The 62610-nt window shown below is 42.0% G+C and overlaps 1 protein-coding gene across 1 annotated transcript; it reads right to left on the reverse strand.

Annotated features, from left to right (window-relative positions):
* Nucleotides 1–24248: 24248 nt before the first annotated feature.
* On the reverse strand, nt 24249–60678 carry LOC134574622 (pancreatic triacylglycerol lipase-like). Its single transcript, XM_063433756.1, has 13 exons — nt 60632–60678; nt 53610–53658; nt 51057–51211; nt 50271–50396; nt 48921–49055; nt 47236–47344; nt 46843–46962; nt 46547–46666; nt 46345–46463; nt 44864–44990; nt 43364–43475; nt 31827–31994; nt 24249–24365 (listed from the first exon to the last, which is right to left on the reverse strand). Exons 1-13 carry the CDS (start codon nt 60632–60634, stop codon nt 24302–24304), a joined length of 1407 nt encoding a protein of 468 aa, XP_063289826.1. The 5' UTR covers nt 60635–60678; the 3' UTR covers nt 24249–24301.
* Between the last annotated feature and the right edge of the window lie 1932 nt (nt 60679–62610).

The raw sequence follows: 62610 nt of genomic DNA on the forward strand, positions 1-62610 counted from the left end.
AGACATTTAAACACTTGTTATAGCTTAAACTGATGACAGAGTCCTTGTACACTGTGATTATCTGTAGGGGAGAGAGTCCTCAGCAGTCCAGGGTTAGGCACGACATCCGTGTGGGTGACAGTGACTGGCGTCCCGGTGGAGTGTAAAGGTAGGCAGCAGGTTAGCCGAGGTTAGTAGACTGAGCGTTTGTGTTACAGCACAGAGAACTTTCCCTGGTATGCAGGTGAGGTTCCTTGGTCTCAGTCCTTATGGTGGCTTCTGGTCAACCGACGCCCGTTGATTTCCAGGCTGGGTGCCGCCAGGTGATGCAGCCAAGTCCATCAGTGCTCCAGCGGGGTCGGATCATAGAGTCCCAGGACAATCCGAGCGTCTCCACAGTGTAGGTTGCCTCAGCAGGGGTTGCTGTCTGGCGAGATCTCCGCCATGCTTCCTGCCGCTTGAGGTTTTGGCAAGCCGCCATCTTAGGTGGTTTCTGCATACCCTGGGAGGTGTGTGTTGCGGGCAGAGTGTCCAACGGTCACTTTTAGCATGTGGCAGTGTGGTGGGCAGGTAAGGCAGTTGCCAGTTGTGGGTATATACTGCTTAACGCCCTGTGCGTCTGGGCTAGGTGGTAGCTGCAGTCCGCCTCAGGTTTTGTATTGCAGGTCCTGTGCACGTGGCCACCGCCATCTTAGTCTCGGTGTACTGGTCTGTTTGAAGGTGGGACGGTGCCTCAGAGTGTGACCCCGTAGCTTGGACCGGGATCACCCCCCCGGTCCAGAGGGGGGGGGATCAGGACCGGGTCCGCCGATGGTGCTAGTGTGTCGGGCTCCGTCGGGCAGGATAGCGGTGCGGCGGCCGTCCGCACCACTCACCGCCAGGCGAGGTCCCATCTGTTGCCGCGGGTCCTCTCCTCTGAGGGACTGAAACTTCGGGAGCCAGTCTCTCCCCAGCTCGGGCAGCCCGGTTACTGCATGGGCTGTAGGTTTTAGGCGGCTCTTCCCGTCAAAATCACGATTTATGAGCTTTTTTTGTCTTTCTGTGCAGGAGCCGAGCCGTCCTGCGACCAGGGGTGGGTTCTTAATCAGGAAGCGGTGCACCCTTGACAGGAAGGAGTGGTAAATTTAGATTAGGGGGTGCTCAGGTATAAATAAAATTAAAATACACCACTGTGTGAGTGTCTGAGTATGTGTGTGCATCTGTGAGTGTCTGAGTGCATGTGTGTGTCTGTGAGTGTATGTGTGTGCACGCGTTTATATATGCATACGAGTGTTTTTTGGGGGGGGGTCAGGGGGGGAGTTCCCACACTTTTTTCCCCAGGACTTGACCCCTGTCTGGGATGAATGCCAAAAAGTATAGAAAGAGGGTAATGCAATATAAACTGAGTAGTAAATATTTAAAGCAAAGGAAAAGACTAAAGTGAAATTGATGTTCCACTAGAGATGGAAAAATTGGACACCCATTCCACCAAAAGATATCTCTAGGGTATTAAGAATAATTATATGGTATAACCTTTATTAAGCCGCTAACGGGCAAAACAAAACAAAGTGTAATAACAGTGACACACTCGTGAAAATACAAGTGAATTAAAAACTGGGTAGATGCAATGTGGATATCGTCCAGAGGTAGTGAAAGTGGCAACGGTATCTGAGATGAAGTTAAAGTACAAAGTACAGTATGTGGTACAATATAAACTAAATCAAATATCGCATAGGCCACATTCCTCTAGACTTAAATACCCACAGTCTGTAGGACTTTTTAGGTAACTCGGCTATAGAGGTGGGACTAGACCTGTTACATAGACTCCAGTGTATTTTTTGATTATAATAAATACATAGGTAATAAATCTATTGTGCAGTATTCATCTAAAGTATGCACATAGAAGCACAAGTCTAAAGTAAACTTAAGGAGAGTGTATACCGATAATATCACTCTCTGCTTAAGTCGAGTGATAATACATAGGGCGCTGTTTAGTCAGTAAAGAACGTAATAGCGACACCTATGCATATATATGTATACACAATATAGGCTAGTGGGTACTATTTGTTTCTGATATCCATAAGTCTCCTTATAATTGATAATAGTATCCTGGAGATAATTTTGATAGCAGACAAATAGTAATACACTTAGTGAGTAGAGCAGTGGAGGAAATATCTCAGTATATCAAATAAAAGGAAAAAATACGTAGGTATAGATTGAAGATGGGAGTGAGAAAATTGGTATAGCAGAGTGAACCTGAGGGAAAGTTTGTAGGTATCCCAAAATAAATGGTTAAAAGTATAGGTCCCATATACAGAATGGCACCCGCCAACCACACTAGTCTCTCCCAGAGACAGAGACCACTAAAAGAAATATACCGCTAATGCAAATTAATAATAGTCAAAAAGGTCTAACTCATAGATATATTCCCTACACACTGCTGCTTCAAGGCAGCCTATCACTAATCGGAATAAGCAAACTTGCTAACTGGCTGAAAGGAGTAGCTACTTGCAAGACAGCCTAGCACTGAAACGCCCAGGTAAGCTATCAAGCTGGCTGAAAAAAATAACTCAGTCTATCTCTTGTTGCTGTAAATAGCTGCTGCTGCTATTGCCATCCTGCAAACAGTCTGATATTCCAAATCCCTGAACGCTAAGTTCAATAGTCTCCTTCGGTACTAATTCCCCCAATATAACATAGCCGGCTGCATCCCCCAGCATTAAAACAAAACAGAAAACGGCAAACGCTCGACGCGCGTTTCGGCGAGGTAACACGCCTTTATCAAGAGCTCCTGGTACAGCTGTAGGGAGGTAAGTAGTAAATATATGCAGATCTAATTTAGCTTATTACTGACAGTGGATACCCGACAATCCTTACCTAGTGCCTAATTTGGGGGATCCCCTCATATTCCCATTATCTTATCACTCACTATAATGATGTTCTTTTGTGTTGTCACTTGTTTTTTTTAGCAATTCATGTATTACCCTGATCTAAGTACACCATAATCACATATTATTTATTCATTATGATTAATTGTGTACAATAAAGCAACAGCCGTCTTTTCCAGTAACTCAACTTGAATACACATCTTGGAACATACTCATTTCATATACTTGTATCTAAAAATGAAAGGGCTGAGCCCTATTTTCATACCAGGACTCAATTAAACCAATTTATAAACCCAAGAATATAGGCTTTAGTCGTCCAAGTTTTATCTCACTTTTATAAATGAGCCTTGTTACACTCACCCTCTGGCTGTCAGCCAACCGGTCCTGTTACTTCCTGGTTTGGTTAGCTCAGTGGAGATAAACCCAAGAGGCAGCAATTGGCCAGAGCACCTGCCTTTCAAAGACTTCTCATTGAGCTGCATTGGGAAGTCTGTGATTGGACAGCCACATAAAGTGTGGGCGGGGTTAGAAGGGGAGGGGAGAGGGTGGGGGCTTGTAAAGGCAGCAGACACGAGATCTGCAGGTTTTGCAAGATTTCTGTTTTTTTTGTAGTTTATATTGGGCAGAGGAGTGTGCCTTTAACTAAAAACCTAAATGATACAAACATTATCCCTGTTTTTGTTGTCTCCTTTCAGAGTAGGAATGACACTCATGCGGCCGATACATGATAAGAGTGTGTATCTACGTTCATGCAAACCTTACGTGTTTCCTTGCAAAGTGTTCTGGGATTATTGCCATGTGCACTGCAGGGGTTAATTCTAACATACACAAACATATCAACATTTCATGAATATACATAATAAATACAGAGTGTAATAATAACACACACAGGCTCAGATATGTGGTGGAAAAGGCCGTGTTTACAAAACATAACAAACCGTAACTCAATCACTTTAAAATATATACCTTGTAACCAAACATCTCCGGTCTTTAACCCCTTAAAGGGACACTCCAGGCACCCAGACCACTTCTGCCCATCGGAGGGGTCTGGGTGCCAACTCCCACTACCCTTAACCCTGCAAGTGTAATTATTGCAGTTTTCATAAACTGCAATATATACCTTGAAGGATTAAGTCCTCCCCTAGTGTCTGTCTAATAGACAGCCACTAGAGGGCACTTCCGTGTTTATAGCAAAGATTATCTGTGCTATAGCGTCGTTGGACGTCCTCATGCTGTGTGAGGACTTCCAGCGTCGCTAAAATCCCCATAGGAAAGCATTGAAAGCATCTTTCAATGCTTTCCTATGGGGAGGGCTAATGCCGCGTGTAGGATGACTTCAGCAGGGTAGGAGCGTTGGCGGACCCTGAACCAGTGCCGAGGGACATTGGTGGTGGTCTCAGATAAGTCACTGAAGGGGTTTTAACCCCTTCAGCAACTTGGGATGGGGGGTGGGAGGGAGAGGGGACCTGTAGTGCCAGGAAAACGATTTGTCCATTTACGGCTTGTCCATTTACAGGGTCATATATATGGCTTGTGCATTTTTGTTTTTACACATTGAAATTTGGCAAAGTGATTTTCTGGGCCTATCTCACCTTTGAGAGCGTGTGGCAACCTGGGTAATAACATTTCCACCATTATGGCTGTGGCGAAACCAGCCTCGCCACTGGGCATTGGAGAAGACTGATTGCCAGCCTCCTGCCCTGTGACTATGGCCCCATGTTAAAATGCTTGATTTTCCCCTGCAAAGACCTGAAAGCCGGGTCATTCTGTACTTTCCCTATGTGAGCAGTGTTACCCCAGATAGCTATGCCATGGAACCCATTCGTATAACGAAAGACTATAGGAAAGACTTTGGCTCCATGGCAATTGAACTGTATGTATGTGATCTGAGCGCCATTCAGTCATAATGTGCACTCAGATCTAAGCTATCTGGGGATATGTTGAATGTATATGTTTTATGCAATAGTTGCACAGTTATATATTTTTTATGTATTTTATTGTATTTTGCTACCATGTGGCTAATGGAGTTTTGCCTCTGTCCTTGGTGATAATTGGATTACTTCCCAATTATCTCCAGGATAGAAGACTCTGGTTTTAGGGAACTGGTTTAGGGCAGAAAAGCCATGCTTCATTTGGTCAAATAGGACTTTGCATTAACTTTTTAACCCCTCGATGGAATTGGCTGAATTTTGACTATGTTTATAATTAAAGTGTGCTGAGTTCGAATATGTGATTTGTATGTTCGTGGCATGTATGTTTTGTTATTAATATTTGGTAAAAACTGTATTTCTATGCCTGTGATAATTATATTAACCATTGTGTTCAATAATCATATCACAGGCAGTGGGGAGGATTTTGTGTGGGAGTGTCTGTGTATATTGTACGGATTAATTGGTTGTTCTGTAAAACCCTGTGGGCAGTACTATGTTTGTGGATTGGGAATAAAAGAGGCTGTATGTGCCAGTACAGTCAGTTCTGCTTGACCTCAAAATGAAGTGTCGTCTCGTTATTGGGGGAATTGGATTGTATGCTGATTGCCAGGAGTGTAAGCTGATTGTATGCTTTTCCTGTTCAGCTGTTTACAGCATTCATATGCTTCTCCGGTTCGGTGGTTGTGGTGTCTGCTGCAGTGCTTGGAGTCCTCAGGAAGCCCTAGGAGCATCCTTCAACGGAGGTACCCAGTCGGGGTGCCCGTCGATCCATTACAATGGCATACCATTTTCAAAACTAGGCAACCCAGAGTATAACAAAGGGTGCATTTTAAGATGTTTGGTCTAACCACTTTATCAGAAATGAAGGGCCCACATAGCGGTAATAGATTTATTTGTGCTTTTTCACACACATGAACTCACTTTTCACAGGACATTTCATATTCCTGATACGAGTTATTGCAACAAAGCCTCACTATTTTTATTTAACATTGTCTCCTGAATATAACAGCACCCCCATGTACTAGATTTTCAGTTTTTTTGGGGAAGTCACAGGGATAAAAATATTAGTGTCCATTTCAAAGTTGGAAATTTGTCAAAATGATTTTCTGGGCCTATGTGGCTTTTCAGAGAGCATGGCAACCTGGGTAATAACATTTCCACCGTTATGGCATACCATTTTCAAAAGTAGGCAACCCAGAGTATAACAAATGGCAGAATTTGAGATGTTTGGACTAGCCATTTTAACAGAAATGCTGGGCCCATGTCAGTGGTGTATCCTGGTTTTGTGCTGCCCTAGGCAGGACAAAACTCAGGCGCCCCCCACACCCCACGCAACCCTTCCCCCCGCCCCGCCTTCTAAATACACACACACACACACACACACATTAATTGACAGATATGCATACATTAGCTAACAGACATACACACACACTCACTAACAGACATACACACACACTCACTAACAGACACACACACACACTCACTAACAGACACACACACACACTCACAGACATACACACACTCACAGACATACATACACACACTGACAGACACTCACTCACTAACAGACACACTCACACTCACTAACAGACATACACACTCACTCTCACTAACAGACATACACACTCACACACTAACAAAAACACTCACTGACATACATAAACACACTCACTGACATACATAAACACACTCACACACTAACAGACATACACACACACTAACAGACATACACACACACTAACAGACATACACACACACTAACAGACATACACACACACTCACAGACATACACACACACAGACATACATACACTCACTGACAGACACACTCACACTCACTAACAGACTGACACACTCACACTCACTAACAGACTGACACACTCACACTCACTAACAGACTGACACACTCACACTCACTAACAGACTGACACACTCACACTCACTAACAGACTGACACACTCACACTCACTAACAGACTGACACACTCACACTCACTAACAGACTGACACACTCACACTCACTAACAGACTGACACACTCACACTCACTAACAGACTGACACACTCACACTCACTAACAGACTGACACACACACTCACTAACAGACACACTCACACTCACTAACAGACACACTCACACTCACTAACAGGCACACTCACACTCACTAACAGACTGACACACACACACTCGCACACCAACAGGCTGACACACACACTAACAGACACACTCACTGACATACATACATACACTCACTAACAGACATACACACACTAACAGGCTGACACACAAACTCACATTAACATTTATATATATATATATATATATATATTTTAATTTACCCCACCCCCCCCAGCCTCCTTACCTTTGGGAATGCTGGGGGGGTTCTCTATCTCCCTGGGGTCTAGTGGGGCTGCCGGTCGGTCTGCAGGGCTGTCTGCTGGGCGGGCGGCGAGGGAGCACTTCCTCTGAGCTGTCTGCTCAGCTCCCTCGCGCGCCGCAGAGTGAGGCTGGGAGCCGGAATATGACGTCATATTCCGGCTCCGCCTCCCAGCCTCACTGTGCGGCGCGTGAGGGAGCTGAGCAGACAGCTCAGAGGAAGTGCTCCCTCGCTAGCCGCCCTCCCGCCAGTGCCGCCCGACCGCCCAGCAGCCCAGCATGTCTGTTAGCCGCAAGGCTAACAAGACATTTGCCTTGGGCATTTAGGGGCGGCTTTTTTTGCCGCCCCCTGGAAAATGCCGCCCAAGGCAAATGCCTTGTTTGCCTCGCGGCTAATACGCCCCTGGCCCATGTAGAGACTTCTACTTTTATTTTTTGTATTTTTACACACATGAATTGCATTTTCACTGGAAATTTCATAATCCTGGTATTAGTTGGTGCAATAAAACCTCAGTATTTTGATTTAACACTGTCTTCTGAATATAACAGTACCCACATGTACCATGTTTCCAGGTTTTTATTATATCACATGAATAGAACAGTACCCCCACATACACTTTGATCTGAAGGCGAGAGAGAGATCTTTGATCTCACAGAGAGAGTTACTGTGTGAAAAGTTTGGGAAGTTAAAAATAATAATAGCGATTTTATTAACCCTTTCAGTGCTAATCACAGCGTTAACCCCGTGATCAGAGTTTGTTTTGGGGGGAAGTCACATTTCAAGTACTACAAATGTAGTACTTTGAAAACAAACACGAGTCCTGCGCATCCAGTATAGGTGTGCACACCCAGGTGCTTCCACAATTTATTTGAGGACAAAGTTAATGCAGCAAACATTTCGAGCAGCAGCCCTTTCTCACATTAGCGTTGAGAATGGGCTGCTGCTCGAAACATTTGCTGCTTTAACTTTGTCCTCAAATAAATTGTGGAAGCACCTGGGTGTGCACACCTATACTGGATGCGCAGGACTCGTGTTTGTCTTTTTGGTTGTATATACACTGTTGGGACTTCAGTGTGGAGTATCTGCAGCACAGGTCTAATTTTTTTTTTTTGTTTATATTTTGAATTTTGTAGGCATTTTTTGCCTCTACCTCACCCTATATATAATGTAGTACTTTGAGTTGTTTGGTGTAGCCACTTTAGAATTGCTAGCGTAAACAGGGACAGGCCAAGGTCAGGGGAATCCAGAAGTCAGAGTAGTCGGTAAAAGAAGCCAATAGGTCGGTACAGGCAGCTAACAAAGCGTAGTCAGGACAAGCCAAACTCAGAAATCCAGGGAAATCAAGCAACCAAACTGCCAAAGTCCCATACAGAGTGATTGAGTAGTTTAGCTCTGTATGGTAGACTTTGAAACAGTCTGTTATGCAGAGGGCGGGTAGAGATGGGCAGGTTGGGCAATAATAACTGGAGTCCTTTTGGACTCCTTTCTTGTAGCAAACACGGCACTTTCTTAGGGGAGCTTTTTTACTGGGGGTGGGTGGGACTCGGGAAGGGAAGTGTTTGCCACAAAGTCTTTGGAGATCTCCTGATTCCAAAGTGGGATTGGGGGGCTGAGTAAATAAAGGCTTAGTGTGAATTCGAGGAAAGGGCAGGGCTTACCTATGACCTATTTTTTATAGAGGACATTGAAAATTGCAATCTGGCTCACGTAGATTGCAATTTTCTTGTACCAGGTCCTAGTTTTTTGGTTCACCAGATAAGGCTGTATGCATTGGTCAGCCAAGTCTACTCCCCCCATAAACTTGCTGTAGTCTACAATGCACTTTGGCTTTTCCAGATGCGCAGTGCTACCTCTCACAGACACTGGCACTGTACTTTCGTTGTGCATCGTAGACAGCATGTACACATCCTTCCTATCTGTGAAGCGAAGGGCAAGCAATTCATCAAGGCAGAGAGCTGAAGAGGAACCTCTACTGTTTCTGCCTCTTGCCAGGGCTTAGGGGAAACCCCTGCGATTCTTCCTCACTGTGCCACAGGCTAGGGTTTCAAAACAATATAAATTTTTAAATAATTCTATACTGGTATAATAGTTGTCAACCCATAGCCTATATCCCTTATTCAACAAGGGAATGATTAGATCCCAAACAACCTTGCCACTTGTACCCACAGAATCAGGGCATCCTGGTGAGTTAAGATGGCTATTCTTCCCTTGGTAAATGCGAAAAGCCCATTTGTAACCAGTACAGGATTCACATAATTTATCAAATTTAACGCCATATCGGAACCACTTACATGGAATATATTGCTTAAATAGCAGTTGACCTTTAAATTTCATAAGGGACTCGTCATCGTCAATTGAAATATCTTTATCGGGGACATCATTTTCAGAAAATTTGTCTGACAGGAGTTGGATAAATGGCTAAATTTTATAGATCCTGTCAAACAGTGGGTAGTTTCTAGGGGGACACAGTGAGTTATCATTAAAATGAAGGAATTGCAGCAAAATATACGAATGACATGGAAGTCCAGCTGTGTTTGTGTGGTCGAGTAGCCGATTTCAGTTCCAGGCACTCGACGACCAAACACAGCTGAACCTTCGTGAGCAAAGATGGCTGCCGCCACGTGTTCGGTTATACGAACGGCGGCCACCCATATAAACATTAACGTTTCACAAACAAAATAATGAAATATTGTTTGTGAGACTAGCATACTAATGCCACAGTCTTCCCAATGCAAAATTAGCACACGAATACAGTATTATGCACACTGAAGTGGCTAGGTTTGCCACAACGTTCTATGTCGCTAAGAGGCGTTTAGAGCCAGTCCCTTAAGGATGGCATAGAATGCCTGCCGTCCTTAAGGAATTAAACCTCTAGAGATTTAATACATGAATTACCAGAGTTCCGCCCTAAGCCAGAACTTAAACAAATAAATGACCAAACTCAGCTAGTCCCCCCAAAATTACTTTGCCAAATCGTGGAACCGTTAAAATTACTTAAAAACGCATTCCAGACTTATAAATCCTCTTTGATCTGCCTAGATATTGGCACCTGCCGGTGTGGATTTTTTAAAACATATGTCTGGAGCAAACCCTGGCTAACAGCATTACCCTTGATGCAAAATTTAAAGAACCTAACAGACTGTAACTCCTTAAGTGTAGTTTTTTTTAGTGCCTATTAATTAGGAATTTCTGAATTCATTTTAACTATTTTCTCTTCAGGTAAATGAAATTCCATTCTTTCAGAGTAAAAAATTATACCTAAAATTGCAGACAAATTGCAGACATGAGAGCATACTTCCCACGATGCCTCCCCGTTTTATTGCATCCACAAAAGAAAAGTACGATATTGAAATAATGGAAATGTCCACCTCAACATTCAAACAATCACCTTCAGGTAGGATAGACGGTGAATTAAACAGTCAGAATTTGTAAATCATTACTAAAGATATCCAGACCAACATCCGAAAGATGAACACATCACTATAAAAGAACTATAACTTTACTCACTTTCAAAACAACCTAACTTGTAAACAAACATCTACGGTCTTTAATCCCCCTGGGATTTTAACACAGGATTTACCATAGTCCTGCCCTCTGTATAACCAGAACTTAAACATCTCAATAACCAATAACCAAACATCTCCGGTCTTTAATCCCCCCGGGATTTTAACACATGACTTCCCATAGTTCTGTCCTCTGTATAACCAGAACTTAAACATCTCAATAACCAATAACCAAACATCTCCGGTCTTTAATCCCCCCGGGATTTTAACACATGACTTCCCATAGTTCTGCCCTCTATATTGCCAGAACTTAAACATATTAATAACCTATAACCAAACATCTCCGGTATTTAAACCCCCTGAGATTTTAACACATGACTTCCCATAGTTCTGCCCTCTATATAGCCAGAACTTAAACATCTCAATAACCTTTTTTTCTTTTCTTTTTTTTAAAAAATGCAAACCTAAAAAGAGAAAAATACATAGGGCTTTCCGCTTATACCAATGTGTAGGAAAAAAAATAAAAAAAAATATATATATATATATATATACTTAGGGTTTTCACTTGCTCTATGAAATCAGCCTGGGTGGCACAATCCCACCTAGGACACACGAAGACAGAACCAGGCGATGCAATGCCAGAGGAACTGCCAACACAGTATGCGATGCCAGAAGAGACCTCCAGACCAGCATAAATATTGTAAATCCACAGAGGGTATAGCAGCAAACACCGGTACCTTCTATGGACAAAACAGTAGACACAAAACAACAAGAACATCAAAATCAAAAGGATCAGCAAACTCAAAACGGTCTATAATCCCCCAGAGATTTTAACACATGACTTACCATAGTCCTGCCCTCTATATAGCCAGAACTTAAACATCTCAATAACCAATAACCAAACATCTCCAGTCTTTAACCCCTTAAGGACACATGACATGTGTGACGTCATGATTCCCTTTTATTCCAGAAGTTTGGTCCTTAAGGGGTTAAACCCCTAAAGAATTTAACACATAACTTACCATAGTCCTGCCCTGAATATAGCCAGAACTTAAACATCTCAATAACCTATAACTAGAGTTGAGCAGACACCTGGATGTTCGGGTCTGGCGGGTTCGGCCGAACTTTGAAAAAAAGTCTGGGTTCGGGATTGAACTTGACCCCGAACCCAAACCCCATTGAAGTCAATGGGGACCTGAACTTTTGGGCACAAAAATGCCTCTAAAAAAGTCCTGGAAAGGGCTAGAGGGCTGCAAAAGGAAGTAAAATGGGGGTAAGAGTAGGACAGGTGCCCTGCAAACAAATGTGGATAGGGAAATCACTTAAAAATAACATAAAATACATAAAATAAGCAGCCGCTTAGTAGATAACTCCCTAATTCCCACGGTATTAGGGAGCTATCTACAAAAAGGCTGAAAGACCTAAATTGGTCTTTCAACCAAATTTACTAATACTAAGTAACGATTACTTAATATTAGTACACTCAGCCCCTACTCGCTATACCGCACGTAGGGGTGTGTCTAGTAAACAGTGAGCAGCCATTACCTGCTCATTGTAAAAAAAAACAAAAAACAAAAAAAACTTTTGCCCCCACCCCTGCGCGGCGGGTGGGGGCCCTAAATAACAACAAGGGGGGGACCTACTGTACTCCGCCGCCGGCCCCCACCCCTGAGCGGTGGGTGGAGGCCATAAATAAGAATTTGGGGGGGGAAACCTACTGTCCTCCCCCCTGGCCTCCACCCCTGCACGGTGGGTGGGGGCCCTAAATAACAATAAGGGGGGGAACCTACTCTCCTCCCCCCCAGCCCCCACCCCTGAGTGGTGGGTGGGGGCCATAAATAAGAATGTGGGGTGAGACCTACTGTCCTCCCCCCTGGCCCCCACCCCTGAGCAGTGGGAGGGGGCCATAAATAAGAATGTGGGGGGAGACCTACTCTCCTCCCCCCCACCCCTGCGTGGCGGGTGGGGGCCCTAAATAACAATAAGGGGGGGACCTACTGTCCTCCCCCACCCAATTTTTATTCATGGCCCCCACCCACTGCTCAGGGGTGGGGGCCGGGGGAGGACAGTAGGTCCCCCTCTTATTGTTATTTAGGACCCCCACCCCTTATTGTTATTTAGGGCCCCCACCCACTGCTCGGGGGTGGGGGCCAGGGGGGGGGGACAATAGGTCCCCCCTTATTGATATTTAGGGCCCCCACTCAAAGCTCAGGGGTGGGGGCCGGGGGGAGGACAGCAGGTCCCCCCCTTATTGTTATTTAGGGCCCCCACCCGCCACACAGGGGTGGGGGCCAGGAGGGAGGACAATAAGTCCCCTCCCTTTATTGATATTTAGGGCCCCCACCCACCGCTCAGGGGTGGGGGCCAGGGGGGAGGACAATAGGTCCCCCCTTTATAGATTTTAGGGCCCCCACCCACCGCTCAGGACAATAGGTTCAGGAAGTACAATAGGTTCCCCCTTTAGTTTAAAAGTCCCCACTCGCGTGTCGTGGGTGGGGGCTCAGGAGGAGGGAATTTTTTATTTTTTTTTAACAGTGAGCAGCCACAGGCACTTGTATTGGAAAGTCTGTGATTGGATAGCAGCATAAAGTATGGGTGGGGTTAGAAGGGGGGGGGGGCTTGCAAAGGTTGCAGACAAGATAACTGCAGCCTTTGGAAGTTTTTTTTTTTTTTTTTTGTAGTTTCATTTTGTAGTTTATGTTGGGCAGTGGAGCGTGCCTTTAACTAAAAACCTAAATAATCTGAACTTCATCCCTGATTTTGTTGTCTCTTTTCAAAGAAGAAAGATAAAGACCTCCAGCTGCTTCATCCTGCCGTGTGCACACAGCTGTCAATTCAATAACAATTCACCAAAAAAAATTATTTAGTTAAATTCCAGTAGTTTGATTTGCTTTTCCGCTTTTGCGTTTGCTTTTTTTTTTTATTGTTATACAATTTATAGCTAGGAAAGTTAGATTTATTGGGAAAAAACGTCTGTTTAGTTGAGATCTGTCTCTTTTGATGTTGAATACATTTGCTACATGTGTTTATTACATCGAATCCATCCTCCCGTGTAGTGGCAGTGGGGAGGATAGTTACTAAGTTGCACTGGCTTCTCATGAATAATCTTCCTGAAAGGGCAGATGTGGAGAGCATTTTATCGGGTCTTGCTGCTGCTTGCTCCACCTCCATAGCTGAGATCATCAATCTAGTTGACCTCAGCCAATCCAATGTTTTCCAATAGGAAAGTTTTTGCCATGGCATGAACCGTGGTATTATTATTATTATTATTATTGGTATTTATATAGCGACAACTAATTACTGCTTGCCCCACCTCTCAATCTAGATGACCTCAGCCAATCCAATGCTCTAGTGACACAAAGAGTATAAGTAGGGGTAATAAAATAGGTTGCTAGAACCGACATCTGCAAATGGTTCCTGCCATCCCTTACCTGGGCCTTGAGCCTAGTGGAGAGGAACGCTAGGTACGTTACGGGGACCTCTCCAGGAACACTGATCACGGCTCATGGGAGCACCGGATACGAGGGCACCTGATGTCGGCTCTGTAGCGGAGAGCTGATATCCCACAGCTATTCTCCACTTAAGATCCCAGTGAGGCTCAGGAACAAGGTAATTGTAAATCCACAAGCAAGGTTTCCAGCAGGCAAAGTAATACAGCAATATCCCAACAGCAATCCCAATAACTGGACGACACACAGTTTCAGGAGCAGAACTGAAATCTTTTTTTTTTTTAAATTCTTTATTTTTGCGTGTATTGGCAAACAAGATAACATAATTCGTGATCAGCAGGTAAAACATTTTTACAATACATGGATACTTTCGCCACTTAGCTTAGTCTACACAATTTTATTTTTTAAATATGCAGGATTACCCAAGTTTCCCTGTCAGTTGTCCTCTAGCTCATGACTGGGTAGGGCGGTGATATTGGGCCTTATGTGCCTTGTGGCCAGTGTACAATACGCCCTGGTAATTAAGCTTTAGTGAGGCACTCATAGTTGGGCTTGGGTGCCCTCGAAGCCGGGTGTGAGGTCTCTTTTTGTTAAGCTGTACCTGAGGGCGGGGGTTATGCTTTATGCACCCAGAGGGCTGCTATTTTTGCGCTGGCACGCCGCTTGATAACGCTAGGGGGGGAGGGTGCTGAGGTACTGAGCTAGATCTAAGGCTTACGGAGTCGGCAACATAACATAGTAGTAATAGAATACCATATAGAAACATATAAGCAACTTTTGATCCCTTTTAGATAAAATGAAAAGGGGAATAATATGCAACATTTATAGGATTTGTGCGCGTGCATATGGTAGTGCACAGGCGACACTCAGTCCCAACGTTCAGGGTGGCTGTGCCGTTGTCTTGGGTGCGTTTCCTCTTGGCACGAACGGGGTGATGTCTGCTACATTCCAGGCTGGGTGGGCTGTAGTCTGTGGTTGTGCTGTCGGTAGGCCGAGGGCTTGCAGGAAGTTTGAGGCTTCAGCAGGGTGTGAGATAGCGTGTGTCTTCCCTGCCTTGCTGGCAAGTAGCCTGCGGGGGCCCCACTTGTAGGTAATAGACTGCTCCTGAAGCACTTGGGTTATGGGCTTAAGAGAGCGCCGCCAGGACAGGGTGTTTCTAGAAAAGTCTCGGTAAAAAGCAAGCTGATCGCCTTCAAAGGGCACCGTGGGAGTACCCCTTACTGCCCCCATAATAATGCCCCGGTCAGCGTCACGTACCAGTTTGAGCAGGACTTCCTTAGGCGTCTCCTGGGCTGAAGTAGTTGTTTTATTAAGCCTGTAGCAGGAGTCCACTAGTATCTGTTTGGAGTGCTTGGGCATAAGAAGGGTGGCAAGGAGCCTCCTGCAGTAGTGGGGAAGTTCTGTATCAGTTATTGCATCCGGAATGCCTTTTATTCGTAGGTTGCGTGCCCTGGCTTTGTCTTCCAAATTGGCTAGTTGAGCCTGGTGATCGGCATATTGTTTCTGCAGTGCTCCTATGGCAGTATCTGTGGCTGTCTGGGCAAGCTTGTGGCCTGCCATGCTTTCCTCCATAGTGTGCATGCGGGTAGTGAGTGCGGATACCTCCTCCCGTATTGGCGCCAAGTCAGCCTTGAACATGGCTTGAATCTCCGCAACCAGGGCTTTGATATCTGCCCTCGTTGCGGGGGCAGAGTCCCCAAGCGCTGTGGCCGCCAGTGGCTCCGTTCGTCGCCTCGGTGGGGGAGAGAGGTCGGCTGTACTGCTGTCCTCGTCCGAGGACAGATGCGGGTAAACCTCCGCGGGCGCCATCTTGGCGTGTGTCGGCCTCGCTGCATTCCGCATGTAAGTGCCAATATCTTGCGAACCCGAGCCCGGGTCCGGTCGTAGCTTCTTGCTTTTTTTCCCCATATCGTCGGGGCTCAGGCAGCTGCCAGAGGAGGTCTGGTTGCGAGGGTTTTTCGGGCTTTTCAGTCTTTTTCTCGGGCTGAGTATCAGAGCAGCTCCGAAACGCGTCCAGCTCGTTTGGGCGCCGGCTCCGCCCCCCCAGAACTGAAATCTTTTAATCACACACTGTCTTATAAAGGGTTCTCCCTTGCAAGGGAGGGATTTACAGTAATTATTACAATGGCCAATAGTACAGTAGTTACCTCCCATACCTCTCCTCCCCTCAGTGTGACACATAATCCACTTATAACTAGTACACTTTTACCCCTATTCTGGATGTACCCCAAAACAGCCTGGTACAGTGTTTTAAATTGTATCCCCTGGTAGCCCTGATCTGGGTGACTAACATATCCAAAATTCACCCAGATCGGACCAGGGGTTCAGGAGTTAGGTGAAGGGGGTAATTTGACCGACTGCACACGAGGTGGTATCCGAAAAGGGTTCCATACATTTTGGCCCTGCGGTCGGTCTTCGTTCGGGAGGTGAATTGCATAGAAAATACTGCCATCCATGGTTAACTTTCCCTTTATACGAATCCCCTCGTTCGGTACTTTAAAACTACCGAACGGGGTTCTGCTTAGCCTTCCCGTTTGGGAGTTATGGAACTCTGGAGGTCTCAGCGGTGTTCAGGTAATCGAGTGGCCGATTGAGTTCCAGACACTCGACGACCAAACACCGATGGCCGCCGCCACGTGTACGCATACGAATGGCGACCACCCAGATACATACATAACGAGCCTGTTAACCTGCAGTCAGAGAAAGTGCGAACCTTAATAGCTGCCACACTTCTCTCTGGGGTGGTCCGCCAGTTCGGTGGTTTCCCTTCGTATAGCGTACGGATGGAAACTACCGAACAACATACGTTAAACACATAGAAATACACTAGCAATGCGAAAAATACTATACGAATCACATACTGAACACAGTTACATAGGAATAGTACAGGACAGGCTTAATGCATTCCGCTACACTGCTCCCCCTTGCCCACAAGCCAGCATACACAGTCTGATCCCACACGGATCGGCTTGGGGATGTCCGGGGTGCTCACGGAATATTTCTCCAGATCAGTTTGTCGCGACAACCCGTCAGCGTTTCTATTTTGCTTACCTGGGCGGTACTGGATGTTAAAGTCAAAAGGCTGCAGCTCTCGGTGGTGGTGGTGGTGGCCCTGGTCGGATCCAGGTGGTGCGGTCTCTAGACTGCGGACATTCCCCCTGGTAGTGTCCCCACTTCTGGCACCGGTGGCATTTCACAGAAGCAGTTGGGTGATATCTCGGTGGAGCGGCTGCAGCTGCTGGTGAAGGAAGTTGTCTTGGTGGGGGGTGAGCGTTAGTGGAGAAAGAATTTCCTCCTAGTGGTCGCATAGCAGGTTTAACACTCACTGCTTTGTGTTGTCTGCGGGCATCCATAAAATCATCCGCCTTTTTAGCTGCTTCTGTGAGGGACGTGGGGTTATGGTCTCTCACCCATTCCTGCAACTCTGCGGAGATTCCATCATAAAATTGTTCCAATAACAACATTTGTAATAAGTCCTCCATGGATCGTGCCTGGTTCGCCTGTACCCATCCGAGAGCTGCCCTTTGTAACCTGCAAGCCCATCCTGCGTGGGAGTCCTTTTCCGCTTTTTTCAGTTCCCTGAAGTGCCTCCGGTATGCCTCTGGTGTCATAGCATACCGGGCTAGGATAACTTCTTTCACACGGCTGTAATCCCTGATTTCTGTGTCTGGTATGGTACGGTAGGCTTCAGCTGCCCTCCCTGATAACCGTCCTGCTAAGATGGGTACCCAATCCTCTCTATGGATGTTATGCAGCGTACACAGTCTCTCAAAGTCTTGGAGGAAGGCATCTATATCCTCCTCCGCTTCTATATACATTTTAAACGCTTGGTATGGGATTTTAGGCTTACCCTCTTGTACCATAGCTACTGCTGGACCTCTTTCTGGCGTTTGCGGTCTCCTTTGTCGCAGTACAAATTCTTGCACCTCCGTCATGGTTTTGGAGATGATTTCTGCTGGTGGGTTTTCCCCATAAAATGACAGTCTGAATTGGACTTGTCTTTGGAACTCCTCTTGCTCTGTTTCATTCCTCTGTTCGGTGACCGAACCATCCTCTGTTCGGTATTCTGCCATTACTTCAGAGATACGTGTTGCCTTTGTTTCGTTGCTGGCTGGAATACCTTTTGCTTCCACAAGATCTTTCAATGTGGATCGCTTTAATGTAGAGAAATCAATCTCCATTAATCCTTGTTCCTCTGTGAGTCTGGATCCCAGCGCTGCCAACCAATGTAGCGGAGAGCTGATATCCCACAGCTACTCTCCACTTAAGATCCCAGTAAGGCTCAGGAACAAGGTAATTGTAAATCCACAAGCAAGGTTTCCAGCAGGCAAAGTAATACAGCAATATCCCAACAGGAGCAGAACTGAAATATTTTAATCACACACTTTCTTATAAAGGGTTCTCCCTTGCAAGGGAGGGATTTACAGTAATTATTACAATGGCCAATAGTACAGTAGTTGCGGTGACATTCTGTCATCAAACTAACATGGTGACCAGGGGTCATGTGATCAAGTTCATGTAGATCTTTCTTACAGGGGGATAAGCTTTACTTTGATATGGTAAGTAGGTAATTCAATACCTTTACAAGTCAGGAGAGAGAGAGCCACTCCCCCCACTATCCTCATTTCTCTCTGTTCCTTCTTGGCTGTGCTGCTGAGCAGATGTGCAGACGCCATATGCTATCTTGGTGAACCATGTTATACTCTGTTGCTTCCTTTTCTTCCTTGGTGGATGTGATGTTGGACTTGCAGCATTACTAGATGTGAAGGCCTAACCGTGGGTGAGATCAAACGTGTGGGGAAGGGGATTACTATATAGATAGATTTAAAAAGGGTTGTTGCTCCGTGGGTCTGGGCTGTGTGTTTGTGATACATTTATAGAATTGTGTTGTTGCCTTCTAAATAAATACCTTTTAATGTAGACGAACCTTGTGTAATATTTATATTAATTTGGTGATACACCACATCTGGCGACCGCGGATTTTAGACTTCTACAAAGGTTATTTATGAGGTATTAACACATTAATAGATAGTCAGATTTATTTTTTGGGGAAAAAAAAAAGTACTTTGTTTAATTATCCTCTGCATGGGAATTCAAGGGCTGATTGTGTTTGGAGTCTAGTTCAGGCCTCCATTTTAATGTACCAGCTTAGGCATTAGGCCTCAATTTTGAATATACTACTATCTTTTTTTTCTCTAATCCTTTATATTGTAGTAGCTTATTTTGCTGCATAAAACAAAGGTATAATACAGGTTGTTTTTGTGTGTTTCAAATATGAGTTGAGGTATCAGAGTACAGGCCTAGCCCTGCATTTTAATACACTATAGTAAGCTTCCATGCGGCTTGTTTTTGTATTTGAATGCTGATTTGATTTTTCTTTGTATCCTAGTGCAGACCTCTATTTTAATATACTAGCTTAGGCATTAGGCCTCAATTTTGAATACATTATTGTTTTTAATCCTTTGTATTGTGCTAGCTTATTGGGCACTTGTCCTACTAATACCCCCATTTTACTCCCTTTTGCAGCCCTCTAGCCCTTTACAGGACTATTTTAGAGCCATTTTAGTGCCCAAAAGTTCAGGTCCCCATTGACTTCAATGGGGTTCAGGGTCAATTTCGAGGCCAAACTCGAACTTTTTGCCGATGTTCGGCTGAAACCGGCGAACCCGATCATCCAGGTGTCCTTTCAACTCTAGTAAGCGCTCATTTTTCTAAAGCGCAGAATGTTTTTTTGTGTTTCCAAGGGTTAAAGAAAATCTCTTAACATCATGGCAGTCCTGGTGCGTCAAATCATGAAGGGCTTAATACTTATTACCATCTCCTATAACATTAATCCCACTGAAGACAATGTGATAATCACTGACTGTTCTATAAAATTATGTGGTTGATGATTGTTACAGTTAATTATAACGTTGTGTTTTATTATTTTGCTAACATTTCTTTCTATTTTCCTTTTAAATGTGTATTATTATTATAAAAATGTAGAAGTAATACGCAACATATGATGATCTGGATTTTAGAAAATTCATTGACTTCTTGAATGTTGACAAATAAGGGATGCCATTATTTAAACATACAAAATCCTAATGGTAAATTAAGTAAATAAAGTCAATAATAAGAACATCGCTGTGCATGACAGCATTGCATGTTCTCCTTAAGGACCGGACTACAAGAGAAAGATATTGCTAAAGAGAATCTAGCACTAGGCATGAGAGTCAAGGCACGAGTTACTAAATGCTATTTATTTTGTGTTATATATTACATTACTACACAGATAAAACACATCTCTCCTATTTCTGCAGTTACATAATAACATGTTGTGTGTGACTCGTCATGGTAACAGCCATGTAGGTATAACATTGTTACAATTCTCTAGGAACCTGTGATAGTGTTAATACAGCTACTTTACCGACAAGATTAAAGAGATAAGGAAATTGTGACGAAACGCCTTTTGTCACTGGATTTTTAGGTGACAAGCTGCCCTTTTCCCCTGGCTGTTGGAGGAGCCTGATTGCCAGCCTCCTGCCTCATGACTATGGCCCTGGGTTGTATGGCCCTTTACAAACATTATTTGGGCTAATGGATTTATATTGTGCTGCTGCTGGCCCTTTAAGAACTGCATTGTGCCTTATGGACTTGTATTGGACCATGCTGGCCCTTTAAGAACCATCATGGGGCATATTGAGACTTTGTGTGACAATGCCCCTTTAAGACGGTGTCCCCAGACTTAGTTAAAATATTTTGTTCATTACTATTTTCCACTTGGTTCAGTAAATGGGGCTTACTGAACCAAGTACCACACAGGCGGACAACCCAGAAGTGGAAGTGTGCAGGCGATTTACCTCCCAGGCTGTGAGGTTACTGCAGGTTAATTGCCGAGCGCTGGGTGGCCGCAGTTCGTGCAAACGAACACGTGGCAGCGGCCATCTTTGTTTATTCGAACGAGGTCAGCGGTGTGTGTAGCCAAATTCATGGAACTAAAATCGGCTACACATTTCCGCGAACACCGCTCACCCTTATCTTCTCCTACACTGAATTTTCAGCTGCAGAGACTAAGTCCCGTTCGAAGATTCGAACGCACGTTCGAATGGGACTTAGTCGTTTTTCTGCATAAAATTGACCGGCTGCAAAGCCCAAATCTATGGAACTGTTTTGGGCAGGAAAATGTGCTTGTGGTCGGTCATAAAGGACTTCCACCTAACTTTTTATGTACTGGGGGGATTTGTTGCTGATTTTTGGTTATGTTTATATTTAAAGTATGCTGATTCAGAATATGTAGTTTTTATGAAGATTGGATGGATGGATTTAAAGTTATAGCAACTGTATTTTCCCTGGCTGTAATAATTATGTGAATATGATGCATATTTTTAAAGTTACAGTGTATGTATAAAACGTGTATTTTTCCTGCCTGTGATAAATTACATTAACCCATTGTGTTCAGTAATTATATCACAGGCAGAGGGGAGGGATTGTATGTTGGTGCTGCGTGTGTTTTACGGTTTTCCTGTATATGATTGGTTGTACTGTGTCCCACCCTGTGGGATGCCCCCTTGCATGGGGACTTGCATAAAAGCCAGTGCATGGTCATTAAAAGTTCAGATCATCTTGGACCTTCATGAAGTTTCGGCTCATGTTTGGGGGGATTGGAGAACTACACTCTGGGGATTGCTATAATCACTATACTCCCCAGGGTATAATCGCTGAGCTCTGCTTACAGCTTGTTCCTGTTCCTGCTCTCTGGAATTCGGAGAGGTCCACCTACTGGAAGCTGGACCCTGGTCTTGGGTCCAGAGTGGGTGGAGACGGCGAGACCCCAACCAAGCTGCGGCGTTTCGTGGGGTCTGCAGTGGTTATGGTGTCGGGCAGAATGCTTGGAGTCCTCGGAAAGCACTAGGAGCATCCGTCAGCGGAAGGTACCCAGTCGGGGTGCCAGCGGTTCCGTTACAGAAATCATTCTCCCCACCTTCTCTTTCTCAACCACATGTAGATCATGCCTTTCCTACCCTTCAGACTTTCTCCCTGGCTCATGAACAAAAGGTGGCTGCCCTTCTCCTTTCCTCTCGCACCCCCACTTCCCTGCTCAATCCTGCCCCATCTCACCTTATCAGATCTCTCTCCCCTGTCATGTGCCTTCCTTAACACACATCTTCAACTGCTCTCTCTCTTCTGGTGTTGTCCCTGCTGACCTTAAACATGCCACTGTACTACCTATCCTAAAAAAACAAACATCTCTTGACCTGTCCCATAACCCTGCTCCGTTTTTCCTCAAAGCTTGTGGAAAGACTTGTCTTTACCTGTAGGTCTCACTTCCTCAATTCCAACTTTCTCCTTGTCCCTCTTCAATCTGGCTTCCACCCTCTCCACTCTACTGAGACTGCTCTTATCAAAGTTACTAACTTACTTACGACCCAATCGCAACTAAATCCAAAGGCCATACTAATTCAACTTGACCTTTGACACCGTTGATCATGCTCTCCTCCTTCAAACTCTTCAATCACTCGGTCTCTGTGACTCTGTCCTCTCATGGTTTTCCTCTTATCTCTCCCAACGCTCATTCAGTGTCTCCTTTTCTAATTATACCTCCTATCCTCGTCCTGTCTCGGTTGGAGTCCCCCAAGGCTCTGTTCTAGGCCCTGGGGAGATAGCGCAGCTAAGCGGACAAGGGCACATGTAGGAGTGTGGGAATAGATGCATGAAATTGGTTGGGAAAGAGTCTGTGGGTGGGATTATGTTCTGTGTAAGTTAGTGTGGGGGAGGTCTTACCTCAGTGCCACTTGGGATTCGTATATTAGTATATTTAGTCACAGCTAGCCGGGGGTATGTCCTTGTCAATTGAGTTTGAGGTTACGTTTAAGTATATGGAATGAGATGAACAAGTTTTTAAGGTCTCAAACCTCCCCTGCTCCAAAGGTTAAACTTTAGGTTACCTGAGGTCTCGTGCCCATCGGGCGTGGATAAGGTCGGCTGATGGCAGGCATTGGAAAGATATGATTTTTATGACGAGGGGGGAGGTGAGAGGGAGTGGTGATTAGGAACCACTCTATGTTTATTGGCAAGGACGGTTGGGTCACTGTATAACACTATGGGTGGAGTTATATATGTATATATGTTAATTTATGCTTATTTATGTCTAACATTTTGGTTACAGAAAAGAAGAGATTTCATAAATAAAGCTATGGATGTGTTATGCAGTAATTTAGTTTGTGATAATAAATGCTGTGGCCTGTTTCATCCATACTAAGTGGTCTGTCGTTATTGGGGGCTTGAATGGGGTTAGATTTTGTTCTAGGCTGCATCGCGATTCCCCACTACGTACATACATGCTCCCTTCTATTTTCTCTGTATACTGCCTCTCTTGGCAAACTTATTATCTCATTTGGATTCCACTACCACATGTACGCTGATGAAACCCAGATATATCTCTCCTCCCCGGACCTCTCCCCTGCGTCCTGCAACATGTCACAGCTTGCCTTTCTTCCATCTCTGACTGGATGTCCTCCTGCTTTCTGAAACTCAATCTCTCTAAAACTGAGTTCATTGTATTTCCTAATACTGATCCTCCTCTTTCGCCCTCCCTTCAAGTAAGTGATATCCACATAAGTCCGTCCTTGCAAGCGTACTGTCTTGGCGTCATACTTGATTCTGGTCTCACCTTTGAGCCTCACATCCAGCATGTTGCCAAATCCTGTAGATTCCATCTTAAAAACATAAGCCGCATCCGCCTCATTCTTACGCAAGATGCTACCAAGGAGCTTGTAGTAATCTATTCATGGACTATTGTAACACTCTCCTGATAGGTCTTCCCAATAGCCATATTGACCCGCTACAGTCGGTAATAAATGCTGCCGCCAGACTGATTTTCCTCTCTAGTCGGTCCTCTCACACCTCACCCCTCTGTCGATCCTTACATTGGCTTCCTGTATCCTATAGGAGTCAATTCATGTTAGTGACAACAGGACAGAACATAATGCAAAGACACACTGAATTTGGATGGCCCTGAGACCAGAAACCGATAGGACCCTTCGAGGAGATCCATGATATTTTCTATAGAAACACCTACAATTTTGTAGACATCAATCTATTCTTTATTTCCGATTCTAAGCTCATACAGAAGTTTAGCTTAGAAAAAAATAACATTTGTGCAATCAGTATGCAAAACAAATCTTTATTTCAAACATAGAAGCAATGTGACTGTGATTTAACATGCATTCAGCGTCTGAAGGATGTTTTCTCTCAAACTCTCGTTGCCGCAGAATCTAGTCCTGAAATCGACAAATATGTTTAATGAGCTTCTACTTACACATTGTAATAACACAGGAAGGGCAAACAAAGAAAAAAAGAGGGCGCATGTAATCCGCAATTAGTACACCTAGCACTGGGCTTTCCATTCATCTCCAAGATTTACGATAATCATCACGTTTTGAAAGGAAATTGATTCTTTGTTAAATGAAGTACATAAAAAAAATATGAGAAACCCATCTCCTGCTTGGGTATGTGAATCATTCAGCCACATACATACACCTTGGGTCAGACAGTCTCCATGGTATTCCCCGATTCACTTCCTGTGCAGTGCCGTGACATCATTAGACCCAATACCTGTCACATTCATACACCGTCTGTCCCAATACCTGTCACATTCATACACTGTCTGACCCAATAACTGTCACATTCATACACTGTCTGTCCCAATAACTGTCACATTCATACACTGTCTGTCCCAATAACTGTCACATTCATACACTGTCTGTCCCAATAACTGTCACATTCATACACTGTCTGTCCCAATAACTGTCACATTCATACACCGTCTGACCCAATAACTGTTACATTCATACACCGTCTGACCCAATAACTGTCACATTCATACACCGTCTGACCCAATAACTGTCACATTCATACACCGTCTGACCCAATAACTGTCACATTCATACACCGTCTGACCCAATAACTGTCACATTCATACACCGTCTGACCCAATAACTGTTACATTCATACACCGTCTGACCCAATAACTGTCACATTCATACACAGTCTGACCCAATAACTGTTACATTCATACACCATCTGACCCAATAACTGTCACATTCATACACCGTCTGTCCCAATAACTGTCACATTCATACACCGTCTGACCCAATAACTGTCACATTCATACACCGTCTGACCCAATAACTGTCACATTCATACACCGTCTGACCCAATAACTGTCACATTCATACACCGTCTGACCCAATAACTGTCACATTCATACACCATCTGACCCAATAACTGTCACATTCATACACCGTCTGTCCCAATAACTGTCACATTCATACACAGTCTGTCCCAATAACTGTCACATTCATACAGTGTCTGACAGTCTCCATGGTATTCCCCTGCACATCTTTACTGACTGCTCCCATAGAACACTTACTGCACATCTTTACTAACTGCTTCTATAGAACACTTACTGCACATCTTTACTAACTGCTTCTATAGAACACTTACTGCACATCTTTACTGACTGCTCCCATAGAACACTTACTGCACATCTTTACTAACTGCTCCCATAGAACACTTACTGCACATCTTTACTAACTGCTTCCATAGAACACTTACTGCACATCTTTACTGACTGCACCCATAGAACACTTACTGCACATCTTTACTAACTGCTTCTATAGAACACTTACTGCACATCTTTACTGACTGCTTCTATAGAACACTTACTGCACATCTTTACTGACTGCTTCCGTAGAACACTTACTGCACATCTTTACTAACTGCTTCTATAGAACACTTACTGCACATCTTTACTAACTGCTCCCATAGAACACTTACTGCACATCTTTACTAACTGCTTCCGTAGAACACTTACTGTACATCTTTACTAACTGCTCCCATAGAACACTTACTGCACATCTTTACTGACTGCACCCATAGAACACTTACTGCACATCTTTACTGACTGCTCCCATAGAACACTTACTGCACATCTTTACTAACTGCTCCCATAGAACACTTACTGCACATCTTTACTAACTGCTTCCATAGAACACTTACTGCACATCTTTACTGACTGCACCCATAGAACACTTACTGCACATCTTTACTGACTGCTTCCATAGAACACTTACTGTACATCTTTACTGACTGCTTCTATAGAACACTTACTGCACATCTTTACTAACTGCTTCCATAGAACACTTACTGCACATCTTTACTAACTGCTCCCATAGAACACTTACTGCACATCTTTACTAACTGCTCCCATAGAACACTTACTGCACATCTTTACTGACTGCTTCCATAGAACACTTACTGCACATCTTTACTAACTGCTTCTATAGAACACTTACTGCACATCTTTACTAACTGCTTCCATAGAACACTTACTGCACATCTTTACTAACTGCTTCCATAGAACACTTACTGCACATATTTACTAACTGCTCCCATTGAACACTTACTGCACATCTTTACTAACTGCTTCTATAGAACACTTACTGCACATCTTTACTAACTGCTTCCATAGAACACTTACTGCACATCTTTACTAACTGCTTCTATAGAACACTTACTGCACATCTTTACTAACTGCTTCTATAGAACACTTACTGCACATCTTTACTGACTGCTTCCATAGAACACTTACTGCACATCTTTACTAACTGCTTCCATAGAACACTTACTGCACATCTTTACTGACTGCTTCCATAGAACACTTACTGCACATCTTTACTAACTGCTTCTATAGAACACTTACTGCACATCTTTACTAACTGCTCCCATAGAACACTTACTGCACATCTTTACTAACTGCTTCTATAGAACACTTACTGCACATCTTTACTAACTGCTTCCATAGAACACTTACTGCACATCTTTACTGACTGCTTCCATAGAACACTTACTGCACATCTTTACTAACTGCTTCTATAGAACACTTACTGCACATCTTTACTAACTGCTCCCATAGAACACTTACTGCACATCTTTACTAACTGCTTCTATAGAACACTTACTGCACATCTTTACTAACTGCTTCCATAGAACACTTACTGCACATCTTTACTGACTGCTCCCATAGAACACTTACTGCACATCTTTACTAACTGCTTCCATAGAACACTTACTGCACATCTTTACTAACTGCTTCTATAGAACACTTACTGCACATCTTTACTGACTGCTCCCATAGAACACTTACTGCACATCTTTACTAACTGCTTCTATAGAACACTTACTGCACATCTTTACTAACTGCTTCCATAGAACACTTACTGCACATCTTTACTGACTGCTTCCATAGAACACTTACTGCACATCTTTACTAACTGCTTCTATAGAACACTTACTGCACATCTTTACTGACTGCTCCCATAGAACACTTACTGCACATCTTTACTAACTGCTTCTATAGAACACTTACTGCACATCTTTACTAACTGCTTCCATAGAACACTTACTGCACATCTTTACTGACTGCTTCCATAGAACACTTACTGCACATCTTTACTAACTGCTTCCATAGAACACTTACTGCACATCTTTACTAACTGCTTCTATAGAACACTTACTGCACATCTTTACTAACTGCTTCTATAGAACACTTACTGCACATCTTTACTGACTGCTTCCATAGAACACTTACTGCACATCTTTACTAACTGCTCCCATAGAACACTTACTGCACATCTTTACTGACTGCTTCCATAGAACACTTACTGCACATCTTTACTAACTGCTCCCATTGAACACTTACTGCACATCTTTACTGACTGCACCCATAGAACACTTACTGCACATCTTTACTGACTGCTTCCATAGAACACTTACTGCACATCTTTACTAACTGCTCCCATAGAACACTTACTGCACATCTTTACTAACTGCTTCCATAGAACACTTACTGCACATCTTTACTAACTGCTCCCATAGAACACTTACTGCACATCTTTACTAACTGCTTCTATAGAACACTTACTGTCCATCTTTACTAACTGCTTCCATAGAACACTTACTGCACATCTTTACTGACTGCTTCCATAGAACACTTACTGCACATCTTTACTAACTGCTTCTATAGAACACTTACTGCACATCTTTACTGACTGCTTCCATAGAACACTTACTGCACATCTTTACTAACTGCTTCCATAGAACACTTACTGCACATCTTTACTAACTGCTCCCATTGAACACTTACTGCACATCTTTACTAACTGCTTCTATAGAACACTTACTGCACATCTTTACTGACTGCTCCCATAGAACACTTACTGCACATCTTTACTAACTGCTTCCGTAGAACACTTACTGTACATCTTTACTAACTGCTTCTATAGAACACTTACTGCACATCTTTACTGACTGCTCCCATAGAACACTTACTGCACATCTTTACTAACTGCTTCTATAGAACACTTACTGCACATCTTTACTAACTGCTTCCATAGAACACTTACTGCACATCTTTACTAACTGCTTCTATAGAACACTTACTGCACATCTTTACTGACTGCTCCCATAGAACACTTACTGCACATCTTTACTAACTGCTTCTATAGAACACTTACTGCACATCTTTACTAACTGCTCCCATAGAACACTTACTGCACATCTTTACTAACTGCTTCCGTAGAACACTTACTGTACATCTTTACTAACTGCTTCTATAGAACACTTACTGCACATCTTTACTGACTGCTTCCATAGAACACTTACTGCACATCTTTACTAACTGCTCCCATAGAACACTTACTGCACATCTTTACTAACTGCTTCTATAGAACACTTACTGTCCATCTTTACTAACTGCTTCCATAGAACAATTACTGCACATCTTTACTGACTTCTTCCATAGAACACTTACTGCACATCTTTACTGACTTCTTCCATAGAACACTTACTGCACATCTTTACTGACTGCTTCTATAGAACACTTACTGCACATCTTTACTAACTGCTTCTATAGAACACTTACTGCACATCTTTACTGACTGCTTCCATAGAACACTTACTGCACATCTTTACTAACTGCTTCTATAGAACACTTACTGCACATCTTTACTGACTGCTCCCATAGAACACTTACTGCACATCTTTACTAACTGCTTCTATAGAACACTTACTGCACATCTTTACTAACTGCTTCCATAGAACACTTACTGCACATCTTTACTAACTGCTTCCATAGAACACTTACTGCACATCTTTACTGACTGCTCCCATAGAACACTTACTGCACATCTTTACTAACTGCTTCTATAGAACACTTACTGCACATCTTTACTAACTGCTCCCATAGAACACTTACTGCACATCTTTACTCACTGCTTCCATAGAACACTTACTGCACATCTTTACTAACTGCTTCTATAGAACACTTACTGCACATCTTTACTGACTGCTCCCATAGAACACTTACTGCACATCTTTACTAACTGCTTCCGTAGAACACTTACTGTACATCTTTACTAACTGCTTCTATAGAACACTTACTGCACATCTTTACTGACTGCTTCCATAGAACACTTACTGCACATCTTTACTGACTGCTTCCATAGAACACTTACTGCACATCTTTACTAACTGCTTCCGTAGAACACTTACTGCACATCTTTACTAACTGCTCCCATAGAACACTTACTGCACATCTTTACTAACTGCTTCCATAGAACACTTACTGCACATCTTTACTAACTGCTTCCATAGAACATTTACTGCACATCTTTACTAACTGCTTCTATAGAACACTTACTGCACATCTTTACTAACTGCTTCCATAGAACACTTACTGCACATCTTTACTAACTGCTTCTATAGAACACTTACTGCACATCTTTACTGACTGCTCCCATAGAACACTTACTGCACATCTTTACTAACTGCTTCTATAGAACACTTACTGCACATCTTTACTCACTGCTTCCATAGAACACTTACTGCACATCTTTACTAAATGCTTCTATAGAACACTTACTGCACATCTTTACTGACTGCTCCCATAGAACACTTACTGCACATCTTTACTAACTGCTTCCGTAGAACACTTACTGTACATCTTTACTAACTGCTTCTATAGAACACTTACTGCACATCTTTACTGACTGCTTCCATAGAACACTTACTGCACATCTTTACTAACTGCTCCCATAGAACACTTACTGCACATCTTTACTAACTGCTTCTATAGAACACTTACTGTCCATCTTTACTAACTGCTTCTATAGAACACTTACTGTCCATCTTTACTGACTTCTTCCATAGAACACTTACTGCACATCTTTACTGACTTCTTCCATAGAACACTTACTGCACATCTTTACTAACTGCTTCTATAGAACACTTACTGCACATCTTTACTGACTGCTTCCATAGAACACTTACTGCACATCTTTACTAACTGCTTCTATAGAACACTTACTGCACATCTTTACTGACTGCTCCCATAGAACACTTACTGCACATCTTTACTAACTGCTTCTATAGAACACTTACTGCACATCTTTACTAACTGCTTCTATAGAACACTTACTGCACATCTTTACTGACTGCTCCCATAGAACACTTACTGCACATCTTTACTGACTGCTTCCATAGAACACTTACTGCACATCTTTACTAACTGCTTCTATAGAACACTTACTGCACATCTTTACTGACTGCTCCCATAGAACACTTACTGCACATCTTTACTAACTGCTTCTATAGAACACTTACTGCACATCTTTACTAACTGCTTCTATAGAACACTTACTGCACATCTTTACTAACTGCTTCCATAGAACACTTACTGCACATCTTTACTAACTGCTTCTATAGAACACTTACTGCACATCTTTACTGACTGCTCCCATAGAACACTTACTGCACATCTTTACTAACTGCTCCCATAGAACACTTACTGCACATCTTTACTCACTGCTTCCATAGAACACTTACTGCACATCTTTACTAACTGCTTCTATAGAACACTTACTGCACATCTTTACTGACTGCTCCCATAGAACACTTACTGCACATCTTTACTAACTGCTTCCGTAGAACACTTACTGTACATCTTTACTAACTGCTTCTATAGAACACTTACTGCACATCTTTACTGACTGCTTCCATAGAACACTTACTGCACATCTTTACTGACTGCTTCCATAGAACACTTACTGCACATCTTTACTAACTGCTTCCGTAGAACACTTACTGCACATCTTTACTAACTGCTCCCATAGAACACTTACTGCACATCTTTACTAACTGCTTCCATAGAACACTTACTGCACATCTTTACTAACTGCTTCCATAGAACATTTACTGCACATCTTTACTAACTGCTCCCATAGAACACTTACTGTACATCTTTACTAACTGCTTCTATAGAACACTTACTGCACATCTTTACTGACTGCTCCCATAGAACACTTACTGCACATCTTTACTAACTGCTTCTATAGAACACTTACTGCACATCTTTACTAACTGCTCCCATAGAACACTTACTGCACATCTTTACTAACTGCTTCTATAGAACACTTACTGCACATCTTTACTGACTGCTCCCATAGAACACTTACTGCACATCTTTACTAACTGCTTCCATAGAACACTTACTGCACATCTTTACTAACTGCTCCCATAGAACACTTACTGCACATCTTTACTAACTGCTTCCGTAGAACACTTACTGCTTCCATAGAACACTTACTGCACATCTTTACTGACTGCTTCTATAGAACACTTACGTCTTTCCGTCCTTTCCATACTGCACTGTTACCGATGTTGCACCCACGGTAGGCAGGAGAGGGTTTAGGACACTATTGTTCCAGAGAAATTTCACTCTTGTGACAGATCCGACATAAGTCTCAACATCAATATATGCGGTATGAGAGGCTCCTGATTTAAGGGTTCCGCTGTACAAATAAAATATACATACAATATATATTTATAGATTTATTTTTTGGTTTGTTTTTCTTTTTTGCTTACTTGTGTATAACCCTTCCAGTGTTTGCAGGTGTCACAAAACTCTATAAAGTAATACAATGTGAGCAAATATTACTTAGCTGCAGAGGGATTTAGACTGAGGACTGGGCACTCAAATGGCAGATGAAATTTAATGTAGAAAAATGCAAAGTTATGCACTTCGGCGTAAAGAATGCACAAGCAACGCATACCCTTAATGGAAGCGAATAAGGGATAACACATGAAAAGGACTTGCGAATTGTCAATCGGCAGTGGCTAAGGCCAGTAAGGTATTGTCATGCATGAAAAAGGGCATTCGTTCTCGGGACGAGAATATAATTTTGCCTCTTTATAAATCACTGGTAAGACCACATATTGAATATGCTTTGCAATTTTGGGCACCTGTTCTAACGAAGGATATTATGGCACTAGAAACAGTGCAGAGGCGGGCTACAAAATCAATAAAAGAAATGGAACATATCAGCTATGAAGAGAGGTTAACAAATTTAAACCTCTTTTGTTTACAAAAATGTCACCTCAGAGGGGATATGATAACATTTTTACAAATATATCCGGGGCCAATACAAACCATTGTATGAAAATCTATTCACGAACAGAAATTTACATAGGACATGAGGACATGCTTTTAGACTGCAAGAATAGCTTCTTGATCCAATGATAAATCTGACTACCACTCTTCAAACTGGTTTTTTTTTTTGCCTTCTTTTGGATCAACAGCAAAAACAAATGTGAGGAAGGCTGAACTTCATGAACACATGTCTTTTTTCAGCCTATGTATCTATGCAACATAATGTGAATGCTAGAGAACAAACAGTTCAGAGATCTGACACTTTTCCCCTATTTCACAAATAACTACAGCTTTACATAATAGCTTTACATAAGCTAAATAGCTGCTTGTGCCAGGAGCACACATATTCTAAACTCCCTACTGGGATTGTCTCTAAAACAAGTCGTTGAGGAGCCAACTCGTAAGAAGGCCATACTAGATTTAGTGTTAACAAATGGAGATTTGGTATCAGATATTACTGTAGGGGAAAGTTTAGGATCCAGTGATCATCAGTCAGTGTGGTTTAATATAAGAACAGTGACTAAGTCACACCACACAAAAACAAAAGTTTTAGGCTTTAGAAAACAGACTTTTCTAAAATTAGAATATGTGTAAAGGAGTAATTATCAGACTGGAGCAATTTAAATGGAGTCCAAGAGAAATGGGATTATTTAAAAGTTGCACTGTTGAAGGCAACAGAAAATTGCATTAGGCTTGTCAGTAAAAGCAAAAAATTCAAGAAACCACTGTGGTACTCAGCAGATGTGGCCAAAATAGTAAAAAACAAAAAGTTAACATTTAGTAATTATAAATAAAACCCAGAGTGAGGAAGACAGAATGATCTATAAGATTAGGCAGAAAGTGGCTAAGCAAGTTATAAGAGCTTCTGTGACGAACCCTGCTGCATAGACCTGTATTGCTGGTTCGTCTGTTTGCCTTGGGTTCGTGGATTTCCTGTCCGTATGCCCTTGTTCGTATGTTTCCCTAAGTACCGATTGAAACTACCGAACCATCGGCCACCCAGGAGAGGAGTGTGCGGCTTATTAACACCTTGACCACAATTAGAACGTTGTGGTTAACCGCAAACACCTCTCCATTCCATTCGTACGGGTGGTCGTCGTTCGTATGCCGACCACGAGGCGGCGGCCATTTTGGACACGAGGCGAATCAGCGGTGTTCGGTGCAAAACCTATGGATCTGAAAACGGACTCTTTATCTACCGAACACCGCTGGAGACGGCCGCCCCTTTCTATTTCTTTGAGGCGTACGAACACCGGTCAGTTCGGGAGTTTCTCTAATTCGTATGGACTTACCCAGGTAGCCGTCCCATGGAGTCATTCGTATACCGAAGGACTTATGAGAGACTTTGACTCCATGGCGATTGGACTGTGTACATCGGACCTGAGCGCTATTCGGTAGGAATATGCCCTCAAATCCAGGCTATCTGGGGATACGTTGCACGAACACTATACATTCGGTACTTCTGATTTTATGTATTTTATTGTATTTTTCGTATTTTATTTTAAAATGGCGATGGTCCCTATCCTCGGAGTTAATTAGGTTTCTCCCTAATTATCTCCGGGATAGGAAAGAATGACTTATGGGTAAAATGGGAAGGGCTTGTGTTATAGCCACTGCGATTGGCTACTGTATAATATATTTTATAGTCTTCCACAAGGTCCCCTAGGGGAGTGTCTACCTTGTGGAGACCTGCATAAATACCGGGCAGGTAGCCCCCATTAAACACATTACTGCTTGACCTTCAAGACGGAGCTTTGTCTCGTTTGTGGAGGGATTTACTATTGGGACAGCATTTTCGTTTATTTCTAGCTGTGGAAGGATTTCGGATGGATTGCTGATCGGGAGTTACCGCATTCGTATGCTCCGTTCGGGAGTTTTATGATCGGTTGGACTGAAATTGCATTTCTGGAGAAAGGGGATTATCGACTAAACGGCGGTTTCATTCCCCTGGCGGTGAGTGTCGTAACAATTGGTGGCAAGCGACGGGATGAATCCCACCGCCCTGAAGGCCAGCTACACACCCCAGATTGGAAATGCAATATGAGGAATTAAGGCGTGCTACCCTTAAAGACATTTTGGAGCGCAGAGGACGATCAGCGAGCAATCTCAAGAAAAGGGAGATTATTGCTATAATAGTGGAGATGGATACAGCACAGGGAATGGAAAGAGCTAATGTGCCTGGCCTGCTGGATTTAACACCCGAGGCGATATCGTTTAACCGGGCAGTTCAGATAAGGCTGGCACACTTTGGCCCAACCCTGCAGCGGATATTGTGGTGCAAGTGCAAGCCACAGTGACAGCACAACAGGCGCTCCAGAGGAGAGGAGCTGCAGCAGCAGAGGTACCCTATAATAATAATGGAAAGAAAAAGGTACCATTTGCTGCTTTTAGAAATTTTATTGAGACTGAAGGAGAGATAGACGGGTTCCTGGCGGACTTTGAAAGACAGTGTGCTTTACACCAGGTGCCCGCAGAAGAATGGGTCACTATCCTCTCTGGGAAATTATCCGGCCGGGCCAGTGAAGCTTTTCGGGTCATCCCAGAGGAGGAAATCACTAGCTACCGGGCAGTAAAAGATGCCCTTTTGGCCCGATACGCTGTTACTCCTGAGGCGTACCGGAGGCGATTCCGGGACACTAACAAACAGGCTGGTGATTCCTATGTGGAATGGGCATGCAGGGTACACCGCACAGCAGCCCACTGGATGACAGGGTGCCAAGCGGTAACTGGGGAAGAGGTGCTGCAAGTATTCCTGCTAGAACACTGCTTTGACAGGTTACCTGCAGGAGTTCGTGAGTGGGTCAGGGACCGTAAACCCGCTACCTTCCATGAAGCTGCTCGTCTGGCCGACGAATACACTGATGCACGTAAGCTAGATCAGACAGCAGCCAAGGTCCCTGCCCGAGTAGAGTACAAACCGGCAGCACCTCCAACCACCAATGTATATCACCCCCCAGCACAACGTACCCCCACCATGCCGCCAGCGACCAACTATGGGCAGTCAGCCCGATTCAACGCCCGGGATTACTCAAATCAAATCCGGTGCCATGGATGCAAGCAACTGGGGCATAAAAGACCAGAGCGCCCATTAAACAATGCCAGCCAAGCACAGTCCTGGAGAAGACCAGCCGGCGGAGCCCAGCAGCCACCTCAGCCTTCTGCTCCCTGCTTTGAGCAGGAGGAGTTTTGGGGTATCCTACATGAAGCAGACCCAGTGCAAGCAGCTCAGCAGGACAACCGCCAACAACACAGACAGACCGTTAAGCTGAATGGGAAAGTGGTCACTGGTCTGAGAGACACCGGAGCTACTATGACCCTGCTCCAAAATAACCTGGTTTCTGAACACCAACATACTGGAAATACTGTAGCAGTAAGGGTGGCAGGAGGCGCCGTGTTCCGTCTGCCTGTTGCCCGGGTTCATTTGGACTGGGGAGTGGGATCCGGACATGTGAATGTGGGAGTTATGAAGGACTTGCCTGCTGATGTTTTGCTGGGAAATGATTTGGCCCCTCTGGTTTCTGCCTATGCTCCCATGGGACCTGCCGAGGCCAACCCAGTGACTACCCGTGCTCAGACCCGTGCTGCTGGAACCGGCCCACCTGCTGCTGAGACCCAGGTAAGAACCGATTCCCCGACTGACACCCCAGGGCAGACTTTAGTTAGCTGGGATTCCCCAGAGGAGTTCGGAAGGGAAACCCAGACAGATCCATCTCTCCAGAGATATAGGGGCAGAGCAGATACTGGAGAAGAAGGAACAGAGGGGGAGCGGTATGAGTGGGTGGGGGACAGGTTATACCGGATCCCTAAGCCGTCCCAGAAAAGTGTTTCCCCTCTACGCCGAATCGACAGCTGGTAGTGCCCGCGAAATAACGGCAGGAGATTCTGCGGATAGGGCATGATGTTCCGCTAGCCTGACATCTAGGGTCCCGCCGCACAGCCCATAGGATTATGCAGAACTTTTTTTGGCCAGGGATTAACCAGGCTGTGCGGATATATTGTAGCACGTGTGACACTTGTCAACGGGTAGGTAAGCGGGGGGACCACCCAAGAGCTAGGCTTACGTCAATGCCTATTATTGGGGAGCCCTTTGCCCGCATAGCTGTTGATATTGTGGGTCCACTGGCCAGGGCTAGTCCATCCGGTAAGAAATACATTCTCACCGTGGTGGACTATGCCACTCGCTATCCAGAGGCAGTAGCGCTGTCTAACATAGAGGCAGAGACAGTTGCTGATGCCCTGGTTAGGATTTTTACCAGGGTTGGGTTCCCTAAAGAGATCCTCTCTGACCAGGGAACCCAATTTACCGCTGTGCTCACCCAGCAGCTGTGGAGGATATGCGGCATTAAACCGATACTTAGTTCCCCATACCATCGGTCTCTGCGAGCGATTTAATGGCACCCTCAAACAGATGCTGAGGACCTTTTCTGACACTTGCAGAGACTGGGAGCGATTCCTGCCTCATCTGTTGTTTGCTTACAGAGAGGTGCCCCAGGAATCTACTGGGTTCTCCCCCTTTGAGCTGCTTTATGGGAGAAGGGTCCGCGGACCCCTAGATCTCATTAGAGGCCACTGGGAGGGGGAGACAGAGCAGGAAGGGACCCCCATAGTACCATATGTTCTGGAACTCCGGGACCGCATGGATAAACTGTCTCTGATGGTAAGAGAGAACCTCCAGGTGGCCCAGGGGAGACAGTGGGAATGGTACGATCGGGGTGCCCGACAGCGAGTCTTCCAGGTTGGGCAGAAGGTGCTAGTGCTCAAACCTGTGAAGGCGAACAAGATGCAGGCATCTTGGCAGGGCCCGTATAAAGTGTTAGCTCAGGTGTGTGATACTACCTACCTTATAGCCAGCTGTTCAGATGACAGGATCCAGCGATCCTTTCATGTGAACATGCTAAAGGAGTATCAGGAACGACCTGAGGATGTAGCTGCAGTATGTGCCCCCGCTGCAGACGATACTGAAAGTTTACCTTTACCCGACTTGTTAGCAAGAGATTCCCAGACGGACATGACTAGCCTCGTACAGCTAGGGGACAGGTTAAGCCCCGCAGAGAAAGGACAGGCAAGACAGCTTCTGTGGGAGAAGCAGGCGACGTTCTCCCAAGAAACCGGCTACACTACCCTAGCTGTACATAAGGTAGAGACTCCTGGACAGAACCCCTTCCGACAGCCCCCTTACCGTATCCCTGAAGCAGTCCGAGAAGGAATGCGGAAGGAGATAGAGGAGATGACCCAGCTTGGGTTCATCGAGCACTCCGATAGCTCTTGGGCCTCCCCTGTAGTCCTGGTGCCTAAGAAGGATGGGACCACCCGGTTCTGTGTGGACTACAGGAGGCTCAACGAGCGGACCACCACTGACGCCTACCCGATGCCCCGGGTGGACGAATTGTTAGACCGCATTGCCAGGGGACGCTATCTGACCACCATAGACCTGTGTAAGGGCTACTGGCAGATTCCCCTGGCCAAGGACGCTATCCCCAAGTCGGCCTTCGTCACCCCATTTGGCTTATACCAATTTAAGGTCATGCCATTTGGGATGAAGAATGCCCCAGCTACCTTCCAACGTATGGTGGACAGGCTCCTTGATGGATTCCAGGAATTTGCTTGTGCATACCTGGATGATATTGCGATCTACAGTGGGTCCTGGGAGGAACACCTGGTGCATGTAGGGGTAGTACTGGATAAAACCGGCCCGCCGGCCTGACATTGAAGCCAGAGAAGTGTCATCTAGGCATGGCTAAGGTACAATACTTGGGTCACAGAGTGGGGTGTGGGAGCCAGAGACCAGAGCCAGCCAAGATAGAGGCAGTAGCGAACTGGCCCACACCTATCACTAAGACCCAAGTATTGGCCTTCCTAGGGACAGCAGGGTACTACAGACGCTTTGTCCCCGACTACAGCTCTATCGCTAAACCCCTGACTGACCTGACTAAGAAAAACCTCCCTAAGCAGGTCCTGTGGTCTCCAGCTTGTGAAGCTGCGTTTCAAGCACTTAAGCAGGCTCTCGTGAATGCCCCTGTCCTGGCTGCCCCAGTTCCTAACAAACGTTTTCTCGTCCATACAGATGCTTCCATGTATGGACTGGGGGCTGTGCTAAGCCAGGTCGGGGAAGATGGAGGAGAACACCCTGTCGCATATCTCAGTCGAAAGCTGTTACCCCGAGAAGTGAGTTATGCGGCAGTGGAGAAAGAATGTTTTCGTTTATTTCTAGCTGTGGAAGGATTTCGGATGGATTGCTGATCGGGAGTTACCGCATTCGTATGCTCCGTTCGGGAGTTTTATGATCGGTTGGACTGAAATTGCATTTCTGGAGAAAGGGGATTATCGACTAAACGGCGGCATCATTCCCCTGGCGGTGAGTGTCGTAACAGCTTCCAAATCACACACAGAAGAGAAAATAGCACAGTCAGTAAAAAAAAGGGGACAAAACATTTTTTAGATACTGTAGATACAAATATCCATTTTGACATCTATCCTAGCTGTTCATATAAGGGTTAATTTGAACAAAGAATACATTTGGCATTTCAGCTTTTATTCTCGGAAATAGGATTTATATAAAATCCTAGTTACGGGAAAAATACTGATTTTGAAATGTTCTTGTTAATTTCCAAGATATCTAAGATTATGGAACAAAGTTTATGGTGTCTAAGATTCTTTATACTCCTTGAAAGACTTATTCTATTTTTCTGGACTATGCTGGACTATTGAACTATTTTGTTATTTTTATTTTTGTAGAGTTAGCCGGAGAGAGAGGAAGTGTTAGCTTACTCAGGCATGGATGTACTGTGTGTGTCATTGATGTATGTTGAGTGTACCAAGGATGGATTCCCATTTATTAAGTGTGGATATGACTGGACCATCAAAATAGGGATGTAATTAGGAGACATAGGATGCAAGGTCATGATTGGGATTATTGTTAGATTTACAAACTGATTATAAGTTATCTCATGATTTAATATGTAAATGTGCCTTTTGAAACCAATCAAGAAATGTTTCCCAATCCCGATACCCGAGCTATTTACTTACAAGTGCGGGTTTTATAAGTCACTAATGCTGTCAACATGAGGGGATGACATGTCTACACAGTCATGGCCCTCACTCAGAGTTTCCCCAGATGTGCTTTTTTCCTCAAATATGAGTTTTTGCCACTGGGTGTTTTGACCTGGACTGAGTTCACTGGGTGGACTGGTAATCCAAGACCCTGGTCCAAAGAGGGGGATAGATATTATTCCTGTTTTGGCTATATGAGCTTATATAGATACATCAATGAGAAAAGGAAAGTAAAACAAGGATTAGTTAGATTAAAAACAAAAGTCAAAAGTAAAGACAAATAAGTCAATGGGACCTGATGGAATACACTCAAAGTTATTAAAAGAGCTTAGTGGTGTACTAGCAAAACCATTGACAGATTTATTTAACCAATCATTGTTAACAGGAGTAGTCCCAGAAGATTGGAAGTTAGCGAATGTTGTGCCCATTCACAAGAAAAGGTAGTAGGGAGGAGTCGGGCGACTATAGGCCAGTAAGCCTTACTTCAGTAGTGGGGAAAGTGATGGAAACCATGTTAAAGGATAGGATTGTTGAACATCTAAAAACACATGGATTTCAAGATCAGAGACAACATGGGTTTACTTCAGGGAGCAGGTCAGAGAGGAGACGATTGCAAGGGTTATTGGTTAAAACTTTGTCGTATGAGACATAACAAATTTACTGAAATAAAGAATAGAGGGCAGTCTGCCACAAACAGGATACTTTGTAAGAAAAACAGGGTTTAGGCAATATGCCACAAACAAGATCTTTAGAAAGTAAATGAATAAAGTCTTTTGTATACAAGCAGGCTTGAAGTTATACCAAGTATTTAAGGATTTCCCGGATACTTTGCAATGCAGCTGGTTATAGGTAAATACCTTTTAGGATAAGACAATACAGGATCATGCAGAGTTGCAGAGGTTGAAACAGGTAGGTATATTCCAAAATAATATAATGCAGGTTGCTTATGAGATCATACAGTGATGCAGCAATTGAAGCAGTTAAGATTCTTCAATGAAGGCAATACGCCACAAATCAGGATTCTTGGAAGCTGATAAGGAAAGTATTTCAGGCAAGTTCAGGATGAAGTAATGCAGGTTAGTGCCAGGAACAGAGATTCTTTATCAGAGCATAGACTTCAATGTCCAGGCCCTGTTGTGTGCTGGGAGTAGACTTATCAAGCCTTAGTTAATCCAGATGAGGTTATTAAGGTGAGTGGATAGATTAGTGGCTAGGGAGGCCACTAGAGGAGAAAATCATGAAGTTCACTTAAAGGGCCAGTAATAAACGAAAGTCTTACATGTCCGTTTTGAAACCTGACATCATGCCAAACTAATCTTATTGATTTTTTTGATTGGGTAACTAAAATAATAGATCAGGGTGGTGCAGTAGGCATTTCTTAGAATATGTCATGTTCTCGATCAGGTCAGATAGGAGATGATTGCCAGGGTTAGCTGAAATTGCTTTATTTACAGGTTTTGGCATTCCAGCAGTAATGTAGTAGATAATAAGGACAAGGAAAGGTAAAAATAAACGTTAAGGCAATATGCCCTTTAAAGAAAACAACCAAGTGTGCCAAATAATAAGCTGGAGAAAGTATAGTAAGAATAACAAGACGGGAATAGGAAATACTAAGAGTCAGGGAAAGAAAAGAACAAATTATAAATCAATATGTTCTGCAATGCCCAAATTAGATAAGGAGTAGAGGTTGTTGCAATGAATGTAGGATGCAATGCAGGTAAGTACAGGAGCCAGGAACGGAAGTCATATAGTGAACACCAACTTCAATGTAAAGGCCCCCTCCCCTACCTTGCAGGAAGTGGCCATTTATAGCAGACTTTTTTCATAAGATACAGGTGATTGAGAGGAGACTAGTGACTAGGGTGGCCACTAGAGGTGAAAACCAGATACTGCATTTAAAGGGCCGGTTATAAATGAAAAAGTCTTACTTGTTAGTACGGGAACCTGACAGAATATTTGATGGAGTCCTAACCTCAACGTCTGAGGAAAGGGATTTAGGGGTGATTATTTCTGATGACTTAAAGGTAGGCAGACAATGTAATAGAGCAGCAGGAAATGCTAGCAGAATGCTGGGTTGTATAGGGAGAGGTATTAGCAGTAGAAAGAGGGAAGTGCTCATGCCATTGTACAGAACACTGGTGAGACCTCACTTGGAGTACTGTACACAGTACTGGAGACCATATCTTCAGAAGGATATTGATACCTTAGAGAGAGTTCAGAGAAGGGCTACTAAACTGGTTCATGGATTGCAGGATAAAACTTACCAGGAAAGGTTAAAGGATCTTAACATGTATAGCTTGGTGGAAAGACGAGACAGGGGGGATATGATAGAAACATTTAAATACATAAAGGGAATCAACACAGTAAAGGAGGAGACTATATTTAAAAGAAGAAACACTACCACAACAAGAGGACATAGTCTTAAATTAGAGGGACAAAGGTTCAAAAATAATATCAGGAAGTATTACTTTACTGAGAGGGTAGTGGATGCATGGAATAGCCTTCCAGTTGAAGTGGTAGAGGTTAACACAGTAAAGGAGTTTAAGCATGCGTGGGATAGGCATAAGGCTATCCTAACTATAAGATAAGGCCAGGGACTAATGAAAGTATTTAGAAAATTGGGCAGACTAGATGGGCCGAATCTGGTTCTTATCTGCCGTCACATTCTATGTTTCTATATTGATTGAACCTTTAATGATGTAACGATTGAACCTCTACAAACCTATTGTACATTTTGGCAGTCAATATCCCCCAAAATAAAGGAAATAAAGACAGATTTAACAATGTATTTGAGAATTATTTCATCCCTTTCTCCTTTCAATAAAGTCTATACATGTGCTACTTTTGTTTTGCATTGTAAGAAAGTTCCCCTTTGCTGGTTTTTAACCTGCAAAAAAATGAATTCCTTTGCCAGGGAAACTTACAGAGAGTCTGTAAATAGGGCCACACCATCTGTGCCAATACAATACAGAAATCTTTGTATTCTGAGAGCCAGATAAGGAGCATAGATCTGAGTACACTACAGAGATGTGTGCATGCTGCAAGAGCTGCCTGAAATGATTATAGTAGACAGGTGAGTTACTTACACTAAGGTAACATAGAAATTGTCTTTACAAGTCTGATAGAATTTCCTTCCCAGAAACGCCACCAGGGTCCGGTTAAGCCCTCATAATCAAGGTATCTGACAATTTAATTTTTTTTATAGTTTGCACAAGTAGTGAGAAAATTTGTATTTCTGATTGTATGCCTTCTAGATTGCAAGTTCCTTCGATTAGGGTCTCCGTCAACCTATTGTTCCTAAAGCATTTTGCATTTGTCTCATTTATTCTTAAATTTCACCCTTAATAACATTGTAAAGCGCTTGCGGAATAGGTTGGTGCGATATAAATTATGATTATCTCCTCTCTTCCTGTTTTGGGATAATGGTGAAAGAATATTTGGAAGAATTCAAATTGTGTAAATTTACATCATATGGATTCAAAGTATCTCTGAAAAGCAACCTATGTATAAAGCTGCTGGTAAAACATTACGCTTAACAAGATCTTCTGCTGCTCGTCAGAGGATAAATCTCATTCCTCATCCAGTGAGTGTCGTAGCAGATACCTGTATAGTACTGGAAGTCCAGCCCACTTTTCTAGCTCTGTATAAGAATTATAAGATGTTACATATACATTGACTTACCTGTAAATTTGATATTGCCGAGTGTTTGCAGAGGCTCCATACAATGCAATGTTGAAAAATCCCGAAGTTTCTCGGCTGGCAGTGAGCTGAACAGTCACCTTGTACCTCCAGCCTACGGATACAGCGGGATATTATTAAAGAAAAAATAATAATAATAATAAAACTTTGAATACGAATAGTTACATTGTTTTATGGTTTCTAGTGTACTCTCTGCTCCCGGATCGTCCTCCTACTAAACTAAGCATTTCAGGAATATTAAAGCAAATAGATTTCAATTTAACATTAAATTAAATGAAATAAGAAGAATTGTAGAAGTGATACCTTTATTTTCCAACAAAAGAGGGGTATGATGCAGTAAGATCATGTACCACCTGCTCTAGCTTATCTTATTTGCCGTCAATATACAATCGATCTGGAGCTACAGACACTGACTAAAAGGAACCTTATTACATCGCGGTGAAATCATTGCAGACACTTGGATCTTGTAGCGGTACTTACCTTATCCGGGGGCCGGCCGTGGTCCTCTCTTCAAGCCGCGCGCGGTACTGCGGCTGCACGAGCCGCGCGCGGCTCATCCGACTCTCCTAACAGGAGGACGGGCAGTGACCGCGAGATGCGGTCACGTGTCCCGCCTGCAGCTAAGAGCGCGCCGCGAGTCTCGGGCGCGCTCTTAAAGAGACAGTGGGAGCCTAAATTGCAAAAAGGCTCCCATTGGCTCCTGTCATGCCAATCACCCCATACATTTACCTGGTGGGGGTGTGGAAGTGACAGGAGCCAATCACATTAGTTTGACGGCTACTTATACTCACCCTTTTCCCTTAGTTCCTTGCCCTATCGTGGTTTCTGCTACAGTTCCCTTTAGTGCTTGTTGTGTTTCTCCGTATTTGACCTTGGCTTTGTATTCTGACTTCGTTTTCGCTTTATCCTTGTTTGTACTGTTTGCCGGCTTGCTGATTCCTGTGTACCAGACCCCGGCTAGTTTTCGTTTACGCTGTCTCTTTGTGCCCTTGACCTCGGATCGTTCCTGACTCTGTCTTCTCCTATTACGTCAAGTCCGGCCACTCTAAGGTCCGGTAGACGTATCTCTCCTCTGTGCTGTCTTCTGTTTGGCTGGATCCTGCGTGTAGGGGTATATACTCGTTACAGATCTTATTCCGTGTATTTGTATTTTTATGTTTTCCCTGCAAAGTATGTATAACTATGTCTGAGCTTCACCAAACAAACATTCCATATGAAGGGTCTTCCTTTCGCTAACCAATAAAGGTATTATTTATAAAAAATGTTTGTTATTTTATTCTTATTTAGTTAACTGGCTTACACAATTCCCCAATAAAACAATTAAACCACAGAAAAACACTATGTGGAAATTATTATCCAAAGTTCGCAAAAATAGATTCACGCTGAAAGGGAAGATCGTTCATTTTGTAACCACTTTGCAGATTCCGCTATTCCGTCACTTATTTTTATAGATATGTTAAAAAAATAAAATCGAAAACCTACGTGAAAAGTTCTTTGAGTCTCCAGTTTTCAAGTAAAACTTTTGGCTACTTGATGTGACGCCAGAATAAGAGTCTGCGTAGTGACCCATTAGAGGGCAGCCATTACTGGGACATGGGAAGCCACCTCCCTGCGGAGAAAGAAACACTAAAATTACATAGTTACATAGTTACATAGTTACAAAGCTGAAAAGAGACTTGCGTCCATCAAGTTCAGCCTTCCTCACATATGTTTTTGCTGTTGATCCAAAAGAAGGCAAAAAAACCCAGTCTGAAGCGCTTCCAATTTTGCAACAAACTAGGTAAAAATTCCATATTCCATATCCTTATTGCTCTTACTGTAAAAAAAACCTTTTCTTTGCCTTAGATGAAATCGCCTTTCTTCCAGTCTAAATGTGTGACCTTGTGTCCTATGTATAGCCCTGTTTATGAATAGATTTCCAGATAATGGTTTGTACTTGCCCTGAATATATTTGTATAATGTTATCATATCCCCTCTTCATAACTAAAATGCTCCATTCCTTTTATCAATATCATAGAGAAGAGCCTCTGGTTCACCAATAATGACAATGTGAAGATTTACTTTTAGTAGGGAACATGGGACGTATCCAGTCCTACTCACATTTCTTCTTATTCTACGAGTAACAATGATGTAACAATGAGTCTGGGGAACATATGGCATTGTGTGATAGATGCCTGGATTAGGACAAATCTCACTTATAGAGGGCAGACGTTTGTTCTGCTCTCATTTTTAATCAAATATCTAGTGATGTTACTGAATAAACGGGAAAATCATAGTCACTCAAAAAATAAAAAAATAAACAAATACATTTTAATGGAGTCAAATAAAAATTAGAAGGCATACGAAGCATGTATATTACGTCTGAGGAAATATTTAGCCTATAACTGCAATCCATTTTGGATGTATTCACGCTTAATTTCACCATTAGCATTGCTGGCAGAATAGTTTCTTGTTAAACCTTTCAAAAACAGTTTGTTATAAACTCGGTGGATGGTACCTATGGACTCATTGCACCATAATCATTGCATACTATTATATAGTGAGGGTTAATTTCCAACCGATGAGTCTGCCTTGCTCCCGTGTCATTAGACTGGTAAGAACGTTTGTTGCAAGGCTCTGTATATTAAATTCAGAAACACGAATATAATTATTGTTTTAAAAAGGAATGGGGTGAAGAGTCAGCGCTACGTAGCCACAGAGAAATATAGTTTCGAACGGCTGCACACCTTAAAAGGGGAGTTCCCCTAATCCCCTTATATAAGTAACATAAAACACGAAAACAGAAATGAAAAGGGTGCGCCTAACTTACATAAAAATAGTGCGACTTTGGACTATTATTTTATTTATGCATAATATTATTTTTATGTAAGTTAGGCGCACCCTTTTCATTTCTGTTTTCGTGTTTTATGATAATTATTGTTTTATCTACCTCTACGACGGCACTCTCGTAACTAGTAACTTACAGAGTTCAATGAACTGTATGAAGAGGTGGGAAAGCCTACAAACCCATCCCGGTTGGTGATGCTTTCAGTGTAATACTTGTAGCTTCTGAGATGATTGCAAGCAACAAAGTCTCGAGTTCCTGAGTAAAAAGAAACCCAGATGTAATAATCACATATATCATATGCCCTGTGCTTACAATAAGAAGGGAAGCTGTGTGATTACCTTGCCAAAGCCCATCCAGGTCAACAATCTGAGAAAGGGCATTTTTCGCACATCCGGGCATTTCTTCTCCTCCATTTGGAAAGAAGTCCAAATGGCCGGCTAACTGGCTCATACCTAAACCTGAATTTCAAAGCAAAACACATATTAAGTTGTGTTAGAACATCCAGAAGATGCAGACCCTCTTCGAGACTAAAATGCTTTTTAACAGATTAGGAGCAATGTGAGAATCAAATTGTAACAACATTCTGCAATCACACGATGGATTCAAATATTGCAAATATTAATTACATCAATACCTAGATTGGGAATTATGGGAGCGGCGTCTGTGTGGATAACATCAACAAATAGACCATCTGATGGGTCCAGTCTGACCTCGGCTGGGGTTCCCTGGAAATAGGGTTCTGCTGGGTCCAAACCTATAAAGAAACAGTCAAAATGAAGATGATTGTTCTGACCCTGAGTACATTAGTAGCTATTTTTAAACGCTGTAAATCGGTAGAAAATGTCGCATTATTTTCTAATTTTAATTCACACTGTTGACCCTTATTGCCTGCACTGCTATGTCTTGTACAGTTATGTACAGTGTGATAATGTGCTTGTTTCCCATTGGTTACACACATTTCCTGTTATCCATTGACGGCGTCACATGACCCTTTCCTGTTACTATATGCTTTAGATGTTAATCCTACCGGTTATTCTTGCAATTCCGCGCCTTCTCTTCCCGACTTCTCCAGCTGCTTGTGCTCCCAGACTGTGACCGATGACGTGAACATTAGATGGAGAGTATCCAAAGTTACTCTGTAGAACAGAAATCGGATAAAAAAAACAAACAAACATAATAAAGAATCAGAGATTTGCTGCATTTATCAGGATAGGAGGTTCATTGTTTAACATTCATTCAGATTTATTTACCAAATTATAATAAAATTATACTAGGCCATATTCTAATTTCTGCAACGACAATTATCACCCGACACTAGAAAGCTATTAAATCACCACGCATAAATGACGTCATACAATACATATTGGAAAATAGACGTCGCTCACCAACACCAAAAACTTACATTTTTAACCCCTTAAGGACACATGACGTGTGACATGTCATGATTCCCTTTTATTCCAGAAGTTTGGTCCTTAAGGGGTTAAACAAGAGTGGAATTTATAGGAAAAAAACACCAGAATCCATCAAAATGTATTTGGGAGTTCGTTCCTGACCGGATAATATCTTGTGTATATTTGACTTTATATAATAATAACATGTATTTAAACTGATAGGTTATTACTTGTATCCCACTAGGTGATTGCACTTATAGAGTCTTCCCCTGTTTTATTTTTATTTTCTATATTAATTAATATTATTATTGTATCTTATTGTGTAAATGTTTATATTGTTGTTTGAAAAATCTTCAATAAAAATATTTGAATGAAATATAGGAGATAAAACATGGCATTGTAATACAATGTTGTTTGCAGCAATATATTTATTTATTTATTATTGCCATTTATATAGCGCCTACAGATTCCGTAGCGCTTTACAATATTATTAGAGGGAGGATTTAACTATAAATAGGACAATTACAAGAGAACTTACAGGAACGATGGGTTGAAGAAGAGGACCCTGACTTACAGTCCATATTAGAGATGTCCCGAACTGTTCGCCGGCGAACATAGCTTGTTCGCGGTCGCCGCAGCAGGCGAACATATGCGATGTTCGGTCCACCCCCGGTTCGTCATGGAGGTGGGAGGGTCTGGGAGGGAGGGTCTGCTGCTGATTGGCTGGAATGTGTCTGCTGACTGTGAGGTACAGGGTCAAAGTTTACTCAATGATTACAAATAGGGGGCGGACCGAACATTGCATATGTTCGCACGCCGCGGCGACCGCGAACAAGCTATGTTCACCGTGAATAGTTCCCGGCGAACTGTTCGGGACATCTCTAGTCCATATACTTGCATGTTCCCTCAGTAGATGTATTTATTGATAAACTAATCTTCTCAATGTAGCCAGACAGCTTTATCTAACTGACATCTAAATCTAAAACGATTCCCACCTAGACCAGCTAAGGGTGGTGTCCATAATCATGCCCTTCCTAAATTGCCTAATCTGACAATGATGGTTGTTATAGTATTTATACACTGGATATGTCAATGAAAAATTATTTATAATGCACTGTGAATCCAAATTCCCAATGTTTGTGTTAATCATATTAAAAAAGACTAAGCTTACGTCTAATTTCTGCAAATGCCAGTGTAAATGTGTGATTTAAAATAAATATAAATTATAAACCCCAACTAAAAATGGTCAATATATTCACATTTAAAGTCTCTTTTGCACATTTTAACATATAAGGTTAATGTAAATTGACTCTGTACCTACCGAGAGAATATCAATAAAATAAGCCACTTCTGCTCCTACCACTCGAATATTGTTAGATGCCTGGGTATAAAGTGTGCGAGACCCACCACTCCAGTCAACGCAAAAGCAATTCACATCTTCCACTGATAACATTGCCTGGAAAAGAAACATGTACTATCTCTTACCAAAAAAGAAATATATGTGTGTATACCCAGCTCATGTCTTTGTCTTCCCGCCATCCACTGCACCTTGATTGGCAGAGGTTCCACGTCCAAAGGAGTATTTCGACTGACATGCATTTAAAACATTTCAACATGTCTGGCTGCTGGCTCTAGCTTTTAGGGCTTGGCAGTTTGCTTTGTATAATAAATAACAAAGGATTGCCTCGGAGCAAAGCAAGGCTCTAATACACGTGATTACACATACTCGTTTATATTAAGGATTTGTTTTAGTTTTTTTGTCTTGGACACCAATTGGCCAGCAAAACAAACTGAGATGTAGATTTGTTTGAGGTCCAGATAATTAAACTTTTCATGGCCAACTATCCCTGGACTCTGGATGGGACGATGTATTTTACATATTTTTCAATGTATTTTGGATCCATTGTTATACATGCTTTCTCCGGGCTAAAGAAGATAGTTGACCTACAGATGAAATTGTGGATTATCTCTTAATCTCACACACTCCATAATGAAGCAAAGAGGGACAGGCTGTTCATACAAACACCACTTGGTAAATGGACACTATTTCAGGAGGGGAGATGGGTCATATGTTATGTCAGTCACAATATTACCGTGAGCGTGATCACACAGCCATAACATTATTTAAATAAGTGATGAATGTACACCAAATATTCATCAAATATGTCTGCTTTAGACATCAGCCTTAGATATATATCAATTTCCTGCTTGAAGGCTACTCTATGCATCCATAACATTAAAATAAATATTTTTTTACATTTCCCCTGAATATTCTCAACTATATAACACTTTTTTTTTCCATAGTGTTTATCGAGCACTTTCTTAAATTCCTTCAGATTTTTGATATTTAATAGCAGTGACAATCTCTCAACATATTTTTTCTTTTTGAATGTATAAAACATCCATTGAGGTTATCTATGAAGTGTTGAAGAAACTCCCTTCCATAACGTTCATAAACGACACTAGATATCCTGCTTTGGTGATCAGAAGTTGGGATATAAAGTATTAAGAAGATTTTGCTTTCAGGAAGGGGATACGGTTAATGTGAAGAGGTCTACCCCAGATATATAGCTGAACACCCACAGCTTGAGGGTCTGTGTCTCATAAAATAAAGGTGGGGCGTGGATCTATTGCGTTATGTGGTGCACAGTAGGTGATCATACACACTTACCTTGCACATATCGGTCAACCAGCCCTCTTCTCCTTTGTCAATGAATCCATGGATAATGAATCGGGATTTCCTATTGGTTCGGAAATTGGATGAAGAGATGGTAGAAGGATTGATGGCACTGACCTCCTGCAATGAACATTGTTTAAGTTGCACCTGTTAATAAATCTGTTTCTTACGGTGAAAATACACGGCTAACTTTTATCCAAACACAAAGCACCATGTGGTCTATACATTTTCTGTATAAAAAGAATGAGGAAAAGAGGTCCGTTATATATTGCCATGGTAAAAAAAAATATAATAATTTAAATCAAAAGCTCATAAAAAATGTTTAATAAGGTCTACTAAAGCTGAAAAATTAGTAAATGCATGATTTTTCAAGGATTCTTTAAAACTATTAAGTGGCAATATCTCCCTATATTAATATATCTTAGAAGAAAATGTATGTGCAGTTATGCAGGACAATGCACATATATAAGATGTAAATATATATATATATATATTAAAGCATAGGGAGAAATGAAACACGTTAAACACAATAATACAAATGTCAAACATTTCCTGTTTTTGCAGATAATATTAAGAATCTTTAAACTGAATCCCATTTGTTGATGCAAGATGCCAGATTAGAAATTGCATGACCCCAGCCACGTATGCCCAAGGTATTGTGACTAGGAATGGCAGACCCTTATATCATGCTGGTATTTGCTGATAATATTGTTGGGTATTATTATATTAAAACAAGTAATTAACTATTTAACCCACAATCATCCTATCACACAAACTCACTTGGAAGCTAGTGGGATTCTGTTTTGTGAACATTAAGAAACGAGTGTTAATCTTTTCTGGAGCCCATGGTAACTGACTTATTGGTCGTTCTACTGTCCCAGCCCAGGGGACATTGTCCGTGAAGCATCCAATTCTGCTGTAACACACCTCCCTTCCTGTGAGAGCCCAAAGAAAGAAAACAAACAAACAATATTTCTTTATATCCAGAAAGCATTAAGGCACATTAGTCAAGGATACTGTATCAAACATGCATTGGAATTCGTTCTTCCCCAATGATCAAGTCGACCTAATATTTGTTGTAACCTTGTATTTCTGTAATAAAGTCATTGCTGTGTGTAAATGTATAAATGCTGTGTGTAATGTATAGTATACAGCTTAATGTATAGTATACAGCTTAATGTATAGCATACAGCATAATGTACAGTATCGAGCTTAATATATAATATATAGCTTAATGTACGGTATACAGCTTAATGTATAGCATACAGCTTAATGTACGGTATCCAGCTTAATGTATAGCATACAGCGTAATGTACGGTATACAGCTTAATGTATAGCATACAGCGTAATGTATAGACTATAGCTTAATGTATAGCATACAGCTTAATGTATAGTATATATCTTAATGTATAGTATACAGCTTAATGTACGGTATACAGCTTAATGTATAGTATATATCTTAATGTATAGCATACAGCTTAATGTATAGTATATATCTTAATGTATAGTATACAGCTTAATGTACGGTATACAGCTTAATGTATAGTATATATCTTAATGTATAGCATACAGCTTAATGTATAGTATATATCTTAATGTATAGTATACAGCTTAATGTATAGTATACAGCTTAATGTACGGTATACAGCTTAATGTATAGCATACAGCTTAATGTACGGCATACAGCTTAATATATAATATATAGCTTAATGTACGGTATACAGCTTAATGTATAGTATACAGCTTAATGTACAGTATACAGCTTAATGTATAGCATACAGCTTAATGTACGGTATACAGCTTAATGTATAGCATACAGCGTAATGTATAGACTATAGCTTAATGTATAGCATACAGCTTAATGTATAGTATACAGCTTAATGTATAGCATACAGCTTAATGTATAGTATATATCTTAATGTATAGTATACAGCTTAATGTACAGTATAGAGCTTAATATATAATATATAGCTTAATGTACGGTATACAGCTTAATGTATAGTATACAGCTTAATGTACGGTATACAGCTTAATGTATAGCATACAGCTTAATGTACAGTATACAGCTTAATGTATAGCATACAGCTTAATGTATAGTATATATCTTAATGTATAGCATACAGCTTAATGTATAGTATATATCTTAATGTATAGCATACAGCTTAATGCATAGACTATAGCTTAATGTATAGTATATATCTTAATGTATAGCATACAGCTTAATGTATAGCATACAGCTTAATGTATAGTATATATCTTAATGTATAGCATACAGCTTAATGTATAGACTATATGTTAATGTATAGCATACAGCTTAATGCACGGTATAGAGCTTAATGTACGGTATACAGCATAATGTACGGTATACAGCTTAATGTACGGTATACAGCTTAATGTATAGCATACAGCTTAATGTATGGTATACAGCGTAATGTACAATATACAGCTTAATGTACGGTATACAGCTTAATGTATAGCATACAGCTTAATGTACGATATACAGCTTAATGTACGGTATACAGCTTAATGTATAGCATACAGCTTAATGTACGATATACAGCTTAATGTACGGTATACAGCTTAATGTACGATATACAGCTTAATGTACAGTATACAGCTTAATGTACGGTATACAGCTTAATGTATAGCATACTGCTTAATGTACGATATACAGCTTAATGTATAGCATACAGCTTAATGTATAGCATACAGCTTAATGTAGTTGTTCTGTTGAGTAGAATCATTGCCTTCAGACATTTTCATGCCAACACTGCTTTTTCAGAGAAAATGCAGTGTTTACATTGCCCCTAGGGACACCTCCAAGTGGTCACTCTATAGATGGTCACTGGAGGTGCTTCATGGGGCAGTGCTGCACAGTAAGAAGCTCTGCCATTCAGCGTCTCCACGCTCTGCATGGGGACGCTGAATTTTCCTCATAGAGATGCATTGATTCAATGCATCTCTATGAGGAGATGCTGATTGGCCACATACGGATTTTAGCCAATCCCTATGGGAAAGCATTGGATTGGCTAAATATTAGCCATTTTGATGTCACAAAGGGGGGGCGGAGCCAGCGCACTGGAAATAAGGCGAGTTTTATACTTTTATAGGGGCTAAGGGGGGGGGGGAGCCACCTAAATGGTGGGTTTAACCCTATAGGGTCGGGGATACATGGTTCTGTTCCTGGCCCTATAGTGATCCTTTAATACAGAATTAAGGAAAGTAATCATTTATTACCAAAGTATGCACAAGTACTTCATTATATTTTTTTATACATTCCAAAATACAATTAAAATATTTGTGCCTTTTGCCCTATATAAAATAATGTCTTACCTTTCGCTAGCCCCGCTAGAAAAACCAATGGCCACAAAGACAGAATCATCTGAAAACAGGAAGAATTTATATGTTACTGCATTGCAGAAAGCACAACGTTTATCCAGATTTTTTTAAGGAAAATCTAAATATGGTTCATTTTATGCAGCTTTAGTGAATGTTAGATGTAGAGGGTGTTGAAAGTAATTCGCAGGTTAGAGCCCTATCAGTGTTCTCGATCTGTACACGCCATCCCAATGGGGTGTCCAATAAAGGTTTATTACAATAAAACAAAACATAATTAGTATGTAATTGCTGTGACCAATGAGAGCCCTGACATTGGTAAGACACCTATTAGAATCAAATATTACATTTAATATTTATTACATGTGAACTTACCTTGAAATCACTCCCATATACATTGAATACACTATATATCACAAAGATACATGGAGTATTCATTGCAAAATAGAAAGCTTTCCTCACTTATCCTATGTTCTTATCCTATGTTCCAGCGCTGCTTTGTGGGTGTAATTCTTCATGTAACACCACGTCCTGGACGTCCTCCTGCCCACCTGCGCTCCTCCTGAAATCTCCTTTGAATTGCCCTGTTTGGAACGCATCCCCAGCGTGCAGGGGCTGCTATTGGTGGAGAGCTATGGGTTCTTCTCTCCATTGTATCCCAGCTGAGGCTTTGACTGACAGCTGGGAGAAATTTTTTTTTTTTTATATTTTTTTCTGCTAATCTATACATTTGCTATCAAAACTGCCAGCACAAAGTATAGATACAATCTCATGCTCAGCCTAATGCATTGTTTGGGACATGACCGGTATCCCTTAATAATGCAACAAAACCTACTGCCATACACATTTCCATTTTAATTCAATGAGGTACATTCAGGATAAAACATATCACACAACAAATTAGCTCACATGGGAAAATACCTGCAACGTGCTGGCTAGCCCACGGAGACAGACAGACAGACAGAGAGACAGACAGACAGACAGACAGACAGAAAGACAGACAGACAGTTAGACAGACAGACAGACAGAGAGACAGACAGACAGACAGATAAACAGACAGAGAGACAGGCAGACAGACAGATAAACAGACAGACAAACAGACAGACAGACAGACAGACAGTGTAATGTCTGAAAAGGTTCAGCTGGGGCATTTTATGCAAATCAACTTTCATTTTCCATGATCCCTAGATTCCTAGATCCCTAGATCCCTAGATTCCTTTTCTTTTTTTAGAACTAAGTATTTCTAAATATATTGTGACATTTTCTCATTTAATATTCACAACGTTGATATCAATAGAATTGTTCTCCAGAATTCCCAAAATAAAATGTAAATTTAGGGAACTGCAAAAAGTGATGGGAATAAGAAAAGTTTTCCTTTTTGGAGTAATTGGTTTTCTCGTTTCCCCAGGAAATGTTTTTACAGATCTTTAGCAGCAAATCACAGCAAATCTCTCCTGGGAGATAAACCAATGCCAGATGGCATTATCCCAGAATTAGTATCAGAACCAATAAAGATTCAGATAGCATGAGCTTGGACTGAAGTCAAGGTTATCCGATGATTAAACACGTTACCTGCTCCAGGTCTGCACTTCTCAAAACATTAAGTGTAGTTTTCCTTCAATTTGCAGTGCATTTAGTTAGTCTGCTCTAACCAACTTTTTATCGGCAAAAGTAAAATCTCACAGAGACTTCTGGTCAGAATGAAGCGTTCGTTAAATCTGTGTTCAATGTGTGACTTTATACAGAACATGTTCATAAGAAAGATAATATTTTTCCTGCGCAAACATTGTTTACATGTAATAGTGACTGGCTGATGGGAATGGTAGTTAATGGTGGGTTCTGTTGGTTCTGTTACTCAACGTTTAGTGACTGGCTGATGGGGATGGTAGTTAATGGTGGGTGATGTTGGTTTTGTTACTCAATATTTAGTGACTGGCTGATGGGAATGGTAGTTAATGGCGGGTGCTGCTGGTTCTGTTTCTCAATGTTTAATGACTGGCTGATAGGAATTGTAGTTAATGTGGGTGCTGCTGGTTCTGTTACTCAATATTTAGTGACTGGCTGATGGGAATGGTAGTTAATGGCGGGTTCTGTTACTCAATATTTAGTGACTGGCTGATGGGAATGGTAGTTAATGGCGGGTTCTGTTTCTCAATATTTAGTTACTGGCTGATGGGAATGGTAGTTAGGGTGGGTGCTGCTGGTTCTGTTACTCAATATTTAGTGACTGGCTGAAGGGAATTTTAGTTAATGGTGGATTATGTTGGTTCTGTTTCTCAAAGTTTAGTGACTGGCTGATGGGAATTTTAGTTAATGGTGGGTGTGGCTGGTTCTGTTACTCAATGTTTAGTGACTGGCTGATGGGAATGGTAGTTAATGGTGGGTGTGGCTGGTTCTGTTACTGAATGTTTTGTGACTGGCTGATGGGAATGGTAGTTAATGGTGAATGGCAGATATTCACAATGAGGCTTCTGGGTCCGATTATTTGTTAGGATGTATTAATTTGGACAGAGAAGAGAAAATAACATTACTGATATACGGCAGATTATTATTTGAGTGGAACCCCACTTTCATTTTGTTCCCACAGCAATAAAAAGGACACCACATATTTTGTTCTATTTATTTTTTATTTTATTGCATAAAACATTCTGATAAATTATGTTAATTAAAAATATTGGGACTGGAGTCGCTAGTGATGTATCACAAGATCAGCTCGCGTGCGACCTCATGTGATGTTACAATGTGTATCACAAGATCAGTTCCCGTGCGACCTCATGTGATGTTACAATGTGTATCACAAGATCAGCTCGCGTGTGACCTCAAGTGATGTAACAATGTGTATCACAAGATCAGTTCCCGTGTGACCTCATGTGATGTTACAATGTGTATCACTAGACCAGCTCGCGTGCGACCTCAAGTGATGTAACAATGTGTATCACTAGACCAGCTCGCGTGCGACCTCAAGTGATGTTACAATGTGTATCACAAGATCAGCTTGTGTGCGACCTCAAGTGATGTTACAATGTGTATCACAAGATCAGCTCGCGGGCGACCTCATGTGATGTTACAATGTGTATCACAAGATAAGTTCTCGTGTGACCTCATGTGATGTAACAATGTGTATCACTAGATCAGCTTGTGTGCGACCTCAAGTGATGTTACAATGTGTATCACAAGATCAGTTCTCGTGTGACCTCATGTGATGTAACAATGTGTATCACAAGATCAGTTCTCGTGTGACCTCATGTGATGTAACAATGTGTATCACAAGATCAGCTCGCGTGCGACCTCAAGTGATGTTACAATGTGTATCACAAGATCAGTTCTCGTGTCACCTCATGTGATGTAACAATGTGTATCACTAGATCAGCTCGCGTGCGACCTCAAGTGATGTTACAATGTGTATCACAAGATCAGTTCTCGTGCGACCTCATGTGATGTAACAATGTGTATCACAAGATCAGCTTGTGTGCGACCTCAAGTGATGTTACAATGTGTATCACAAGATCAGTTCTCGTGTCACCTCATGTGATGTAACAATGTGTATCACTAGATCAGCTCGCGTGCGACCTCAAGTGATGTTACAATGTGTATCACAAGATCAGTTCTCGTGCGACCTCATGTGATGTAACAATGTGTATCACAAGATCAGCTCGCGTGCGACCTCATGTGATGTTACAATGTGTATCACAAGATCAGCTCGCGTGTGACCTCAAGTGATGTAACAATGTGTATCACTAGACCAGCTCGCGTGCGACCTCAAGTGATGTTACAATGTGTATCACAAGATCAGCTTGTGTGTGACCTCATGTGATGTAACAATGTGTATCACAAGATCAGCTTGTGTGCGACCTCAAGTGATGTTACAATGTGTATCACAAGATCAGTTCTCGTGTGACCTCATGTGATGTAACAATGTGTATCACAAGATCAGCTCGCGTGCGACCTCAAGTGATGTTACAATGTGTATCACAAGATCAGTTCTCGTGTCACCTCATGTGATGTAACAATGTGTATCACAAGATCAGCTCGCGTGCGACCTCAAGTGATGTTACAATGTGTATCACAAGATCAGTTCTCGTGTCACCTCATGTGATGTAACAATGTGTATCACAAGATCAGCTCGCGTGCGACCTCATGTGATGTTACAATGTGTATCACAAGATCAGTTCTCGTGTGACCTCAAGTGATGTAACAATGTGTATCACTAGACCAGCTCGCGTGCGACCTCAAGTGATGTTACAATGTGTATCACAAGATCAGCTTGTGTGCGACCTCAAGTGATGTTACAATGTGTATCACAAGATCAGCTCGCGGGCGACCTCATGTGATGTTACAATGTGTATCACAAGATAAGTTCTCGTGTGACCTCATGTGATGTAACAATGTGTATCACTAGATCAGCTTGTGTGCGACCTCAAGTGATGTTACAATGTGTATCACAAGATCAGTTCTCGTGTGACCTCATGTGATGTAACAATGTGTATCACTAGACCAGCTTGCGTGCGACCTCAAGTGATGTTACAATGTGTATCACAAGATCAGCTTGTGTGCGACCTCAAGTGATGTTACAATGTGCATCACAAGATCAGCTCGCGGGCGACTTCATGTGATGTTACAATGTGTATCACAAGATAAGTTCTCGTGTGACCTCATGTGATGTAACAATGTGTATCACTAGATCAGCTTGTGTGCGACCTCAAGTGATGTTACAATGTGTATCACAAGATCAGTTCTCGTGTGACCTCATGTGATGTAACAATGTGTATCACAAGATCAGCTCGCGTGCGACCTCAAGTGATGTTACAATGTGTATCACAAGATCAGTTCTCGTGTGACCTCATGTGATGTAACAATGTGTATCACAAGATCAGCTTGTGTGCGACCTCAAGTGATGTTACAATGTGTATCACAAGATCAGTTCTAGTGTGACCTCATATGATGTAACAATGTGTATCACAAGATCAGCTTGTGTGCGACCTCAAGTGATGTTACAATGTGTATCACAAGATCAGTTCTCGTGTGACCTCGTGTGATGTAACAATGTGTATCACAAGATCAGCTCGCGTGCGACCTCAAGTGATGTTACAATGTGTATCACAAGATCAGTTCTCGTGTGACCTCATGTGATGTAACAATGTGTATCACAAGATCAGCTCGCGTGCGACCTCATGTGATGTAACAATGTGTATCACAAGATCAGCTCGCGTGCGACCTCAAGTGATGTTACAATGTGTATCACAAGATCAGTTCTCGTGCGACCTCATGTGATGTAACAATGTGTATCACAAGATCAGCTCACGTGCGACCTCAAGTGATGTTACAATGTGTATCACAAGATCAGTTCTCGTGCGACCTCATGTGATGTAACAATGTGTATCACTAGACCAGCTCGCGTGCGACCTCAAGTGATGTTACAATGTGTATCACAAGATCAGCTTGTGTGCAACCTCGTGATGTTACAATGTGTATCACAAGATCAGCTTGTGTGCGACCTCATGTGATGTAACAATGTGTATCACAAGATCAGTTCTCATGCGACCTCAAGTGATGTTACAATGTGTATCACAAGATCAGTTCCCGTGTGACCTCATGTGATGTAACAATGTGTATCACAAGATCAGCTCACGTGCGACCTCAAGTGATGTTACAATGTGTATCACAAGATCAGTTCTCGTGTGACCTCATGTGATGTTACAATGTGTATCACAAGCTCAGTTCCCGTGAGACCTCATGTGATGTTACAATGTGTATCACAAGATCAGTTCCCGTGTGACCTCATGTGATGTTACAATGTGTATCACAAGATCAGTTCTCGTGTGACCTCATGTGATGTTACAATGTGTATCACAAGATTAGTTCCCGTGTGACATCATGTGATGTAACAATGTGTATCACAAGATCAGCTTGTGTGCGACCTCAAGTGATGTAACAATGTGTATCACAAGATCAGCTCCCGTGTGACCTCATGTGATGTAAGCAGGTTTGGACCAATCAATGTCTTCATGACATATCCACCATTTTTTAAATCAGACACTGCCGTGCTCAAGTGTGGAGTTTTCAAAATGTAGACAAAGGCAGGACACCAAATCAATAATTTATATTCTGAACTGCCATCTGAACGAATCACCCACCCAAGGCTTCATATGTGCCTGAATTACTTAATAAGAAAAATATGTCAGCCGGGTCTCCTACAAACTGATAATTAAATTAAAGCATGTCGGGGTTATTGCATTATTGTACAGCCCGTGGCTAACGACTGGTAGCGCAAGGGTATATTAACCACCCCCTTAGGTGGCGCTACATAGAAGTCATATATAAAATAAAATACCCGCATTCCCATGTATAATGCAAATCAGATTTTATTATACAATCATAAAAGTAAAACTAGTTGTAAATAATCCAAACAGATAATCTTAAATAGACATTATATACACCAGTATTATTACTAATACTATTAATAAATAATAATTAATAATATATGTTTTACATGTGTATATAATATCTATTTGAGATTATCTGTTTGGATTATTTACAACTAGTTTTACTTTTATGATTGTATAATAAAATCTGATTTGCATTATACATGGGAATGCGGCTATTTTCTTTATATATGAATCCTACAAACTGAGCCAGGTCTTCGATAACCTACATTACAGGTTTTCCCATTAGGCGACCTGAAATATCTGACAATTATATCACAATAAAGCTTGTGGCACCACAGTGGGTATGATACAAGCACCAGTAAAGTTTAAATTAAAGTATGCCAGTTATGGTCTTCATACAGTCATTAATGTCCCATCCCTTTCCAATGTATCTCCTCATATACTAACAAAAACAGTTTAAAAAAAATCAACAACAACAAAAAATTACTGTGATAAAAAAAAGTTAAAATATTAAAAACAGTCATTTCTTCTCATTGAATAATGGAGTATTACTTGACATCTTAACGCACCATTTCCATGTTTGCTCTCAGTTATGGTGCAGTGTATATTGTTTAAACTTTAAGATGAACTCACCATGAGATTTGTCCCACAGCAGCTTCGGAGTGAAATGTCCCCAAGAGAATATATCTCTTCTCAAATATGCAGCCAGGAGGGAGGTGACGCCTCATATCTAGTAAACAATTACGGTAATTAGTATTTATTGCAAGGTTGTGCAAACATCAGCTGGGCAGATACAGCTGGACCACAACTCACATGAGTTAAAAATTGGATGAAAGAGGTTGAAACTTGAGCAGGATAATGTGATTATGTCAAAACATGTTTTCCATGGCAGGATTTTGGTACAAAAAAAAAACCTGATTGTTGGGAAAATTAATCCGCAGAACCAAAAGGAAGCAAAGATCAACCAATCAGTGCCCAGTAAATATATAGATAATATAAGTGTTAATAATACAAATATCAATATTATGTAAAAATTATGTTTATATTACTCTGATAAATCAATATTTATTGACTGTCCCCTAGCCACCAATCACCTTCTTTCCTATCTGTCATCTCACAAATCAAAACAAACATGCTAGCCCATTTGGGTGGTTCATGATTTGGGTATATTTTGGCTCAGAGTTCAGGAATTCAAGCAGTCATCTGATTGGCCCAAATTCAGATAAATTGCAATTTAAACTGACACTAATCTCCAAGTCTATTCGAAATTTAGCCCAATTACACCAGGAAGGACTGGCGTTACAATATATCTCGATCAGGACACGGATTTATCCCAGTTGAATCTTTCTGCATTTCAATGCAGTGGGGGAACGGGGCACTTTGTAGAGAACGTGAATCCCAAAGAACATAGAGGAATATTCGTTTGTCGTTCTTGTATATTGGGTACAACTACACCCACACAGTGTGAAGGTTTTAGGATGCTGAATCTGCCATTACAGGTTATTAAACTACTGACAGAATGTAACATTTTACTTTGTTGTATTAATTGCTGTATTCATTTATTAAAGTAAATTAATAAATTTTTCCCAATGCTGAAATGTTAATCATGTTCATCCGGTAACAGTCAAACCTCTGATAATGTTCTACATGGATTTTAACCTATGGAGTCTCATCTTGGATCTCAACACCTTAAAAACTTCACAATGTGATACTGGTAATTAAACTGTGACCTGTCCTTGTATCGATTATCTGCTAAGAACATAAGAACATGCATGCACATTAGCTTCTGAAAAGTAAAGTTAGATATTTTTATCTATATATATATATTCTCCCACCCGTACGGCCAACTCGCGCTTACATGACTTCTCGCTGGTGGCTCCCTTCCTATGGAACAGCCTGCCTATCGCCATCAGACACTCCCCTAGTCTTCAATCGTTTAAGAAGTGCCTCAAAACTTATGGCTTCCCAGACTAACCTCTACCTCACATACCTGTCTCTTGCTCTCTCCTAAAGGGCAGCACTTTACTCTCTCCTCCAGCTCTGCTTCACTCCCACCTTATTTGATTGCTGTCTCCTGTCCTATTGTGTTTTACACTCTACCTTCTATAAACTGTAAGCTCGTTCTACAGACTGTAAGCTCGTTCTACAGACTGTAAGCTCGTTTGTACAAAAAAAAACAATGTGTGTGCACACCCACCACAGTGTAACAAGTGCTTAATTTATATCAGCAGAAAGAAACTTTCCTGTATAGGATGACATTTCCAATGATATCCCAGAAGACTTCCTCTTGTCTTCCACACAAATACAGACACAAAATAAGGGATGATCTGCTGAACCAATTACAAATAAAACAACATAGTGTGTAACTGTATATATAGTGTGACGAGACCAATCTCGCCACATTGCATTGGAGGAGCCTGGTTGCCCGCCTGCTGCCTTTGGATTATGGACCGTCAGCTAAAGGGTTAATTTTACTGTGCAGAAGGATTTCTTTCTCCCTTTCTGCACAGCCGTTCGGTAGATTCTATCTACCGAACAAACAGCCTGTTTGCAACCTCCCCAGAGCCGTGGGAAGCCGGCCGGCGCCGTTAATTGGCCACCCAGAAGCTGGA

Source organism: Pelobates fuscus, chromosome 10 (assembly GCF_036172605.1).
Source record: "Pelobates fuscus isolate aPelFus1 chromosome 10, aPelFus1.pri, whole genome shotgun sequence".
In the NCBI taxonomy this organism is placed as follows: domain Eukaryota; kingdom Metazoa; phylum Chordata; class Amphibia; order Anura; family Pelobatidae; genus Pelobates; species Pelobates fuscus.

Excerpts from the sequence above, each read along its gene's own strand:
- LOC134574622 (XM_063433756.1), bottom strand. Across the intron at positions 46,667-46,842 it reads TCCCATAATTCCCAATCTAG|GTTTAGGTATGAGCCAGTTA; the intron begins GTATTGATGTAA and ends TTTGAAATTCAG. Across the intron at positions 31,995-43,363 it reads CGGCAATATCAAATTTACAG|CGGAACCCTTAAATCAGGAG; the intron begins GTAAGTCAATGT and ends TTATTTGTACAG.